Source organism: Pelecanus crispus, chromosome 1 (assembly GCF_030463565.1).
Source record: "Pelecanus crispus isolate bPelCri1 chromosome 1, bPelCri1.pri, whole genome shotgun sequence".
In the NCBI taxonomy this organism is placed as follows: Eukaryota; Metazoa; Chordata; class Aves; order Pelecaniformes; family Pelecanidae; genus Pelecanus; species Pelecanus crispus.
Genome location: NC_134643.1, coordinates 208,960,689 through 209,024,631, shown reverse-complemented (window position 1 = coordinate 209,024,631; position 63,943 = coordinate 208,960,689). Strand labels below are relative to the sequence as shown.

Sequence of the window (63,943 nt, the reverse complement as noted above, 5' to 3'; positions counted from 1 at the left end):
TTCTGCTCACCCAAATGCCGCACGGCTTCACTTGCCTGCAGGCCCTCCTGCGCCACCTTTTCTCTCCAAGTAGACCCTGCTCCTTGTCATCCTCCTTCCCATCAATAAAGTCTTCTTCCAAGTCTGAAACAGAAGCAAAGCAGTATTTGAACCCACGCCTCAGCCCCATGCCTGGCTCCGCTCATCACGGAGAGCAATTCAGGGCAGAGCTTCCTCCAGCACAGGGGGTCCCAAAACAGCTGCATCCATGCAGCAGATTAAAGACAGCTTCCCCTAGGCCAAGGCACTCACCCCAAGAGACCACCACCTAAACAGGCCACCATCACAGCAGCACTGATGACATTACCTTTGGCACATCCCACATTAGGGAGAGTAGAAGACAAAAACATGCCAATGTACGGAACGCTACATGAAGACCAACCCTCTGGTTAAATGTATATTTTTCCTCACGCCACTCTTCAGCTCGCTAGTGTCGTGAGCGCAGGTTTGTGAATCCTGCTGACTACGTTAATTTGTCGTGAATGAGTGACTTTACACAGTTTGATTTAGTAGCAGTTTAGAATTTACTTGTAGCAAATCACAGGACTTAATTGTGATATTTTAATAGCACTCAATCATCAATGATTAACAAAGTGATTAGACAAAATTGATCAAAACAGCGACTTAAAGATGTGAGGATGACGAGGTTCGCTCTGTTACTACATGGAAGTGCACAAAGGAAACTTAAGTTACACTCAAGTTAAAATGATTCACAGAGAGCTCATGGATGCAGGGGATATGGAGGACCTCCCACTGAGTCACGAGGTGCAGAATAGACCCCCTTGCTTTCTACACTCCTTTTCGGAGAGGAGTCTAGGTGCGGCTAGGTCCAATCTTAGTCTCAGAATTGGTCAACAGCTTATGTGAAAAAGGATAATATATATGTATCTATCTAGCAGCACTATAAGACTCACTTTGTAATTAAATTAAATTAAATTTTGCAGATGACACCAAACTGGGTGGGAGTGTCGATCTGCTCGAGGGTAGGATGGCCCTGCAGAGGGACCTGGACAGGCTGGACCGATGGGACGAGGCCAACTGTATGAGGTTTAACAAGGCCAAGTGCTGGGTCCTGCACTTGGGTCACAACAACCCCATGCAATGCTACAGGCTTGGGGAAGAGTGGCTGGAAAGCTGCCTGGCAGAAAAGGACCTGGGGGTGCTGGCTGACAGCCGTCTGAACATGAGCCAGCAGTGTGCCCAGGTGGCCAAGAAGGCCAACAGCATCCTGGCTTGTATCAGGAATAGCGTGGCCAGCAGGAGCAGGGAGGTGATTGTCCCCCTGTACTCGGCACTGGTGAGGCCGCACCTGGAATACTGTGTCTAGTTTTGGGCCCCTCAGTACAAGAAAGACATTGAGGTGCTGGAGCATGTTCAGAGAAGGGCAACAAAGCTGGTGAAGGGTCTAGAGCACAGGCCTTATGAGGAGCAGCTGAGGGAACTGGGATTGTTTAGTCTGGAGAAGAGGAGGCTGAGGGGAGACCTTATCGCTCTCTACAACTACCTGAAAGGAGGTTGTAGTGAGGTGGGTGTTGGTCTCTTCTCCCACTTAGCTAGCGATAGGACGAGAGGAAATGGGCTCAAGCTGTGCCAGGGGAGGTTTAGGTTGGAAATTAGGAAAAATTTCTTCACGGAAAGGGTAGTCAAGCATTGGAACAGGCTGCCCAGAGAGGTGGTGGAGTCACCATCCCTGGAAGTGTTCAAAAAACGGGTAGATGTGGCACCTGGGGACATGGCTCAGTGGACATGGTGGTGTTGGGTTGATGATTGGACTGGTGATCTTAGAGGTCCTTTCCAATCTTAACAATTCCTAGTTTTTACTTTCATTATAAGTGATCCAGCCACCAAGCCAGGAAGTGTGGGGTTGCTACTCTACCCTTAACTGGTTTAGTGTGGACTTGGTAATGTTAGGTTAATGGTTGGACTGGATGATCTTAAAGGTCTTTTCCAACCTAAACAATTCTATGATTCTATAAATCATACATCTACAGACTACTTAAATTGATCTACACATGCATACACACAGACATGAATATATATTTATATACATGTATCTATAAAGGCATACCTGTTAAAAATTCCCCTCAAGTTCAGTAAAATATTCATGTTGAATGTCTCAGCATTTCTCAGTGGGCGAGGGCTGAGCCTCAAGGAGCAAAGGGTTTCAGCCCAGGCTCCCTTGTCAGTCTTCAGCAATGGACCTCTAATTTTAGCAAACTTTGTTTGCTAGCTCTGAGAGGCACCCCACTCCCAGGAAGATGCTAGTCACAGCCCGCTACAGTCCAGGAGAGCTCAAAGGGCCTCACTTAAGACTGTTGTTTCATAGGATTGTGAGATGATTGGCTTTAGGCATCAGTAAATTTCCATCAGAGCCACAATCCGGGTCGGTAATTACTGGAATTCCAGTAACAATGATACCGCTCCACTCGGTTATGTTTCAAGGCTGTCAGGGGATAACTGATTGTTCTCACTCCCCACCTCAGCCATAATATGGAGTTTCTGATAAGGATAGTGCCACTCTCCGCTGCAAACATGTAGGAGTTTCTGGTACAATTAAGGGGTGCCTAACTGACCAACTCACCACACAAAGGCCGTGGTCTGGCAGGAATTCCTGAGGTCATAAAGCGGTCGAAGAGAGAAAAGGGGGGGGCAGAATGCACCACCACAACTAGCAACCTCACTAAGGCTGCTGAGTAAACCTGTGCTATTGAACAACCTGCATCTCACTGAAAGGAAGCATTTCCTCAGCTTGCTGGCTCCCTGCACAAGAAAGTGATCCCTTAAATCAGAGATAGAGTGTATAAGTCATCTCTCCCTGTCATTTTCCTCTACCGTCATAGACTAACCAAGCTTCATACTATGTCCCTAGACCAACACAACCCTTTCCCCCTTCTTTATCCAAAACACTGAAGATCAGCATTACCTACTTTTTCTGTCTTTACCTGACAAATATTCTACTTCTCACTATAGCTTATTACCTAAAAACTATCTTTTCTTTTTTTTCCTCTCTATTTAAATACCAAGCTGATTTTTTTTTCCTCTTCAACCTCCTGTGGGTATTTAACTTTTCTCAAGATCAATTAGGTGTGGGATTCCCAGGTGGGTGGTATGTAAGGTGACTGATGAGACTGTAAACCTGTAGTCAGAACCCAGCTCCTCAGCTCTGTCCCAGATCCACACTCTGGAAGAGTCTACCCATGCTGTTAGGTAGAGCTGTGCTTGTCCAGAAAAAAAAAAAATTTTTCTCTTTCCCTTGGATCGTATACCATGCCCTGCGCCAGGGACACAGCTATCCCATGTGCAGGAGGTACAAGGACACTAAGGATGTGAGGCTGATGGGACACATCCACCAGCCTGTGAAGGCAGTCGGAAAGGTGGTCCTACTTCTGTCCTTCTGCCACAGTCTGTGGCATTACACCACTCTCCATCTTTGACCTATGGAGTGGGTAGCAAGTATTGTGATAGCACAAATTGTGATAGTACAGTTTCTCATATTAACTGCCTACCTAGTAAGAGTATAGCAGGGAACTTGTTAACCTTTGTGAACACTAAGCATTAGCATCATCTGGTCTTTTTTATAAACCAGAATGAATGGTGGGAAGGAACAACGGCAACATCAACAGCTTCTGTCTCTATTAAAATATTCTCTGAGGCCCTCAGCCCTGGAAACCACCAAACCTGAAAGCTACTGAAAGGATGATCCTAATGAAATCGGTTTGTAATTCATTACCAAGTTGTTCTGACAAATGGAAAATACCTGCCCAAAGGTTGTTTCTATTAAGTGCCCATGTTCCACTTCAAAGCCCTAATTATGTGGGCTCTCCATTCTTCTACTTGGCTGTCCATGTGTGGTTTATCCCACTGGAATGCACTCTTGGTAGGTAAGAAGTAGAACATAGGCTTAGTGGAACATTACATCTCAGAGCATAAACCAAGAGGTTCTAGCAGCTGCCTGACCCTGTGTTTGCCAGTCATCATTTGGGTTTATTCTGCTTTATTATTTTGAAAATTACTTCTGGGGGAGAACAGACTCACTGTGTATTTTTTTCTTGAAATCTCTGTGTGATTAGCATTGGTCAAGAATTTGTGATGCATATTGCAATAACATTTCCTTTGTAAATGCATAAAGATTTTACTTCTACAAACAACATTCTCACATAGGAAAATTCAGCAATTAAAATGAAAACAGTTAAAGGCTGGTTATGGGGTTTTTAATATAAGCTTATTTTGGTCAAACCAGAACTGTTATTCCCTTTCTAATATAAGCCCTGAAGTACTGTGCAGTCCCTTCTCATGCCAGATAACATGGGTACAGACTCCTCCTACAGACACCTCGGTGCTTATTGACCACAAATAAAAATAAATCTCCATATGATTAACAACATTGTCACTGACTGATCCACAAAATAGTTCACAGAAGTGGGGAATCAAATACATTTACATTTGATGTTAATATAATCTCTGATTAAAAGTGCTTTGGGAGAAATCTCAATATTTCTAAAAAAAAAAAAAATCAAATTTTTACGATTATGGTATTTTGGTTTTAAAATTCAGCAAATAATCTAGTTTGAAATTAAGTTTTCATAGTTTTCTTAAGCAAAAGAAATGTTTATATCAGAAAATATTGTCCATGGCTCTACTTTTTTTTTTTTTAATTGATAACCAGGAAACATGTCTTCTAAAGCAGAATGTCATGCTCCCGTTTACTCATGGGTGAGAAATAAAATACTGCTGACTTTTCCCAGGAGCAAATTAGAATATTCAGTGTGCTGTTAGCTATTTTATCTTTGCCACATTCCCAGGGAGAGTCAAGGCATTTGTCTACTCCTTCTAATTCCCCATCCACTTCATATGATAGTAATTAAACACTTCTGTTTCCTTCAGCAAACTAGAGGTTACTTACTGATCTGTACATGGAAAGACAATCTTACTCCCATTTATACCAATGCAAGCCAAGCCATGCTTTAGCCTAATGTGATCACACTGGATTTCCATCATTTTCAAACCCAATTAAAAGAAAATCGCAGGAAGATAGTAGGATTTGCTGTATCAAATCTCTTGATTTAAGAAGCTGCAGTTTAAGAATCATGACAAATAGGATATGTTTCAGGATAGCAGTTTGTTACAGAAATAAGAAGAAACCTCTTAGCATAAAATCCAGCTCAAAATCACCCATGACTAGTACTGTAGAGGAGTACATTAGTAAATGGTGAGACACAAGATGAATTGTTTTAGGATAGCATTCATGTAATAGTTAAGGACTTTGACAAATATCTGTTGACCTAAATTCAAAATGTCCTATTGCTGCTGCTTGTGATAGTAAAATTCTCCGTAACAAACCCCTGCAATGCCAAAGGCTTATATTTCTCAGGAAGATAGCAAGGCTGGCTCTGTGCTGCATGTCATTTTGATTCCGCATTTGTGCTGTTCAATGCTAGATTTCGTATTTCTTTCTAAAAAAGAAAAACAGCCAAAAAACAACTTTAAGAATTTTTTAGCAATTGCATAAGACAAAAAAGAGATATGAGAAATCTAAGCCCTGGTAAAATTGATGGGAGTTGTGCCAGTTATTACAATGAAGGCAGGTTTTACCCTTATTTTCAAATACTAGCAAACAAAAATCTTTTATTCTGAAGAGACTTAAAACATCAAGTAATATCAGTATGCTTTCTGATTTCTAAGCTTTAGGCTCCACTATCTTCATACCTCCGAGCTTTCTTCCACAAACATAAGACTTTGGAGTACAATTTTTTTCCTTTCCTTTACTAAAAGGTGAAATTTTCCTGAAATCTCGAGACTCAGGGTACTGGAACTTTAAGAAATACATTAAATAGCATAAATCTCATGATAAAATTGTAAGATTTGGCAACACTGGTTTTGTGGCACAAACGCATGGTTATTGGCAGGTTCACTTCCATCGTACAAGGTACCATCCTCTTGTGTTTTCTTGGCACGACAACACAACTTTTTCTGAGCAGACAGATTTCAGTTCTGTGCTGGGATAGCTACAGATCTTGTCATCCAGAGAAGTGAACCAGTTAGTGAATGTTTAAGACTGGGCAGAGGTTAGCTAAATTGAGCACTTCTGCTATGCCATGAGATTGCATTAACGCAGTATAAGCATGTGTTATCAGAGGCGGGAGGAACGGGTTTAACTTCTGTTGTCAGATACACTGCAAAGGTGTGGCTATATTGTTGGATCACCATTAATATCTCGCTAGAACTGGGAGCACAATTCTGTGGCTTCAACAAACAGAAATTCTTTGATCCCTTCCTGGAGAGTCCTCAGAAAATTCCTGTGAACTTTCAGGCGCAAGACAGAAATTACTGTAGTTACGATGTGCATGCTGCACATCTGAAGACCTTTCGTTATCAATCTGCCAGTCCAGAGCTCCAGCCCTTCCAAGGTTCCTACAACACGTGCACACAGATGTCACCAGGGAATTTCCTCATTTGATTAAGGAAGAATCTAAGAGATGTAAATGACCTAGGCACAATTAATGGGAAGCATAATATCCACAAAGGTCAACTAAAAGCTCCCAATGCAGCTCCTGATATGCTGTCTCCTGCCAGCTTTTTCTGCTCACATAAAACCTCTCAGTGAATGGTCCCCAGCCTTCAAAGTGCCACATGCACCAATACTAATCAAATCATAAATTGCAGGCAATCATTTTGCCCTCAGTCTTAATTTTCTAAATTTTCTCTGGCCGTAAGCAATCTTGGAGACTTAGGGCTTTAAATCTTTCCAAAGCCATGCCTTCTCTGCTTTAAGAATACTACTGACATTTCCGCTCTCTAGAACAGGGGGCCTCCTGCAGTTTGGAGCAATGGGCCACTGTCTGGTTCTCATGAGGCTCTATGCACCTTTATCATCACACTTTTATTTGAAAATACTATAAAACTACAATTCTCCATGATAGGTCCATGGACTGTCTACCGGAGGCTTGGAGATTAATTAATTCTGTACATCACCGCTGGAAACACTTCTCAAAAAAATTCCTGAATCCTCTGTTGGTTCTCTGCTGAACAGGAACTGCTGCTTCCAGTGCCCTGGTGACTCTTTCTCTGCAATTCAAGCAAAGTCTAGGGAAGATCTTCTTGTGCCAGTCTAATACACTTTCCAGGGTGTCAGAAAAGTAATATGAAGTACTGAAAGAACCACACAAAATATTCATTTCCCTCCAAATCACTGAACCCACCAACACATGGTTTAGTTTAGCCTTGAAAGCAATGTTGTTAGAAAGATTCAGACAAAATATTTCTGTTTTCTCTGGCACAAAGGCTGCAAATTATCATCTCTTCTTCAAAGCCTGCAAGTACTTTACATTCTTTTCTTGCTCTTTATGCCTGTTTTCCATGATGAGACAGGAAATATTATTTTTTGGAATTACTGATTGAATTATATTATTCTCTTCTGGCCCTACATTCAAAATCTTACACTAACCTGGCAAAACCCAGTTCTGTCACAAGCAATTATGATTTGGTAGGCATTCAGAAAGCAAGGCGACCCTACACAGGGATCCTCCCTGATATCTACACTAGGCAGGCAGTCTGCTTTCCTGCATATCCGTGGAAACCATCATTTCTCACGGTTATCCTTCAGGACATAAATGTATCATAAAGACAGTCATGGAATATCAGGCAGTGAATTTGTCTACTTCATCAATCAATACATTTTTAAGGATACAGTGCTTGCAGTCCAGACACAATCTGTAAAGTTAATTTTTAAAGTCATAGTATTGTTTACATACAGAGAACTAAATATTACATTTCCATTATAAGTCAGATCCTCAGTGCCTCCAGTGAGACTGGAGAGAATATTGTGGTGTATTCCTTAGACTAGGACTCTGTCCTTTCAGCCTGTTTCAGGGAATGTCTCAGGAGGTCTCATTAGTGTTTGCTCATGCAATAGACTCACCTCCTTTGGAAGAAGAATAGCTGTGCAACTGTAAGTTAAAATTTTCTACACAAAAACATGGTCAGTTTCTTGGGTCACCCCACTTGCTGCTCTTGTAATTCAGTTTTCATTGACTTCTCTGGATCTGTACACATACTCAACACATCTGAAAAATAGAAATTGTAAGTTTTTCAACTGAATGGGTCAAAAAGAAAAGATGCATCCAAACTTACTGGATTTTTTTTTTTACAAACACCACTTCTCTGTGACTCAGTTTGCCAATCTGTGTGACATTTACATAAATATTTAATCAACTCACCAAGGGTTGTGAATCTTTATGAATCATTGTTTGTGTAATACTTTGTAATCCTTGAATGAAATGTAGCATATGAATCCAGAGTATGGATCTGATTAATTAGCAGAGGATAAATTAAAAGAATAGATAAGAAATCATCACATCACTTTTCTTTCCCTTGTTCAAAATTGGTTTCAAAGAAAATCTCTATTACAAATGCAAATCTTTCTTTTTCGCACAGACATAATATGGTTGGTACACATCTTAGTGAAGAAGATTAGGACACAGTCTGATGTTAATCAGCATATTCAAGTTTGTTCATTATTATTAAGATAAAAAAGCAGGTGTTGTTAGCATACACATATTCGTGTCTACATGACTTTATTTTACTCTTTCTATACAGAAATATCAAACAGAATTATTTAAATTAACACATAACATTAAATGCTCTTCATTCATACATAGACAAAGTCCTTTCTGGCAAAATTCTTCGCTTCAAGAGATGGGTAACTAAATGAGCATACTGGCTGCTTCACTTAGCTGTCACCTCTCTAAAGGCTATATGAGTAAGCCTGACACACTTCATCTCTCATGTTATCATCATCTACATGCTTCTGTTACTGTCTCCTGTGTTAAACTTTACGGCATCTTCAGTCAAAAGAATACAAGTGAAACAAAGTGTGGCACTGTAAATGAACAAAATAATTAGGAGAGAAGTTTAAGAAATAATCGTAAAGGTTGTGTGCAGACTGCTTTAACTGCTATAATATCAGTGCACGAGAGCCATGTAATACACCATCTCAGGACAATTCTGTATTTGACGCTTGTCCTGAGCTAAGCACAAAGAATTGCCAGCTGTTCAATATTTCAAAGTAGAGCATTGACACAGATTTGAAGCATCACAATGATTACAAAATCATTGTGATACTTGAAGTAGATATTCAGACATAGCAAGAAAATAGTTTTTAATTTGGAGAACCAGATTTCTTAAGCAAAAAAATAATAGTAGTTAGAGATTGGAAATATATTTTGTCACAGCATCCTTCCCTTCACGGCAGCAAGGTGGTTCTTTATAACACATTTCTATAGTGTTCCATGGCAGAACTGTAGGAATGCATTTTGGGGGGGGGAGGATATCTGCAGGGAAGTCCTCATGCACCTGTCAACTACACAAGACACTGTCCTAGGAAAGGAATCAGCACCTACTTGAATGTACATGGAGACTGAACAGGGGAATCCCTGACTGGATCACATAATTCAGGATCATGCTCACTACCTGAGCGCTGCTTGCAATGGGGAGGAATGAACTACAAACCCCAGATCCCACCCAGTAAATTCTAGCATGGATATACATGTTGTGCTTATACCTATGTTGTGCAGTATCAAACATAAAACAGAGGTGCTAGCTCCTGCTAGCATATGAGTATCCTCAGATGAAAGGCTCCAAAAGTGCGGTAATTCTTACATATAAGCAAATCTGCAGATGTTTAGGACTCTGTTTCTAGATTCTCATGGGTCCCCAATGGGGGCTGTCTCTGTATCTTTTATATCTTTTTTTTTTTAATTTATTAGATGTAAACTATAAAGCTCCAGGCAAATATGTAAAAATTTCTGGCTATGCTGATGTAGGAGTAAGAACTGTATTGGGAGCACCTGTCCAGCTGCATACGTAGTACAGTCTAGCAGCTGGAAATCAATTTACTATAGACACCTTTCACTACAAAGCTTGCAATAGTTGACATACCTGTCACATGATTCCTGCTCCCACTGGCAGCTTCCAAGACTCCAGATTCCTCCCCTGTAATGATCCTCATGGAAAATTTTTTTTCAACAAGTAACTTACACCCCAAATGCATGTGTGCAGAACAGTGACAAGCTGTGCTCAGACAAATGTTGTCCTCCCATCTCCACTTTTACCTGAGTGTCCTGTTCACCTGGACCATATAACGTCTCCCAGAAGATATAGCTGGATGTTTGCTTGATGACATCCTACACCTCAGGTAATCTGAGCTTGATTCTTCTCTGAACATCTTGACAAAAGCTGTAGTTAGCATCAGACTCACTAATTACAGCATTCTTTTGTCATCTGCTTGCTACTGGCTTTGGAAGGGCTCCATTTCACCACATACCAGTGTTTGGTCATTTGTTACAGAGGTCTAACACCAAGATCCTGTACAGTTTCATATAAACATATGGGTTTCCAAATGAAAAGAGGTGTGATGCCTTTTCCTATGGAGAGAGGGCAAATAGCTGTTTAAACTAAAATCAGTCTTCAGGCGTTCCAGTAGGCAAGAGTACTAGGAGAAAGGTATAGCCTTTTTAATGCAAAGGTTTTCCCCACAAGCAAAAAGTTTGATCAGCTCAATCAAAGTAATAAAGAAACACAGCAGCTGGTTTTGCAGTACTTAATCCGCTATTGCTCCTTTGCTATCACAAGTATCATTATACTTAGCAGTATGCTTCCATTACAGCAATTCTCTTTTTAAATGCACAGCACTGTCACCAGTTGTCTAATGTATTATGGTCTCTTAAATCATGCCTGGGTTAGTAGAGCCAGATGATCAAACACTAAGAAATAAAAAATAAAAACCTTTAGCTGATCTGCAGGTCTCAGGAGATGTGCTAGCAGCCTAAAGACAAGGGCGTGGTTTATCACACCCTGATAATGCTCAGCTGACAAAAGGGTCTCCGAATGCCCAGGGTGGGTGAGGAGGATTGAAATCAGCCTGAGAAGGTTTTAATTTATGCTGAGAGTATCCTGTCTCATCCTGAGTAAAGCATAAACAGATTGATAATCTGGACTATAGATTTTGAAAACTGAGGTAAGAAAGTTTGTTATGAAATTGGGGGGGGGGGGGGGGGGGGGGGGAGTGTTGGTTTTATTCCTTATCTTTCCTTACAACAACTTTGAAGACTATTCTGGGAGTACTAGGATTGTTAGGTAAAATATATTCTTTCTCTTGTCTGTTTTAAGTAAAAGAATACAAGTATAGTTAAAGTATTTCTGCTACCATCTGTATTGTCACAAAATGAAAAATGTTATTTGTTAAAAAGAAAACAAAATAATACTATGAAAGCATTGACTAAAACGTAGCTTCTTATGGGGCATTTAATATTGTTTGGGTGGCACGCCTTCTGAGAAAAGTGCTTGATGGTGTCAAAACACATTAGGTTCTTCACAAGGACATAGCATGTGTGCTCTTTATCAATCTTGTCTTTATCAGTAAATTGTGCAACAACAAGAGTTGCCATCCAAAGTAATGAGGGACTTGAGCTTTTGATTTTTCACCAATATCTGAGCTAGGTATGTTGCTATCTGGATTTTTTCTGCTTCTGTCACCTTCTTTCCAATGCTAAATTAATCATGCAGGTGACCTTGCTGGTTTTTATTACGCACAGCAGGCTGTATGAGCTATTGCTGGAAAAGTGTGACATTGCTCAACTAGTGGGGTCCTGTATCTATTTTTTTCTAATATGTTTTTCACTGTCACTTATAAATACAGGCTATATTTCTGCTGTAATGCACAGTTTCTTTCATTTGCCCTAAATAAAAAATAATTATGCTGTTAGAAGGAAAGTACAGCACAGTAAAATGTTCTCTTAACTGCTTATAATTGAAAGAGTTGGGGGCTTTTTAATCTAGGGCCCTGTTACCTTTAAAATCCTGGTTTGCCTCATCTTTCCATGAGAACAATGATGAACGTAGGAGGCATAGTAGTCCAGGTAGCTTCCATCCCAAGACATTGAGTGAACATTGAATAAACTGCAATTTGATAACAAGGGACTTGTAAAAATCCAGTCAAGTCTGAAATGGCGCTGCATGACTACAGTATAGCTATGTACTACTACTCGATTCCAGAGAACAGGCGGGAGGCCATCTGGAAACTCCAAACCCCTTGGTCTGATCCCCTAAGTTTGCCATAATAGTAAGGGACTAGAGCCAATGAGCCTTTCCAGCTTTTTTTTTTTTTTTTAATTCCTCCATATTTGTGGACAAGAATATGGCATCTGGGAAGGTAAGGCTACTTCTGTAGCATGGATCCAGCTTTTTATGCTTATGATGCATCTTGCATAATTATGAATTAATTGTCTCACAAGGCTCTGTTCCCAACGTTATTTTGGGAAGCATGACTGAACTCTGCTCCTGAAGCTCCTGAAAAGTTCCCTAATACTGCGTTTACTCTGTTCAGAGATGTAGTGGCCTGCAGCGGTTCCTCCAACCTAGTGATAGAGCAGCCCCTGACAGGCTCAGGAACTGAGAGCAAGGATCTGTGTGTGTGAGGTGGGGAAGTCATCAGGATATAGAAATTAGAAACACCATCGTAATGCAGGAGATGGGGAAAAAGAACTAGTTTTCTAGTTGCAGTGATGCATGGAATTAAGCTTGAAACCTTACTTCAGTGTGCAAAACGTGAGGCAAATAAGAGATGAGGTAGTAAAGCTGCAGTCTGATACCCGTCGTTTAGTGGGTTCCTCTGAGCGTTGGACCTTGACCATAGCAGAGGTCTCTCTGCTGGGGCCCGTCCCTGCCGTTCAATCGGCGCCGCAGATCGCAGCATCTGCCAGCCAGGTGCGTCGGGCGTGCTGATGTCAAAAAGTGGAAGAGGGACTTCATGGCTCTAGCTAGGAGGAGGATGAAGTAGCAGTCGGCTTTGCCTTGAGTGCAAGACGTGAACAGCATTTCCTAGTCATTAAATGTTTAACTCGGTGACCCTAGTGTTCTCACTGTACTTCTTGAATGTGACAGTTGATTTATGGGATCAAAATGACAGTAAAAGGAGATTCAGAAGAAATTAAACCATGTCCCTTTAACAGGCATGCAGAAAGCTATTTTCAGTTTAGGCATAGAAAACACTTTGAAAAAGAGGTTAATTAGCATTTTCAAAGGACATGTAAAACCCAAGACTATTGGACAACGTGGGGATGCCAGTGTGGCCTGACAGCCTCAAAGGAACATCTGGGCAGATGCCTGCAGCAGTAAGGATGAACAGAAACACGGGCTGTTTGCCCACTGGCAGCAGTTCCAGCTGTGGGTAACTGTAAATGATCCTGTGGATGCTTCAGACAACAGTATATTCGCTTGGAGGGGAGAGCTGTATAGATAAACCGGCATGCCTGTGATCCTGATTAGGAGATTTTAAACTTTGAGGGTCAAAAGCCTTCAGGATACGCTGCTGGGGAAGAAAGGACGCCGATCTCCTTGACGGGTGGGTGGGACGGGGTGGGTGTGGAGGCAGGATGCTGGCTCGCTGGGTGCTCCCCTCGCTGGCCGGGGTGGGTGTGGAGGCAGGATGCTGGCTCGCTGGGTGCTCCCCTCGCTGGCCGGGGTGGGTGTGGAGGCAGGATGCTGGCTCGCTGGGTGCTCCCCTCGCTGGCCGGGGTGGGTGTGGAGGCAGGATGCTGGCTCGCTGGATGCTCCCCTCGCTGGCCGGGACCGTCAGTGTACCCCTGTGGCTGGGCTCCCCTCAGACAGGCATCGCCCGTCCTGGGCAGGCGTAGGGAGGACGGCAGGAAAGGTCTCGGAAATCCAGCTTCATTTTGGGACGGGGGAGGGTCAACAAAGGCAGGAGAGGCGCATCCCCGCTGCTGCCAGCGCTCCCCGGCCCCTTCCCCTCCCCGCGGGGCGGGCTCGGGCCCCGCCGCAGCCTCCCCCCGCGCTCGCCGGTAGGCGGCACCGCCACCCGCCTTCCTCCTCCTCCTCCTCCTCACCTTCGCCGGGCGCCGCGCCGGCTGACCCAGATCGCGGCGGCGGCGCCGCACCCGTCCGGCGAGGAAGGACGGGCCCGGGACGGCGGCGGGGCTGCGCTGCGCTGCGCTGCGCCGCGGGGATGGGGCGGCGCGGAGCGGTGAGTGCGCGGCGGCGGCGGCGGCCCCGGGCCCGCGGCTCGCCTGGCGACGGGGGGCGGCTCCGGGCACCGCCTCGCAGCCCCTGCGCTGCCCGGCGGGGGGAGCGAAGTTTTGCCCCTGTGGATGCGGGACTCTCCCTAGGAAGACCTGGCGTCGTAAGGAAACGGGGTGGGGGGGCGGGGACGGGGACGACGCTGGGTGTTGCGCGCATTTGGGTTTGGTGGTTGTTGTCGATTTTTTTTTTTTTAATTTTATTCTTTAATTTTTTTTTTTTTTAGCGGCCCCATGCTTAGTAGCTCGCCGAGGGGCGGCTGGAGGAGGCGGCGCTGGGCGGCAGGCAGGCGCTGGGCTCTGCGGCTCCGCAGTGGGCTCCGCGCCCTGCGCTGGGGGCCGCCGACCCCGCTTGCCCCGCCGCGCAGCTGCCCTCGGCTCCGGGGACTTCAGTTACACCGACAAGTGGACATGATAATGATGATTTTTTTTCCCTTTTTTTTTTTTTTTTTCTTCATGGCACTCTCTTCTTCCCTGCCTCCCCTTCATCCACCCGCGTGGTCATTGTGTATTGAAGTTACACTCGCTCCTGAGTTAACTCTAGGATTGATGTGTGTCGTCTTTCATGTTTCTCTTTGTCCTCACCGTTTCTGCTTTTCTTACCATTTCCATGAAAATGGCTAAAAGAGAGTAGCTAAACTGTATGTCGAAATGGGCAGGGGGGTGGTGGGTGGAGAACAACACCTTTGTCCCGATTCAGTCAACTCAACAGTCAGATCATAACAAGATGGTTTTTAGGACAACGGCGTTTGAAACAAAGGAGCCATTTTAGAAACTGAAAGAAATTTATTTTGTGCCTTGCATGCTTTAGTAAATCCAGGTTTTTTCATTCTTCTCTCTTCTGCCCCCCCCCCCCCCCCCCCCCCCCCCCCAATCCTAATTTATCCTGAAATGAAGCAGAATAGAAGACATGGCATCTCTTAAATCCTGCATCATCCCTATGCAGTACAGCAAGCCTACTGTTTGCCTTCTGTTTCAAACATTTCATTATGCATTTTTAAAGAATGTTATTTTGTACTGGTAGGTTCTTGAATAGTTGAAGCAGTTGCATGTGCTTGTGATAAGAACATCTTGTCTCCCTAAGATGAGAATAGCAGAAGACTTGTTATGTACAGTAATTTGGTAGGTGTTGCGTACTTATGTCTATTTAGCAAAGGGCAAGTACAGAGGAGACTTACTGATTCTAAGGAGAGCCTGCTTTTCTCTGGCTTTCTTAAAAAATGTGGACCACTGCATTTCCAAACTGAACAGGTGGAGTTACATCTAGAAATATCTTTTGATTTGTTCAATTCTCATAATTTGCATATCATTTTAAGCAGTATTTCAACTAAAACTAATGCAAAACCACATTGCTGTAGCAATTGACTTATCACCAAGCCTAATAGATGCTTGGAGACAGGAAGCCTATGATTTTCAGGAGTGAAATCATGTGACAGCATCAGATGCTGTATGTATCACTCTAGACAGAAAACCGGCAGAAAATACTTCCAGGAAAGCACTAAACAATGTAAAAATCATGTGACACAATAAATTTGTGAACTTTCCTGCTGGTTCACTAATATACAGTAAAATGTGTTCTGCTAGTGTAAAAAAACCTGCTAGGGCTAAGCATGTAACAAAAGTGTCTATGAATCCTTTGCCTGCTCAGCTCTTGAGACAGGGCTTTATTAGCTGTGGGACAGCATCACATTAGCTGCACTGACACTTGTGAACCCAAGAATTTCCTCCGATCTAACATCTTTCTGTCACTCTTGCAGAGGAATTACAGCCCCTTGAGCTAAGCTATACTTAGGCGGGGAGACTTCAGAGCTATGTTGTATTAGGTTGTTATTTTGTTATCTAGCATCTCCCCTGCGCAAACAGAGTCTTACTGCTGCTTGCAGTGATGGAAGCAGAGAAAATGCTGTTGCACAAATGCTAGTGTGTGCAGGCTCCAGACTGCTGCTAGGGTTTAAAGCATCTTGTATTTTAAAGCTGTCCAGAGAACTTGTACTTACGGTTAAGCTGTGATCACCTGTAACCAATGTTAACAAAAATTCTGTTTAGTTGTACAGACAGGAAGGGCATAAGTACCATACAGAGCTAGGCAAGCTTTATTTTTCCCAAGGGGTCACTTGAAATGTTAGCACAAAATTGCAAGAAGAGTGAGCTTGGGCTGCCTAGAGATCAACTCTTGTTGGATTTAATAGCCTCTGGCTCATAAGACCTTTTTTTTTTTTTTTATGAACATCTGCTCAGCCTTCTTGATTGGAAAGCTTGTTTTACTTGACAGTCCTTTGAAATCTTTCGCTTGGTGATGTAGGCCAAAAGACTGCATGAAATGTGTTACCCTCCTTGAATGCAAGCTTTGGGAAGGAGGCAAAAATGGTAAACTACAGGGCAGGGTTTGCTGGAATACTGGGAAGGAAGCCAGGTGTTGAGATTCCAATCAGGAAGGAAGGATAAAGTAAGAAAAAATAAAATGAAAAATGAGTCTGATGTAAAGAGATGCGGAGACCGGTTGTGGTAGTGCAGGACTGAGACTATGGTTTGGGCTCAGCATCCATGTAACATGGTATGAGCTCAGCCACATAACTGGGCTTGAGTGCTGAGCTGTGCTGCACCACAGGATTTGCCAAGCCAGAGCCTGAGGTGGAAACGCTGCTTGTTCTTGCCAGGCGGTGGAAAGAGTAGTCTGACAGCAGAGGCTGCGGGAGCAGCTTCCCAAGTTACTCCTCAGTGGTACATGGGACTGCGTGAGCCCTCCTTTCCAAGGCAAAGCAGGCATTTTAGTGGTAAACTGACCTGTTGACTTTGCCTTGAAACAAATTATGGATACGTTTACACTAGTGACTTGGCTCGCATCCAGCTTGAGTATCTGACACATCCTCTGGAGACCTTCTCCAGTTGCCTTGTGGTGGTTCAGGTCTCAGAGCAGTCTTGCTACAAGAGACCTGAACTCTCCCAATGAAACTAAACCAGGAGTCCTGCTGGGAGCACTCCCAGTTGATTATTGAAGCTTGTGTGAAAGATGCTGGTTTCTTAAAAGTACCTCCGGCTGCAATCGAGTGAGCAGTTCTCATCCACTTTAGTATAAAACCAATGAAGAGCCCCACACCAAGCTTGTTAGCTTCAAACATTTCTGGCAGTTTGTTCTGGAGTGCTGCGTCCCATTCCCCTGCAAAATGTGAGGAAACGCTTCTCAGCTTTCTGTTACAGCTGAAAGGCCCTTCAAGAAGATAGTTTCTAGCACTTATTGTAGGTATAGTACCCGAGTGGAACCAAGCGGTTGGGCATGGTGTTTTTAACATGTCCTAATCTGTCTGCAGATCCTCAGGCTGAGCACTCCATTCTGGTTCAGCCAGCTACAGTCACAGATGTATAAAGGAGCCTGGAGAATAGGAGAAACACAGGAGGTGCAAAGACTGGAATTGAAAGCTATCGGCAGATTGAGGAGGTGAAATTGCAACATGTTAGAGCAGATTTAGGAGGTACAGGACACTGTGGTCCTCATGACTGTGTCTATAGGAAACGGTGCGTATCTGTGAGCTCTCACCTGTCTGGTGGTATTGTACCTAGAATTACTTCACAGGCATTTTTAGTCTTATTATACATGTGTACACCAGTGTTTTAGCTGAGGCAGAGAGTGTGTTTTTGAAGCAAACGTCCCAGTTGTCCCTGCCTTTTTGTTCTTCACCTCACTTTGTGGACTAGCCTTGGAGCATCTGAGAATAAACAGGAGGAACTGTTTTGGGAGCACACCAACTGCAACCTAGCATTCAAGTCCCAGGGACCAGGCTGGAGCTACTCCAGCATCTGTATTGAGTGTTTTGTTTAAAAACAAACAGCCTTTCCCCTATCTGTGTAGTTTCAATTTCAAATGCTTGGCACCATTTTTTTTCCTCGGCAGAGCTGCTTCTGTTGGTCTGTGCTATGCACTGATGTAGCTCCTGCAGTAGGTACATGTTTTGCTTCTCCAGGGAAGGATGCTCAAGTAGAGAGATTAAGGGACAGGACCAAAACCAAGAAAATTAGTTATATGAGGTCCTGTCTCCACAGCTCCCTGTATCACGCTGCTAATCCACTCACAGTTAACTGATGTCTTCTGAAGGTGCATAAGGAAGAAAGGCTGTTTCTGTAAAGAATGCTTATTTAGGACTGTGTACAACTGGCTATCAGTTTCGCAAACATAGGAGTTATTCCTTAGTGTACACACCATCTGCCACACAGGCCCATATTGTGTGCCTGTGCCTGACTCTGCCAAAAGGGAACTGATAAGATTCCTAGGCCCCCAAAAATTGTGATGTGCTACTGGTATCAGTATATTGAGCAAGAGCTCCTCTGGCTAGTTCTATCTTACGCTGATAATGAACAGAAGTTTTGCCACTGATTTTTTTTTTTTTTCTTATTTATGTATTTAAAACAAAAATAAATCCCTACCTTTCATTGTCCTCCAGGATGCTTCGGGTATTGCGACTTGTCCATGGTATAGCAACATCTGTTACTGGACTGATAATACCTGCATGCCCGCCCCATTGTGCAAGCGATAGGAATTGGGCATCTTAGTACAAAGCAGTCGTGTGGTCATGGAAACTGTAGTCCTCTTCCATAGCTCTGGTAGGCAGTTATAAGAGCAAGCCTCTTATTCCCTCTCCCACTCTGCTTTCACAAAGCCACATCCATATCAACATTGGCTTGGATGCGTGCCATCAAACAGGTTGTGCCTCTGAAACACAAAGATCAACGTGGGGTTTGTTAAATTTGGGCTTGTTAGGCCTTCACGCTGTCAGTGTTAAGGCAGCCTGAGGAGAACAGATGGATTGAAGGAGGAAAAGAGGATTTCTTGCTGAACCGAGTGAGGAAGGGAGAGGAGTGAGGAAGCTCCCAGAGGAAGATATGGAAAACAGGACATACCCTGGGCACAAATTAAGAAAAGGCCATGCAGTTGGCCTCAACTATTTGGCGGGGGACCACAACAATATCTGCAAGGATCTGAGATAGTCATGTTCTTATTTGAGCCTTGTTTGTCCTGACCACCTACAGTACAAGCGTTTTGGGTCAGAGCTTGTTGTTTTTATACAACATCATTGGAGTCCTGAGGCATCTATATGTGAATGAGATGCCCTAGAACTGCTCTATGGAGGTTTTTCTTTGGAAGGGAAAAATGTTTCAGCATTTTTTTTTTTTTATACTAGAGGCTGTTTGAGCTGGAGCGGTTTTTCTTCCCAACCTCACTTATTTATCGTGTTGCAGGGATTATTTAAAACTCTGGGGGATATTTTTCTTCCAGAGGGGGAGTTGAGTGGTGCAGCATGAGCAAGGGAGTGCTCTTGATCTTGTGCATCTTGAACATCCAGTTGACATCATATGCAAACCAAGCAATTCAGGACTAGATCTAAAGCAGGCAAGATGAGATTGTGGTCACCATTCAGTCAAAAAAACAACCAACCAACAACAACAAAAAACCCACTGAAAACAACCAACCCACTGAATCTGGAAAAAATTTGGTCTGCACGTTGTGCTATACCATACAGGTTACCATCTCAAGGATGAGATCAGTTCATATTACTGAATTATTATGGGTGTAACTGCTGCAAGTGTTCTGGAAACTTCTTTTATTTTCTTTTAGAAGTTTTTCTAACTGTTGCTTTATGCTTATGAGGTAAAGGGTAGGACTATAAAAAATGTATGCCCCACTATTCTAAGTATAAAGAGATGCTGAAGGAAGAAGACTTCCAGTGTTGCATTGTGTTAAGCATAAACACGTTATGGCAATGCTGTCAATCATCCTGTCCTAGTTTGTATTCTTCCTGGCTCTGCTTTGTTATTCTTCCACCTTGGTAGTGGTGTTGCAGGAACAGTTTCCAACAGTCTTCATGTCTCTTCTTTCTCTTCTCTTCTCACATTGTCTTCCCCCCTCTTTCCAATTTTCTGCTATCAAATCTTTATCAGCATCCTTTTCTATCTGAGACTGGGCACCTAAAAGAAAGCAAATGCCTGATAGGACCGAGCAGGAAGTGGCAGAGGCAAGGAGAGCACCATGGCACCTCACACTTCCCTTGCCACTGACTTTTTCCTACTTGGTTGAGAAAAGGCATCTTGTGCAATTACCACATAAGGATGGTTCCTGGGCCGTGCCTGAAAGTGTGTTTCATAAGTCATGCTTACTAGCTAGTATAACTTTATTGACCTTGAAAACATTCTTTCCATCTTTACCTTTTGCATACCTTCATCACCTTTTCCTTTTGCTTTGTCATATTAGAGGGGTGTTTGTGTTACTGTATCCCTCCTTGCTATGAATGTCCCTGTCACCAAAATCCATCCTAGCTTGCTTTCTCCTCTACTTGTAGGAGTGCTTGATTTTGGTGCTGCTTGGAGTTAGCTTAAGCTACAGAAGAGTGAAGCGAGTCTTAATACACTCACTTTTACAGTTGTTCGCAAGCCTTGTCAATGGAAACTACAATTTGGTAAGATGCTTGTGACTCTTCCAAGCGAAAGAGTCAACTGGTAGCTGCTAGTACATAGGCCTGTCTGAACAACAGATCTGGGAAGATCTCCCTAAAGTGATTTTTTTTTTTTTTTTGACCATATTGCCATTCAAAACTTTTCCCCAAAGAAGGGCTTAAACCTGTTTCAACCAAAGCATGGAGTTTGCAATATTTATTGCAGAAACTTAAGAAAACTTTCTGGTTTCCACGGGCAAATAGATTATTTCTTCCACTTCTCCTTGCCCCAGACATTGGTAAAACCAGAGCAATCTATGCTGCGCATGTTCTTCTGGGCAGCAAGTGCCTAACCAGAGCTTCCAGCAAGGTCATGTACTTGGAGCTGTCCTGGTTTCCTGCCTCCTGGGGTGCAGAACACCTCACTGAGCAGCAAACAGGAGGTGAAATAGTAGGCCATGAAGTCTGCAAAAAAACTGTGGTGGGGTTTTTAGTCCTCTTGTCTGCAGATTAAGTATGTTGCTCATTTATTGTGGTCCCTCTGCAGATTGCAGGACTGCAGGCAGCTAACAGCTGGTGCGTAACACTTGCTATAGGATGCTCACAGTTTCACAAATGTGGTGCTTCATGACATCATCTAACTGGCTTACTGCATGGGAGGTTATTATTCTTGAATCCTGTCTCAGCAAACAGTGCATCTGTAGAATTACAGAAGGACATGCACAAACTCTAATGTACCCTACTCTTGCATGTCTGTCTCGGAGAGCTCTGTGGAAAAGTTGTTGCTTGCATGCCAGAGTAGTCTGGATGTAGTGATGGGAAAACTGGGTACCACATGGATCAATTTTGTTGGATCAGTGTGAATTGTGACTGACCTTGACCAAGTTCCTGGGTAAATAAATTACTTTATGCTCCTCTAGCCTGAAAGCTTTGTCTGGCCTTTGTCCTGACACCTCTGGTGCCCTTACCTTAATTTTTTTTTTTTGTCAGTTAACAAAATAAATATGGAAGTCCTTAGTTTTACATGCTTTCAGGCTGATGCTTGGTGTGAGGTTGTATTGATCTGACAGCTGAACTAACTCTCCCTGGTCCAAGCTAATATAACAGATATCAGAAAGGTAGGGGAAAGGATAGAGCAAGCATCTCTGCTGTAATTCTACTGACGTTGCAGATCTGCATGTGACCCATTGATAGTATGATGTTTCTTCCCCACAAACTACTTTGTATTAGGAATTGGTAGGGCTCTGAAGCAAATCTAGATTTCAGCTAATTTTGGTGGCAAGTGAATACTTCATCTTTGCCTTTTCCCTTGTACCCTCCTCTCATCTAGGCAATGAAGTGGAAACCAAGAAGGGAAGGCAAAAGAACATCAGTCATTCACTTTTGGAAATAGTAGGTTTAGGGGTTTTTTTAATTCTTTCCTGTGGAGTAATTAGTCTGGGAGCTAACCAGGCAGCCTCTTTGGATTTTATGCATCCAGTCTTGTAGGATTTATTCTACACTTGGAGGAATGTTGCTACAAAGTGTGATATTTCATTTAGAACAGACTTCCTCGCAGTACAAGCTGTTGTACAGTGTGTCTGGAAACAGAGCAAATAGGCCAGAAGCATCGCACTGCAAACCATGTAGGCACACACAAGCCACCCAGATGATGCTGCTGTTCTACTGGGTGAACTCATCAGTGGTCAAGTGAAAGTTCATGAGAAGTGGCTAAAAAATGATGCCTTTTTATAATGCATCAAGGGATAAGGGGGAAGATGCTGTGGGTCGAAGGCTGTTTTCAAGCATGAGGCTTAATTTTTAGCTGATGTATCATCTACTTGGGCCTCTTCTGGCTAAAATACACTTTCCTCAATAAGTAAGTAAGCTTGTTAAGGATTAAAACATTGTAGACAGAGACAACACTTGGATACTTTAATTTCTGTTGAAGTTAAGAATCTGATTACATTTCTGGAAGTTTACAGTACTCTGTGATGTGGAGAGCTTCCTCTGCTTTTTAACTTTGTATTTAGTATTAGAAATAGAATGTACCCAGTGAAGTCCTCACTGGTCACCTGAAGTAACTTCATATAATTTTGTCCCCAACATCTTTCAACGTTGTAATAGAGCAGAGCTAATAAAATTGGTAAAAGTAGATTATTGCCACAGCTCTGCAGGTAAAATATGTCTGTATACATGTACATCTCCTTTGTTGAATTTTTGGGATTTAGTTTGCTTTAAAAAGTCAGATACAGAACTATAGCCTTTTTCTTTTAAAGGGCAGAGATCAACAATGAATTGTGGAGATGCTTCTACAATGCTGAGTTTGGGTTCGATGTTGTCTTCAAACTGTGGCTTATCACTGAGCAACGATCTACTGAGGAATAGCAGTGTGTAGGCTGAACTGGATGGTATTAGAGGTTACTTGCCATGTGAGATTTGCTGAGTAAGTTTTCTTGAACCCAAATGCAGTCCTATGTGACTGTCTCTTACAGGTATTGTAAGACCCTCTTGATGCTTCTTTGTTTCATCTGTGATGCTATTTACCACTTTAAAGAGGCAGTAATGGACTGAAGTAAAGCGCTAAGCTAGGACTACAGAATTAGAGACTTTCAAAGCACTGTTCTGTGGCTGCGGGGAAGGGGTGTTTTTTGTGCTTCCCCACCCCCTAACTCTGATGTGATTTTAAGCTTTTATTCAGGGCTCGCTCTTTGTATTGCTTAGTTGTGTTGTATGTGCTCATGCCCACAGGCTCTTTCACAGAGGACTAAAATTCAGTGAATTTTGACTTCATGCCTAACCTTTCCCTCACTCTCCTAGTGAAAAACAGAAACATAAAATGTCAATGTGTGATGGAGATTAGGAGAGGAAAAAAATCTTATTACCTGTGACAGTGTGACTGAAGTCAAGTCTTGCTTATTAGCTTCATCAACCAAGTGTGACATTTTGTTCCAAGACTTTCTTCTAAAGAACGCTTGAAGTTGAATACAGCCTCATCTTGGGCACACGGAAATTAAAATACCCTTCTGTACTGAGATGGGAGACTGAGCTCACACAAAACAGGCATCCACTGTTGATCTTTGAGGTGGGTCCTGCCAGTGGGTGCATCTGTTTGTGTCTGCCAAAGCCAATTCTGAGCCAACACAAAGGGCTTTTGAACTCTAGGGATCTGGGGTTTGAGGCAACCTGTTCCTGAGAACCTTTTCAGCAATAGAGCCATTTCCCAGGATGTGTTCTGAGTTAGAGAGGTCTATGCACTGTTCTTGCTATAACATTCAAAGATCTATAAATGACTATGCTGCAATTGAGATTGTCAAAGATCCTCTGTTTTTACTGGGTTTTTTAATACATTTTTAAGTGACTTTTATTCCACCTTTGGGCATGAATGCAAGTTGGAAGCTGCAAGTAGGTATGTGTCTATTCCATGCGATAGCCTGATAAACAATACTTGCTGAGAATTAGTATGGCTTGACCAAACTGGGGTCCTAGAGTCGTTGGTGTTTTATTTGTATGCAGGGGTTTTGTTTGTTATATTGATACTGGCAGGACTCTTGCAGACTCTTATTCTTGAATTGTATGTCCCTTAAAATGACTTGTTTAAAGTCAGATTGAGTGGTAGAGGCTTTAGGGTGGGAGTGGTGGGGAGAGATGAGGTAGAGGGATTAATCTTGTTCCATCCTCAAGGTGAGCTTGTTTCATGGGAAACACTGCAAATTGTACAGGATTCTAGTGAGAAGTTGGTAGCTCTTAAACTAATAAAATGACAAGGACTTGGGCACCCTGTCTGTTGCACAGAGTACTTGGGTGCTGGATATCTGAGATCTCCCCATAAGAGTGGTTGTTGGGGAAGCAGAGAATCAAAGGCTGGAAGGGACCTCAGAGGGTCTCCAGCCCAACCTCCAGCTCACAGCAGGGTCAGCTCTGAGGTCAGGCTTCTCAGGGCTTCATTCAGTTGGGGCTTGAAACCTCAAAGGATGGAGACCGTATCAACCTCTCTGGGCAACCTGTGTCATTGCCTGACTCTTGGGGAAAAAATTTTTGCTTTATAGCCAGGCTGAAGCTCTCCTGTTTAAGTTTATGCCTGTTGTTTTTCACCTTCCTGCCCTGCACTGCTGTGACGAGTCCATCTAAGACTCCTCAGTGACATCCCTGTAGGTACTGGGGGTGCTGTTAGGTACCCCCAAAGCTGTGTCTGCCCCAGGCTGAACAAGCCCATCTTCCCTAGCCTCTCCCCCATCATCTCAGTGGCCTCTGTTTAACTGTCTCCAGTTTATTGGTGTCTTCTGTGTATTGCTGAGGCCCAAAACTAGACAGTGTGTAGATGTGGTCCAAAGGAATGCTGAGTAGAGGAAGATAATCCTTTCCCTCGGTCTGCTTACTGGCTCTGCTTGTGTTCATGCAGTCCAGGGTGCTGTTGTCTGTCTTAGCAAGCTGGCCATCAGCCAGCAGTATGCAATCCATGAGGACCTGAAGGTACATTTCATAACATATATCAGCTATTATTCCCCTTTCTAATTCTAGTCATTGCACATTGGTGTTACGGATAGAGAAGCACTAACATTCCCATCAGAAAAAAAGAAAAAAATACACAGTAGCAAAACACTTTTGGTGACATAAGGCTCAAGACTGTTGTCCTTCACAAATAAATGCACATAGGCTTTTGAGGTGAATGAGGGATAGGTGGCAACCCAGGATGCTACTGGAAAGAAAAGTTGCAACCTGAAATAAACATCATGATGGTAGTTGGTGGCATTCAGCTCAGAAGAACCTACTTTGAAACTGTAACAACTAAACCTAAAAATAAATGATTTTTTTTTTTCTCTGCACTCAAGATGACTGATGCAATTACTGCCTTCTATTCCAAACACATGTCCTCCTTTTTTTTTTTTTTTTTTTTTTGGTGTGAGGAGGAAAGTTTGGATGAACTGTAATCTAATGATCCACATAAACAAAGTCCTCTGTTCAGCCTGCTCATCTTAATGGTTCTGATGATTTGTCTCTTCAGCACTGCTATTGTTTCATTATAATTAGAATAGAAAACTTCTAAAGATGTTTGCAATACACCAGGTGAGTCATTAGCTTGCAAGACAAACACTGTAAAGAAAGATACCTAGTTTTATATTTTACTCTGGAAATATGGTGATTTATATTAAATAATACAACTTTTTCCCTCAGCTGTATCTGTAGTTTTCTTGAAGACAAACAAAGCAAACCCTCTGCTTCAGATAAAGAAGTGACTTTTAATGCTTACTCTTGACTTCTTGTAGCCTCTGGCAACTGTTAACCTTTCGGATTGATGCGTGTTTTGCTATATTACTTAAAGATCATAAAAAGCTACAAGAATCCAAATAGTTAATGTTTATTTAAGGAAAGCTTCATTTATATTTTGAGACAGATCTTGCAATAGTATTGCTGTTGTATGTTTGTAGTAGTATGGCTTCTCTTCCAAGAAAAGCTGCAGCTAGTTTTAGGAGGGGAAACTTCTGTCTGGTTTAAGATAAACTGGATGAAACAATTGGCAGTGAATGGGTATGTGGGTGTCTTTTGGGAGGGAGGAGGAGGTTGATTTGTGGAAGTGGGATAAGATGCTGCAAGCTGAGGAACTTGAGCATATGGGAGATTCAAACTGCGTCCTTGCTCCATCATCCTCAATCTAGAGCCTTAGAACAGTCTCTTCATGCCAAAGAGCAAACTTTAAACATTGGGCTGAGAGTTTTTCAGTAGTGGATCTGTGTTGTTGGCATAAGCTACTTCTAGGGAATTCATGAAAGATAGCTAACAAAGTCAAACCTACTTGTCTTTAGGCTTACTCCAGCTGCATGACTTAAAATTATAAAAGGCTGAAAGGCTGCCGACAAAAGGAGAAGAGGGGAAGGTCTTGAAAACCTTCTTGGTAGAGTCAGATGTAACTTGATTGCTTTGTGCTCCAGTGGAGGAAACTGCTTTTGAGGCCATAGCCTTTCTATTAACCTGGTTATGGGCTGGGTCTGTGCTGTAGGGGACCAGCTGCTGAAGCCTGCAGGGTGTTCCTTTCCAAGCTGGAGGGCTTTGACTTCTGTGGCATCAGGAGTTCAGCTGTAAAGTTTCTTTCCGGTAACTTTCCCCCCACCCCCTTTTTATTAAAAGGGAGAGAGCAAGGAGAATTATTCTTGTAATTCCAAGGGTGGGCTTTTAAAGAGATCCAAAATGGTCACTTTTAACCACTTGTCATGCTTGTTGTGTCATTTAGTTACGCTTTTACTTTGCAACCAGAGACCTTCCTTTAAATTTAACTTTCTTGGTAGAAGGCAGGGGTTTATAAACAGCAATGCTGACTTCTTAAAATACACCTTTTGAAACAGTCTAATTTTTAATGAGCATTCAAAATGAATTTATAATTGTCTGTAGCTGGTAACTGTTCTTGAAGGGAGGGTATCTTGAAGCTGCTACCATCCCACACTTGGATGAGCCCATTCTGGAGTTCAGGCAAGTGGAACTTCTCTTCCCTTTAAAGCAGTAGCAAAGAAGCAGCATCATTTTCAGCAAGGACCTCGATCAGAATCAAGAAGGAGCTGACCTCAGAGGCTGAGGCCAGCACATACTTTTAGAAGGGGTTGATTTGACAGCTCCTGGCACTTCTGGCGTGTTCCTTACACTGCTGCCCTTATGGGTCAAATATTGTGGTGAAGCTTCCTTTGTTCAAGTTGATGCTAAAAAGCTGAGACTGAGCTGTGAGAATCTTTCACAAACTGTATCTTTTAAACAGCAAATTATTAGACTGGAGAAGGGGAGCAGGTTACATCCCCTCCAGTTTTTGCCTATCTCCTGTGCTCCCTGTGCTTGCTGTCATAAAAGACCTATCAAAAGCTGTAGCAGGAAGAGTTAGGAGCCTGCCTACTGTGTTCACTAACGAACTGGAGTTTGATGTCAGCATCTCTCTGCCCTTGCAAGCAGGTGTCACTGCAGCCAGTGACAATTACAGCTGTATTCAGGGGACAGCAACATGATTCAGCCAGTCAAAAACAATATAAATGAATGAAGCTTTCACAGTTCAGGGATTATATATTTTTAGCAAGCTGTATGTGATGTAATCTGACAAGATAGCTGCGTTTTTCTGAATTTAAATGGCTGTTCTGTTCCTGTCAGCAGGCAACAGCATAATGTAAAACTTGCAAGTTACAAAAGGGAAAGAATATGGGAAGGTAGGGTAAGAAGATTTTTATCCCATCGGTGCTGTTAGGTCAAGCAAAAGAAGATACATTTGAGATTCTCTAGATTTATAACTTTGTGACAAGAGGCCAGACCTCAAAGGTCTTCAGGTACTTTTCAGCATGCTGCATGCAGTGCTAATGAAAAATGGGCTCTTAAACAATTTCTTAACAGCACAGCTTTCATTCAGGCCTTCCTTTGCGTGTGGTTTGTAGTAGTACAGACCTTGAAAGTGTGTTCTTGTTCCCTTTAAGTCTTAGATTAAGCTGTCCAAATAGTGGACATGTGTAACAGTACTGTGTTTTCTGGCAGCAAGTGAAGATGTTTTATTGCCTTTTGCAGGATATGAAGTACAATAATCTGAGAAGTCTGCATCTCTTAGTCAAATATCGCTTGTATGCGAATACTTCATTTTAGAAACCTGAAGTAAAGAGGTGGTGACTAGGGAGAGTCTGCAGTACATGGGCAGGGTTATATTAATGACGTTTCTTCCTGAATTCTTCCTGTTTCTGTTCTCTACTGGAACTAAATGGTAACCATAATGAAAATTAACTGTAGGACACCAGATCTCAGAATGGATGAACAACCTGGTCAACTGTATCTATTTTAAGACATCATATGTATCATTTAATAAAGTTGGTCACCGGGAAAGTTGATTACCTGACATTTCCTATAGTGAATTAAACCAGGACCCAGTAGTAGCTCTTTGCTTACATGCTACTTTTACCCAAGCTCTCAGAGTGCTGTTGCAAATTCTGCCTTTTAACAGCAAAGTGAGCCAAGTGTATCTTGAAACTGCCACTTGGAAGCTGCTGTGAACCAGACAGGTGTTTGAAGAATACAAGAAGTGTTTGAAATTGTCTAGACTTTTCTTCAAGATTTCTCACTTAATTCTGTACTCTTCTTCAAATTTTTGACTTTCTGAAAAGAGACATGGATCATATAGTCTGGTCAAAGTATGTGCTCAGGCTGAAGAGTATGAAGAAATTACCATTTTTTCATTTTGTTTTTATTGACATGAGACTTCTTAACATCTTTCCTATATATTTCCTTACATGTTTGTTTCGAGAGTAATTTAGAAAACTGAAGTACCACTTCTTTTTCTCTGTTAGCAAATACATCTCAATTCTATTTCTACAGCACTGATATCACCTGCAAAGAAGACATCATCAGTGATCAATAGATTACGGCTCCAGCAACGCAAACCAAACCGTCACCATGAAACACTTCCTGAGGTAATTCTTCTGTATTTTTTTCAAAAGTGTTAAATTATTCTAATTACTTATGTGCTGCAGTGAGTTAAGTGTTTTAGCTGTTACCAGTAGCACAGAAGGTGTAAACTAGTTTATACTAGATTGCTTTCTGTTCACCTAGATTTCACTATTTAATTAAAGCTGTTTTAATTTAAAATTTCTTTCCCAGTTCTTTATAGAAGCAAAGAATGTGGGAACTGTCTTATGGGATTGGAGCAGTGATGCATCAAATGAGTAGTGGTGATATGTCAGGGGAAAATAGGAGAAAGAGTAACATAGAACAGTGCTTGAAAAATGTTTGGGTTATTTTTGTTCCTGTTCTTGTCTGCTGTCTGGATTTTTGGAGTGTTAATTGTGAAAGCGGAGAAGGGGGGATGCTTGGTGAAGATGTGCAAATGTTTCTGAAGCCTATTGTGCTCAATTTGGGAAGAAATGTCTATTACTTGCTCCTGTGTGTGATTTGCAGTTGTTTCTCTATAAACCAGGCATAGTATGGGGGACTAGCAGACACCAGCTCTAGGTGCAGAAAGCCCATGTTGTCTTTGTTCTGTAGTCAGTGGAGAGTTGAGCACTCCTAGAAACTAATACAGATCAAGCGCTTAATTTGTGTATAAACCAAAGAAATCATATTCTGTCTGGATGGGGAAAAACCTTTTCAAGAGGGCTGAAACATATGCTTCTGTATAGAGCATCTGTCACTATATTTTTCTCTCTTTTTAGACTGTTTGTAGCAAAGAATCTTATACGCTATGGATATTGGCATCATTACCTCTAGGCTGATCATCTGTAATGATTTTGCTGCCTAGCTAGCCTTGGCTTAAGCATTTCTGTGGGATGTTTGGGTCAGTTTCCTTGGTTATCTTGAGCCAGCTGCAAAAGGACTCTGTAAGCAGGACATACACAGGTTAAAAGGATAAAGCAATTATTTCTGGGTGTTAGCAAACAAAAGACAACTAAGATTTAATGAGCCATTAGGCTAAACATTAGTGTGGTCACCACCTTGATAGGCACCAGTCAGGAGGGAAAGGATTGGTCCCTGTAGCTCTGAGGCACTGATCCTGGATGGTCCCAAGTCTTGCACCAACTCCATTGACACTGGTCCAGTGACCTGATGGTTAATAACTAGCCTGGCTAATGTCCCTGCGGTGGTTTTTCCCTTTACAATTTTATAGCATCCCATGCTGGAGCCTTCCTTCTTGGATCCTGCTAATGATTTCCATCTCAGCACTCCTACCTCTGATTTTTTTTTTTTACCTTTCTTTCTCTGTACAGACTTGCTCAGCAGCCTAGCCCAAGGTCAGAAATTGGTGCCATACGGGATCTGGGCCATGAATCCTGCATAAATGGGACTCTACCATCCTGTGGGTGGGGTGGGAGCCTCCAGCTGGGGTCATAGAGGGTGTTGTGGCTTGCCTCCTTAATGGTCTGGTATCTTTTGAGCGTAGTGTACTTTTGCTTCCTCCTGATGGAGAAGCTGAGCTGCCGACAACTTCTAAGCTGCCAGCTATTCCCTGACTACAGTAAGCACTTTGCTTCTCCATTTAAACTGCCTGTTCTGCCCTCCTTTGGCTCTCCTGGCCCCTTGGTGTTTTTTTCCATGTTGGAGAAAGCATGCTGTTCTGAATATTTGGGTTCCTGAGGCTGTCTTGAAGAAACTACCTCCTCCTTCTTTTCATGGTATTTCTAAAGTCAATGAATCCTAAAAGGTTTGAGAAGTCTTGATGGTGTCAGTTTCTCTTAAGTAGCCAAGGTAGATCTTCTGAAAAGCAATTGCTTATCTAAATAGCACAGTTGAGGACTTTGTTATGGGAAGTGCAGTACTCCAAATGCTGAACAGAAAGTCAGGTGTGGGGGGTGGAATACAGAGCACCTTAAATAGGAAAACACTGTTGAAACACTGTTTACTTATAAGCATCTGGATTTTCTTATTTTATGTTAATCCTTTTACATGAACTGATCTGAATACTATACTCATATTTTGTAAATATAGAAGAAATATGGGGAAATTAAGAAATGAACTGGGGTCATCCTCCAAGAAAAGCGCTTACTGAGGATAGTGAGTTCTGTTGTATGTGTTGTGGTTCGAGGTTTGTGTGATAGGGAATAAGGCAGTAAAGTTTGGAGCTGCAGGGAGATCTGTGTGCAAGACAAGGATATTAAGCCTTCCAGCTTGGAAATCAGCTGGAAAATAAACAAGTTAATGTATATTGTATCCCCTAGTGTTTGTCCATTACCAGTAGCAGCAGCTTCCCAGGAGCTTGCTAAAAGCATCCTTAACTGTTTGTGAAGATCAAATGCAGGGCTGAATGTGGTGTACTGATGGTGAGGATTGCTCAGTGTCAGAGTTTTCCTTGCTGCACAACATGGAGCAGACACTGGACTAGCTGATGCTGATTGCATAGATTATCTCTGTGTTTAAAACCAATGAGGGAAGTCTACACAAACTGCAAGTCATCTTGTTGACTGCAACATAGAAAATGCAATAAAATAGATGGAGAGATGAGTAAGGCTTTCATCTGTAAAGTTAAGATAACCTCAACTGCTCTCTCTAAGTACTGATAGTAGTTTACCTGCAGCAACTGCATGGAGCAGATATTCACCTGGAGACCCAAGGAGCACTTTCAATGGTGGCTTTGAAATCCAGCTTGTTGTAAAAGACTCTCACCTATAGGCAGACACCACTCAGCTCTGAGTTAGGTTTGTGTGCTGGAGGCACACTGTGGTGTCTGCTGCTACTATCAAAGGGCAAGCCTGCATGTGCTGCATTGGGGCTCTCTGATTGCTACTGGAGTTTGTGTTCTAAACAAAATACTGCAGATGTGAGTACAGATAATGAGGAATTAGTGTAACTTGCATGCTGCTTTTGCTGTGCCTGCTATTCATCTGTTGGGCCATTGACACGTCTTTTTATAATCAGCCTGACGTTTCCTGTCTCTCTTTTGACATACTGATATTGAATACAAAACAGACCAAATTGTCTTTTTCCTCAGACCTTTCCATTTAAGATGCCCTTTTTAGTCTTCAACCATTCTGTGATTCTGTGGTTAGTGAGGTTGAAAGAGAGTTCTGGAAATCATCAAGTCCAACCCCTTTGCTCAAAGCAGGGTCAGCTACAGCAGGTTGCTCAGGGCTGTGTCCAGTCACATTTTGAACATCTCCAAGGATGGAGACTCTGCAGCTTCTCTGAACAGCCTGTTTCAATGGTTTGACCCTTACAATTTTTAAAAAAGCAACAAAACAAAAAAACACCCTTATGTTTAAATGTAATTCCTGCATTTCTGTCTGCGCCCATTGCCTCTTGCCCTGTCAGTGGGCACCACTGAGAAGAGTCTGCCTTAGTTGTCCTTACTCCCCCATCGGGTATTACCCCCTCAGTACAGGAAAGGTATGGACCTGTTGGAGTGGGCCCAGAGGAGGGCCACAAAAATGATCCAAGGACTGGAACACCTCTTACAAGGACAAGCTGAGAGAGTTGGGGTTGTTCAGCCTGGAGAAGAGAAGGCTGCGGGGAGACCTTATTGCAGCCTTTCAGTACTTAAAGAGGGTTTATAAGAAAGATGTGGACAATCTTTTCAGCAAGGCCTGTTGTGACAGGACAAGGAATAATGGTTTTAAACTAAAAGAGGGAGATTTAGACTAGATATAAGGAAGAAATTTTTTATAATGAGGGTGCTGAAACAGGTTGCCCAGAGAGGTGGTAGATGCCCCATCCATGGACACATTCAAGGTCAGGCTGGACAGGGCTCTGAGCAACCTGATCTAGTTGAAGATGTCCCTGCTCACTACAGGGGGGTTGGGCTAGGTGATCTCTAAAGGTCCCTTCTGACCCAAACCATTCTAGGATTTATGCACATAGATAAGATCCCCCTGAGCCCCTAGCTCTCAGTCTGTCCTTCTACAACAGATGCTCCAGTCCCTTCATCGCTTTCATGGCCCTTTGTTGGACTCTCTCCAATATGTCCATGTCTCTCTAGTCCTGGGGAGCCCAGCCCTGAATGCAGCGCTCCAGATGTTTCTCACCAGGGCTGAGTACAGAGTATGATCAGTATGATCCACAAATATATGGAGATTTAAGGGCCTCATGTGAAAGGCAATCGAAAAGGTAAAACTTTGAATGTTGACTGTTCTTCCACACTTGAAGCAATTGCTTAGTTTTGTACAAGTAACACTTGTACATCCTCCTGTTTAAAGGAAGCAAAAAGATGTTTGCCTCATGCCATTGACAACACTGGCTAAACTACGTTTTACATGAAGGTGATGAATTTGTTCCTACTGATATTTGGAACAATAGACAAGTATGCAATACCCCTTAAACTTATGGCATAAAGTTTTATTGCTTTTGACATGTGTGTTTACTTGTGGGGTGAGTGATTTGGTTTTTGGGTGTGTGTTTGTTTTTGTGCGTTTTTTCTCTTTAAGACATACTCTGAAAGGTAGTCTTTACCTGTTGCAAAATGGCTTGACTCTGAAGTTACCTATCTTTGCTAACAGTCACCATCTACTTTAACTGGAAAGTGAAATTGTTGTTATAAAAGTAACTTAAAAAAATGTGTCTTAGTACATTTCTAACACAAAGTTCAGCCATTGAAGGAAACGATAATTAAAAAGATAAGAGAAGATACATGTTGTGGTGCCATGTAATAAGACTGCTTTTAATAAACTGAAGTCCTGCAGTGATTGAACAATCACAAAACTTCAAAATAAGTCCTATGTGGAATCGGTTGCTTATGCGGTCTCATTTCTCAATCTGAATTACTTCCTCTATTACTGCCTTTCCCCAGACTGTATTGCACATCTGAATAGCGAAGAAAGGGGCTGTACTTAGACAAATGGTGGCTACTTTGACATCTAAATCTCTTATAAGAATATCACTTTTTAGACTAGGGGATCCTTAATGTAACAGAACTTCATTTCTGGCTTTTCATCTACCTGCTTTCAGCAGCTGCTGCTTTCCAGTGGAAGGAGAAGCTTTTTTTAAACAGACAGTCCAGTACTTGGAATAACTAAATTCCTAAATTTAGGGGAGTGCTGTTGGCCAGTAAACTACAGGACTTTTATGCTCATATCTCTAATCCAAGGCCATGTCTAAATGAAAATAGCTGTTCTAGGTTTCTTTTCTTTCTCAGCTTGCTCTGATATGAATTATTCCTAAAGTCTGAAACATTACTTATGAAATAATAAAACTGTTTCTCAGTGAAATACTTAATCTTTCAGTGCTTTCTTTTTTTGTAAAGCGGTTTCGAGGAGTCTGTCAGTGACACTTTGACTGTAACTTATCTTAAACATCTGAAATAATAACAACTTGGGGAACCAACTGTAGCAGACACTTAAGTTTTTTCAGTAAATCCTAGAAACTTGACACCTTCTCTTGATCTACTGCAAAACAGTCTGTAAGCACTAGCAGATTTTTAAGCATGAGTTCTGTCTTACTGGAGTCACATCAGATAAAATGAAAATCAAGTCAGCAAAAGCATGAGCAGGGAAAGTGTGGAAAGCTGCTGTTAAAAACCACTGTTATGTCTTCCTTAGTTGCCACGGTGACTTGCTTTCATGTCTAAATGGAGAGATAAGGTGGATTTCAGTTGTCAAGCCTGCAAAGGCACAGACTGAAAAAAATGTCTTGTGTTTAAAAGGAGCTAATAGCAGGTTTGCCTGTGGCAGAAACAGTGGTTGGTACATTACTTCTTCATTGACCTTGTATACAAACTGTAAGTTATACAAAGAAACCAAAGATAGTCAAGTTAATTAGCTCCTAACAAGGCAGTATCACTTGCTTACTCACCTATTTGGACAGCTTGTCATCCGTAACTAACTCGCGTGTCCTTGACTTCTGAAGCTCTAATCAGAATTCTCAGGAAGGAAATGTTGATGTGCAACGCTTTCTTCTCTGAGCTGAGTATGTCCTTCAGGAAAAATAGTTGTGTAAGAGTCTTTACTATCCATAGGGCCTAAAACAGGACGCACAGGAAAGAAAATGATGTGTAAGTAGATTCAGTGACTTTTATTTCATTCTTTTAAACTAGTCGGTTTGGGGCAGGGGTGGTTGGATTCTGGTTTTTTTCTTGCTTCCCCTTCCCCCCAATTTAAAGTCCAGTCACTAGCATTGGCTATTTAGTTGAAGTTTTCATTTTACCCAAAATATTTGTTCTGTTTGTTACTAGCTCTGAAAACTCTAAGGTTCTGAAATTAACAGGGCAAGGGACTAAGTGCTCTCTATTTTATTAATTTCAAGAATGTTGCACAGTAATTAACTCTATTTGCTTTCGTGTTGGTGAAATACCATGTATTGTACATACATCTTGCTATTTAGGCAAACTTTCCTCACACAGGAAAGAGCTTCACAGATATATTAGACAACCTTGGAAACCTTTTGTCAATATTGCTCCTGCCTGTTCATCATGAAGAAGGCTGGCTAGAGCCAGATTTCATGAAAATATGATGTCATACTGTCATTGAAGAGAGATGTAAACCATCATGTGTGCCATTCCCATTGCACTGACTCACATCAGTTGGGCTAGTCAAGGGCAAACCTTGAGACCCCTTGTTGAGAACCACTTCTGTCCTTCCCTTTGCAATTGTCAGGGTGTGAAACAGCATGCTTGGTTCTCTCAGCTTCTTGCTGCCGTGTGCTTTCTTACCCCAGGCAGAGCAGCATGTGCTGTGGAGAATAGAAGTGCTGTGACTGCAGCAGTGGTACTCCTACTTTGTGCGCTTTTTGGCTCTACATTTTTCTGTGTCTTGCAAGGATCCTAACAGTTGTAGCACCCCCTTTCTTCATCCCCTCCCTCATGGGAGAGTGCTCTCCAGAATCTCTGCTGAGCCCCGTTATTGCTGATATAGATTGCTTGCTTGCTTGGTTTTGCAGCATTCCTGAGAGTCCTTGCAAGGTACTGACTGCCTAATTCGTGATGTGGGGTTTTTTTGGGTTTTTTGGTTTGGGTTTTTTTTTTTTCGGTTGAAGCTGGTTTTAGCAGAAAATTAAAGCTGAGAAGTAGAATGATATACAGCAGGGAAGATAGGAAAGAGTTAAAATTAGAAGAGCAAGGAAGAACGAGAGGTGAAATAGATGCATATACTAGCCCTTAACTGATGTTTGCTAATTAGACAGAAGAAAACTTTACATTTCTGTGGCACTTCAGACTATTGTGGTGGTAGCTTTAAGCACTGGGTAGTATTCCATAAGTCTTTTACAGACCTGCAAGGAAATAATTACTCATTTCAGAATGTTTTGTTGTTTTGACTTTTTTTTCCCCCCTTGGAACCCAAGTATAAAGTATCTTTTTTCTGTAGTATTGAATTCAAAGTTTAGTGACCCTTTCTGCGAGCCAAGTCGGCAGAACTACGCCGAGTTGCATTGGTATTGCTCAGGAGCTAACAGGCAGCTTCTGATGTCTGAGTGATTGGCATTGACTGGGAATGTGTAACCCTGACTTATCATGGGAGGATGGCTGCATGCGCTTCCGCTCATACAGCATCCTTGGCAAGGGAGCTGCCTGTTGTTTGGGCCTGTGTGCATAGCATCTTATTATGCAGATTTTTCTTTGTTTTACTTGAATAAATGATCATATGAACTCTTGTAATGCACTTTGCATGTATAAACACAAATCTGTAGATCTGTACAGCTGCATCTAATATAGCAGGAGGAGAAGGAGCTTGTATCGGGATGGGGAAAAGTAGAGTGCAAGTCTCTGAGGAACACCTTCATTTCTGTAATACTTCTGTTCTTAAAGTGCACCTCAGGATCTGAAGTATCGCTGTACATGACTACACAAACTGCTAGTGAAGCACACTTTTCTGTGCTGAGAAAACCTTCAAAGGCAAGCAGGGGGGGAAAAAACAAAACAAAAAATGTGGAAGAGATTGAGTGAAGAGGAGGTTTGGAATCAGACTCTAAAACAAACCAGAAGCTAATGCCACTGTGTCGTAGTCAGACATGTGGCTCATGCTATGCTTCCATGTTGGTTCTTGTTCATGATACTCTACATTTTGTTTTATAGCTGCCAGTGTCTCCCCGTGCTTACATGAACTGAAGTGCATAGCAGCTAAAAAAAAAAAAAACTTGTCTTATTTAATCACTAGCATGCTTTTATTACAGGACTTCTGCAAGCAAGAATTCCTTTTTATAAAGAACAACCTCTTGAAACCAAACTTGTGTTACTTTTTATGCTGTTCATGTTACAAACAGAAGATTTCAACAGTTGCAAGCTTGAGATGGCTGAGTAGTAGAAAATTGAAGGTATCCACAAAGGCTAACTTTCTTCTATAAGCTACCTAGTCAAAACCAGTGTTTGTCTGCTTTATTAGTAATAGCTGCTAAGTATATTTTAGTGATTCACAGATACAGTGTTTGCGTGCTGTAGTGTCTTTTTTAGTAGATGCATTTTTATTAGTTAATGTTTGTGCAAACCATAGGCAAAGAAAAACTTCAGCAGGGAAGGTGGTTGCAACCATGGAAGACCACTGCTCGATCACTTTTAGAGTTTTTCCTTTGATTTGCAAATCTGTCATTGAGCCTAAATGTAGCAACATATAATTCAAATGCACCAAACAACTTCCCCCCCACCCTGGAAACTTATCCACATCATACAATACGGTAAGAAACAAGGTTTTGAGTAATGAAATGAGTTGTGATATTTCAGCCCTGGAGGGAATTCAGTGTAGGCATGAACTTTCTTAAGGGAAGTGTGGTTTCTGTGGGAGCTACCTTGCTCATTAGAAGGAAATCTTCTCACACGGGCTGTTAACATGAAGTGAGTCTTTCCTCCCCTCTTTCCATATAAATGAGCTCTCTGGGTAGTGAGTTGCTTTAATAGAGACCTAATCTTTAGAAACAAAGCAGGCCAAAAGAAAGCAAGTTTAACTTCTGCTACAATTACATGGTAAGAGCCCAGAACTTTGTTTTACTACACTCCACCTTCCAGTTTGGTATTAATGTCTTGTATTAATTTCTCTGGACCTTCAGCCTGAGTACAGAGCTGGGATGGCTATAGGCTGTGTTTGGATTCTTCAGGGATGGTGGACTTGTCAAATCTGTGAAGGTTGACATCAAATGCCTACTGGAAAACCAAAATGCTCAGTGTTAGCCTGTGGGTTTTTTCAAGCCACTATTAAAGGTTGCAGTTGAAGGCATTAGTTGACTTTACGTGAGATTGACTCTTAAACTGACTTACACTTCTGATTGTTGGAAACTTAAGGAATGGCTGCTTGCCTCCTGATAACTGGTCTTGTTCTTAATACTGAAGGTGATCACCTGCTGTGAAGCACGTATGAACTCCTCACAGTAGTGTGTTCTGGCACATTTTGGGCAGGGGGGACAACACCCAAATGTTTTGGTGTCAGCAACCGAAATTTTTTGCTTGTCTAGGAGAGATGCCTCATTCTTTAGGTTTCACTTTGTATCAAAAATAGAGGCTTCCTGTTGCATAAAGACAAGGGAGTTGCTGGCATGCAGGCATTTAGGAGTGTTAAGGGAATTAACTAAAAGTGTGAAGATAAAGTGGATACTTTTAAAGCATATTAAATATTTGTGTGGATGCTCTCTATTTAGACATAAAATGGCTTCAGTTCCCTTAGCTTAATCCCCCTTTGAAAGGGGATTAAGCTAAAGTGAACATAAAGTAGATTAAACTCCTGTGTGGACATTAACATGAGTTAACTTATTTTCCCTTCCCTGAATGACCTTCTACACCATGCCCTTCAGGATGTTTTAGGAAGTGATGGAGCTCTTCAAGCTTTATTAAAGCTGTAACTGATTTGAGTGTCTGGAAGTCAGTATTTCAGAATAACCAGCATACTCCATTGAAAAGGATAATACAGAGTTTTCTAACAAATAACTGTCCTTTGAAAGCATCAACAGCGTGTGGAGGAGATAATGGGCTAATGATGAATACACGTATGTACAGGCTTAGAACACAATGGAAGGAATTATTTTTGACCATTTAATGACAAGCTAGCCTATCAAAGTTGTACTGATGTTTTCCCATAATATAATCGTAGAATATAATCACAGAGAGGTTAAGGTTGAAAGGGAGCTCTGGAGGTCATCTAGTCCACCATTCCTGCCAGACAGGAGGTGGCCACCTAGAGCCAGTTGCCCAGCACCATGTGCAGACAGCAATGTTCCTGTTGTCAGGTCTTTGCAATTTGTCTTTTCCGAGATGTGCTTCTGAATCCAAAGACCCTTGGTGGATCCTGCTCCTCCTCAAGTCCTAGTACACCCTGTGGGGGTTGACAGTTGGGTAACGTGGCAGGATCTGTGCCTTCATAGCTGTAGAAACAAGAAAGCTAAATTGTGTCCGAATAAGTTGTAGCCCATTAAATCTGGTTTTGGGGTGTGTTATGTAATTGTGGTAGTGATATGTGGGCTTTGGTAGCAGCTGCAATGCTAACAAACTTTAAAATAGAGCATTTCTCATGTACACAGCCTTTTTCAGGCTCTTGGAGGATCACAGGATAGTTCGGGCTGGGAAGGACCTCAGCAGGTCTCTGGTCCAACCTCCTGCTCACAGCAGGTCATCTCTGAGGTCAGATGAGGCTGCTCAGGGCTTCTTCCAGTCAGGGCTTAAACTCTGGGGAAGGAGACTACACAGCCTCTGTGGGCAACCTGTGCCACTACCTGGCTGTCCTTATTGGGGAAAAAGCTCCTCCTTATATCTAGGCTGAACCTTTTATGTTTCAGCTTATGACTGTTGTCCCTTGTCTTCCTGCCCTGCACCACTGTGAAGAGCCTGGCTCTGTCTCCTCCATGATCTTCCCACAGGCACTGGAGCTGCTGTTAGGTCCCGCTGAATCCATGTCTGCTCCAGGTTGAACAAGCCCAGCTCTCCCAGCCCTTCCTGCAGCATCTGTGCTCCAGCCCTGCCATCTCAGGGGCTTCCGCTGAAATCCATCCAGTTTGTCAAAGCCTGTCTTGCATTGCTGGGGCTCAAAACTGGATGCAGTATCTAAATAAGGGCTTTCTTGGCTTACTGCCATTTCTGTACTTTGAGAAACTGCGCAGCATCAGCGCTGTTAACAGCTGATCTTGGGCTGAACTGGCAGTCCTCAGGACACAGGTTCTTAATCACCTTCTCTCCTGAAGGGGGGAAGCTTTGGTTTCCTTAATTGTCGCTCTTCACTCTTAGGGACCTGACATGAGTAGTGATTCATGTTTGTCAGGATAACCAGCCGTTCTGCTTGGAGCACCTGGGTGCAGAGGCAAATCCAAGCCAGGGTGTAGTGGCTCACTGGATCCTCAGCAGCCATGATAACAGGGTGAGCTATGCTCCCTTCTCATGTAGTCCTGTTTCCCCAAAGCTTTCGTAGGAACTGCTTATTTTAAGGGAACAAAGAGTTTTCTAGAAATACTCTTTTGAGAACTCTTGCAGTTGACTTACTCTGTACTTCCCATTCTAGTGCTTTGTGTGTGGATTTTTGTTGGCTAAGACTAAAAAGCATGATTTAACACTTACCAGGGTAATTGTTTGCAGTGAGAATGCTGCTTTTGCTTTAAAGGTGCCCTTAGGCAATGGGATTTTGGGGTGAGGAAGTACCTTCTGTTTGGGTGGTGACCTTGTTGAAACAAATTCTGCTCAAGACTCTTACTTTCGGGCTTCTTCTTTTGCCAGGATGTTTGTCCAGGTATGCCTGTACTTCTACTGCAAATGTTTGTGGCGCTGCCTGAAATTCGTGGTCCGGAAACTAACAGGTCGATGTGAGTTGCAAAGGATCTGTTACAGTACCAAACCTGGAGCTGCCAGAACTATGAAAATAGGTAACTGCACAATACTTACTTCTGCATGCCTTTGTACCTTTCTGCATGTGCTAAAAATAGTATGACTTCATTTTTGTAAGTAAATAAATAAAGTGAATCCAATATAAACTTAGCTTGTCTGACATGATGCTTTCAAATACTGTTCTCTTACAGAGGCATCACTGAAAGGTTCAAAAAGTAAGGTGAGTGAAAGATCCCGTCATTCACCTTTTCTGTTGTGTCCTGTGCAGTTGTTTCTTCAGTCTGCTGTTTGCTCACCCCAAAAAATCACTTTAAGGTTTGATATGATTTTATATTAAAACCATCTTCTACTGAAAAGGGCCTTGTGTCCACAATAGCAGGTGATCTTGCAAAGTCAGGGAGAGTGTCCTGTGCCCTGGGGACAGGCATGCTGTGGCACTGATGGAATCAAGGGGGCAACAGGCCATGGTGGAGACAACAAGGGTGATGCGTTGTAATTTGGGGTTTCTTGGCTTGATTCCTCATCCTGTCTTAGAATTTCTGTAATCTGCAGTCAGTCACCTACACACTTTACACCTCAGGTTTTTTTGTCTGGAAAGCAGGGATAAAAGAGGCTGAAGGCAGCAGTCCCTAGATAGGCAAGACAACTTTGTTCTCTGCTTTCCTTTTAAATATGTTAATGGAGAAGAGCCTCTGTCACTTCATCCTTTCACTGTAGCACTGGTTGTGCTAACCTAAATTCTTCTCACAAAGCATTTGTGTATATGTTAAATAGCATCATTCAGCCATTCATTTCTCTTTGGGATGAGAATCAGTGGTGTTGAGAAGCTTACCTCAGTATTAGCAAAAACTATGTCACATAGCTCATAATTCGGCATGGTGCTTCCAAATGTACTTCTAGCACAAAAAGAAAGGGAGAATCTTATTTTAAAGCCTGCATTTAAGCAATTGTGTAGTTTTGAGACCAAGCACCAGAAAGTTCAACCTCTTAATTTTTTGGAAGGCATGTTGATTTTTGAATACTGGACTTCCAGGGGCATCTCTACAAAGTGCAATGAAGCAAGAGAAAGGAAAAATGTTTTACTGTGTTACTGCAAGATGTTGGGAGAGGGGGTGCCAAATGAAGGCTAGTAATTCCAGTGTAATTAGGCGGATGGTCTGAAGCTGATTCTTGATCAAAGACCTCTGTGCAGATTGTCTTCACTGGCAGCCACCACAGAAATGTGATAGACTGACTACAAGGGCATGGCAAAGCGACTCAGGTTCTTATAGGGCTAGCGCTCTGAAACCAGTCAGTAGGGTTGAATGGACTGGAAAGTGTGTGTATATATATGTTGAGTTGGGTCTTCTGGGCTCTTAATCTAGAAGCTTTTGGATATCAAATTTAACATTCTTAACTTCTATTGAATAATAGCTCCCATAAGAATTAATATGTATTTAAAATCTCTTTTTAGCGACTGCAAACTTCAGTAAGTGTTCACCCTGATGCTATTGAAAAAACTATAGATGACATCATGGAGCTGAAAAGGATTAATCCAGATATAAACCCACAGTAAGTCCATGGTTTCCTTACAAAACAAATGGGAATTATTGATTTCTTCAGTGCCTAAGTCCATGGAGAACTGATTCTCCATAGCTATTGTGGCACACAATTTGAAGATGAATTTTGTCTCTCAGCATAAAACTCCAACTTAAGCTTTGCTGTCAAAAAGCTGATGGAAAAATGAATGATCTTTTATGGTGACTGTAATAGTCAAGTCCTGAGTCTCTTTATCTCGCTGCTTCCTGAATCATGCTGTCTTAGTATATTGTTGATGCATTGATTTATGGGGGCCGCTTCCCCAGGGATAAAATGCCACCAAGGCAGGTGGTCCTAGCAGTGACAGTGGCTTCTTAGCAAGGCTGTATGCAGTCTTTTGAGTAGGGAAAAAGTCATCCTGTTGTAACTGATATAAATGGTATACTGGTTTACATTTTAAAACTGCCTTTTAATTATCCAAACCCAAGCTTTAATGATACAACATATCTGATATTCTTTTAATGCTACAAGATGTTAGTGGTAAGAAGAGGTTGACAACAAACCATTAAATTTACAAGCGTGTATTTCAAGAGTAAGTGATAACACTTTTGTGGTTGCCTTACCTCTCAGCCCCTACCTTAAGCCACAAGATGATCTAGGTCAGGAATCTGTGGGAGAAATGGTGAAGGATGTATATTATTCAGATGATCAGTCTGAGGTTCACTCCTCTTCCCAAATTTGAAATTGATGTACATAATCCAAAATGGGCATCCATAAGTTGATAGCTGCTTTTCTTTAAGTAGTCAGCAGCATCAACAGGTAAGGTGGTCCCAAGGTCTTGCTGCAACAACAAAACCCAAAAGCTCAGTTCGAAAAGTATAAATTTTTTTTTTTGTCTCATTACAGGAGTGACCCCCTAGCCCTAACCTCCAGTGAAAAGGACAGTAACTGGGTAGTCTTAAAATGAGGCTTCACTGATTATAAAGGAAATAGAGCATGCTGGGTGTCTCTCTAACTTGAGAGACAGCTGTTGTGGACATGACCACTGTCCACCTGGATTGAAAAAATGGTGACCCAACCATTAAAGAATGGAAGAAAATAAGAGAAACAAAACAAAGAAAACACATCATTCTCATACATGAGAAGCCCCTTGAAGTTTTCTGGGAGTGGGCCCAGAGCTTTTCCAGGGGTGTCACTTCACAGGACCTTGCCCACATGACCTTCAAAGGGAGGGTGATGAAAGAGCAGCTGCTTCAAGTGGATGCAAGGCCACGCTGAGAGGCTGCCCATATGAGGAGGGTGTCACAGCCCTGGTATCTTGTATTGCACAGGATACTGATAGCTGAAAATCAGCAATGGCAAAATTAGTGAAGGTGACATGAGGAAAAACTGCAGGATGTAAATGTGCACAGCTCAGAGCCTGGCCTGTGGACATCAGTAACTGCAGCGTTAGCAATCAGGCTGATTCAAGTACTTGCTTCTCAGTGTTGGACCCTTGGGTAACTGGGTGGAATAATTCCAAGAAAAAAGCAAGGAATTCATTAAAATAGTATTTTGTATGACACCAGAGATCACCATCTGATTCTCCTCATGGCATTGCCTTTAGCCTCTGAAGAAATGCTGTCTTCCAGGAGAGAGTGCAGAGGTGCAAATGACTTCTGCTTGCTTGAATCAGGCCCCTGAACCTTAAGTTGCATTTTGAGTGATCTGGTCCTAATACTAAAAAAAGAAAAAGAAAATTTAAGAAACTAAACTATTTTTTGTTTAATCCAGGTGGTGTTCATATGCTTAGCACAGAACAAATGATTAATTGTTTTTGGACTAGAACTCATGCACTCAACATCTTACAGGACTGAGTCTTTCACACCATACCTCCCCAATTTAGTGAAATATCTCTAAAACAGTGAGAAATAAGGGCCTGGGATGTGCAAGATGATGCCACATCTGTAGAAACACACCCTGCCACTAAATTGCTCCTTATATTAAATTAAATGTAGTTCGGCTAAACTTTAAGCGTCTGCACTGAAGTTTTACATGTGAGCCATTTATTTTACACTAAATTTTTTCTAGAGAAACTTCAGCAGAAGCAGGTCAGCTATTTCTTTAGACAGGATTAAGGAAAATCAATTGGCTTGCCTTCTCTTGAACATAAAAAACCTGCATCCAAACTGTCTTGTTCAGAAGCTCTGACCTTCTCTTGCATAGTAGAGACTTGAAATCTCCTGGGGTAAGGACAAGGGGCCATGTGTCGTACTATATATGTTTCTGCAAATCTGTATGTGGTCATTTTTGTTACTGTAGCATCTTTGCAGAGCTGAACTAGCATCCCAGGGGTGTTTGTACTGAGCTGAATGCTATAGGCTGCCATGACCTGAAGAGAGGGAGGCCCTTTATCAGTGCCTCAGAGATAAGAGTGTGTGTGCTTAGTGGTGGGAGCGAGTAGGTTGAATAACCAGGTGGTAACACATGCAGTCTGCACTAACTACAGTAGCAGTCCATGAAACACTCCCCGTTTTGGACTCACCTCCATCTCATGGAGCGCCTGGTGCTGAGTGTTGCAGGTTGCTCCTGTGCACTGCCGGCACAGGGGTGGTAGGGAGGAGGTGTGGGGCATCAGCAGCTCACCCAGGTCCTCTGCTTGGTGCTGCTGGGGCAAGGAGGAGAGCAAAAGCTTAATGAAAGAGAAACTAATTCTCCCACCCCCCCCACCCCCCCGTGAATATAACATTGCACAGAGCATTTGGCTGGCTTTATCTGAAGTGCAAACATGGTTTGCTTTGTATGTTGTGCAACCTGGAACTTAATTTTTTTTTTTTTAAATATAAAATTGCTCTGCTTTGCCTGTGGTGTTCTGCTCTAAACTATTCTGTGGTTATTGAGTAGGTAAAAACATTATGGCTGTGGTTTAGTAATGCACTACAGCAATTCACATGCAGTCTTGTCAGGCTTTTCAGCTTTCTTTGAAATGCAGCCTTTCCTTGAAACTGTAGGGTATAACAAGTGAAGCATGTTTTTAAAACAACAAACAAAAAAACCCCCACTACAACCCACCCCCAAAAAAAAAAAATCCCCCCCAAAGCCCCAAACAAACAAAACAAACAAGCAACCCCCTCCCCCCACGCCCGCCCCCCCCCCCCCCCCCCCCCCCCCCCCCCCCCCCCCAAAAAAAAAACCCAACCAAACAGCAAAGGAGGGAAGACACTTCGTAGGTTATTCCAAAAGGGTTATAGCCACAAATAGCATGAAATTGCAGCAAGAGAAATGGCCTAACTATGACATCTCTGATTCTGTAGATTAATCTTAAAAGATAAGCAGTGAAAATCCTTCTGCTCAGAAAATTTAACAGTGTTATGGAATAAACAAAATGTTTCAGCATATCAAACAAGACAGATGAGGAACCTGTGCAGCTTAATATGAGTGCAGTCTGTGTTCCACAGAGGAATGAGGATACGGATCTAACTGTGCCCTCCAAATTCATGCTAGGCATTCAGATAATTTGAGTCATTATTAAAAATTAAAGGGTTTATTCCCATATATAATTAAATATTCTTATGAGCGTGGCAGTTGTGTACTGCATTACTTGTATTTAATATTAAAAAATCTTAACCTAAAACTAATTAAAAAATCTTAACCTAAAACTAAATAAGTCTTTGTGACTTAAACCCTTGGAAGCCATATGTTTGGTAGGGGTTTTGAGGGTTTGTTTTGGTTTGGTTTTTTGGGGTTGTTTTTTGATTTTTTTTTTTTTTTTTTTTTTTAACCAATGCGTCAGGAAATGTAAAAAGGAAATATAAAATCTGCACTATAATGAAAAGAAAGCCATTATGGTGATTCTTAACATGAGACAAAAAAAAAAAATGCTGCCTAGAGGCAGATCTTTGAACTATATTACTTCAGGATTTTGGCTTCTTTATGCAAGCATTTGTGGCATGGAAGCAAGATGAGTATTTTTAGCTTTTTGCTGAGTTCCCCTCCTCACCCCATTCTAAGTTCACATCTCTGGTCTTGGGGCATTGTATGAGAAGCTGCCATTTGAATGAGGGGAAACATTCAGTGATGCGCTTGTAGCAGGCGTTCAGTGCTGCTGTGTATAGTTACAATGAGATTTCAGTGTGTGAAAATTCACTGTTCAAAGATCTAAAAAAATCCCAAATTTTATTATCTAAGGAAGGCACTAAATAAGACTATGCATTTCACAAGGCCTTGTTTAATGTAATATTGATCTCTTGAAAATTCTCCCATTGTAATTAGTGTTAGACTATCAATTCATTGACGTAACATTACTCATGTGAATTAAATAAGTATGTACACGGTAGTGCTGTTTCATGGCTACATGTGATTGAGTTAGATTATGTTGCTCCCCGCCACCCCCAGGTTGGGAGTATCTCTTCAGGCATGCCTGCTTCAGATTGTGGGGTACAGAAATCTAATTGCAGAGGTTGAAAAGCTGCGCAGAGAGCCGTATGATGCTGAGAATCTGCAACATGAGGAAATGCTTCTGAAGGTAGGTGCTTAAGAGGTACTTAGAGGGCATCCTTCATTCATGTCAGCTCCAAATGGCCTGGTTTACAAATCTCTTTAAAACATAGAAAGGTATGGTCACCTTCCTCCATCGTGTACCTGTTGTAAGATAAGGCTATACAAGGCTGGGTGTAACACCTGCCAAGCAAGCAGCTCATTCCCTGGTTGACGAACGCATGTCACTTGGATGGACTATGTCTAGGCACTGGATACCTAGCTCTTACTGCAGATAACAGCTCTGCTCTATGAGCTCTGGAAAAATAGCCATATGTCCTACTGCAGTACACCTTTGTTCAACATGAGAAGGGTATCTTTCTCTCTTAACCAGAATAAGCATTGTTTTTTCTTCAATTTCTTGTATTTTTGAAGACACTGTCTATGTATCCCAAAGGCAAACCTCTAGCTTTCATTGTGGGACAGAAGGGTGGGAGATGATGACTTACATGTTTATATTTACCAAATATATTTTCAAATGAAAACAAAATGAAACCATTCTTTAAGATAATACACATACAGTGATGAAAATGATACCAGCTGGGTTTTACATATTTCATGCTTTCAGGAAAGCCTTGCACTGGAGCAGATAATAAAAGTATTTTTTCAGGAAGATCTTGAAGCCATAAGCAGAGGGAGAACTAGAGAGCTCTTATTATCTCCTCAGTTCCTTTCTAATATAAAGGGGGTGGCAAATAGTCTCATAGCAAGTCCCAGTATTTCTTCAGATCCTATTTCTGACCATAGCTAGTGCAAGATGTTTCAGAGAAACGGCAAGAAAGATAGAATAGTGATAATCATAGAATGCTTTGGGTTGGAAGGGACCTTTAGAGGTCATCTAGCCCAACCCCCCTGCAGTGAGCAGGGACAGCTTTAACCAGATCAGGTTGCTCAGAGCCCCATCCAACCTGACCTTGAATGTTGCCAGGGATGGGGCCTCCACTACCTCTCTGGGCAACCTGTTCCAGTGCTTCACCACCCTCGGTGTAAAAAATTTCTTCCTTATATCCAGTCTAAATCTATTATTCTTTAGTTTAAATGCATTACCCCTTGTTCTGTCACAACAAGCCTTGCTAAAAAGATTGCCCCCATCTTTCCTATAGGCCCCCTTTAAGTACTGGAAGGTCGCAATAAGGTCTCCCCACAGCCTTCTCTTCTCCAGGCTGAACAGCCCCAACTCTCTCAGCCTGTCCTTGTAGGAGAAGTGCTCCAGCCCTCAGATTATTTTTGTGGCCCTCTTCTGGACCCGCTCCAACAGGTCCATGTGCTTCTTGTGCTGAGGGCTCCAGAGCTGGACGCAGCACTGCAGGTGAGGTCTCACCAGAGCAGAGCAGAGGGGCAGAATCACCTCCCTCGACCTGCTGGCCATGCTTCTTTTGACACAGCCCAGGATACGGTTGGCTTTCTGGGCTGCAAGCGCACCTTGTTGGCTCATGTCCAGCTTTTCATCCACCAGTACCCCCAAGTCCTTCTCCACAGGGCTGCTCTCAATCACTTCATCCCCCAGCCTGTACTGATACCAAGGGTTGCCCCGTCCCAGGTGCAGGACCTTGCACTTGGCCTTGTTGAACCTCATGAGGATAATGAGCTTATCTACAAGCAAAATGCCTTCTTACAGAATTTTCAGATGTTTTATAAAAACATACCACCTGTTTGGGGGGGGCATAATTATTTTAAACAAAAATATTGAAAACTTAAACACTTCCTTTGCTTCTGTCCCCATCCAACTTGGTTTGTTGGGATTTCTACAGCACATGGTAATGAAGCTGTCTTCCATGCTGCAGTTGCAGTGTAGTGCCTTACACAGGTTACAGTGGGAGCTTCTGGAAATGTTACCTTAGTTACTTGGGCTTCCGGGCACTTCCAGAAATCCCAGTAGGCATCTTGCATAAGCACTTAAGGATGCAAATAAATAAAAAAAAATAAAAAAATGCCTCAAATAATCATAGGATTCCTGTAGGTGTCTGGAGGGTTGTTTTTAAGGTTGGTTCCTTGCTGGGAGGTGGGAGTCCGGCTGAGGAGGAGTCAAAATCCAGAGCTGCCCCTGAAGGAGTGCTCTAGTCACCAGGTAGGATGGGACAGATGGACTACTCCTATTCAATTCCTGTCCCTGTGCAGCCAAAAGCGCAAATTTCATGGGGGTAGAGTGGGCTTTAACTAAAAGGACCTACTGATTTAGCCAGTGAGGAAGCCTATGTCTTGGAGGTGGGAGATCCAGGTGCCAGCCTACAGTGTTGGTCCCTGAAAATACAAGATACCTGGATGCAGGTTTAACAGGGGTCTTTGGCCCCAGGAAAGCATTCCTAAATACATTGGGTATCTACGCTGCCCAGAGAGCAAGAAGTTGGGTCTGAGGACGGGATCACAGGTGAGAAGCACCGAGGAGCTGGCTGTGGTCTTCCCAGCCACCCAGCCTGTGAAGGCCAGGTCCTGGTTCTTAGATGCTCCTGAGAATCATATCAGCAATGATGTGTAGTCACATAAGTGCTTTAAAAACATAACTGCAGAAGAATAAAAGCAGAATGGAAACTGAGCATTTGTCTGAGGGGAGATTAAACAGTGCAGCTTATGCTGTAAAATTCGTAGTGTCAAAGAAAGTATCAGTTTCATCATCTGCTTCCAGTGTAACCTGTGTATTAGCACTTGTTTACAGTAGGTGTTTTGCTTTTGCAAATTCTCATGTCAAACAGAAATATATCCAAGGGTTTAATTCGGTTTCCAACCCATGCTGGGGAAGAATAGGCCAGTTGGCTTTCATTCCTTCTAGATATTCTGCTAAGTGATCTCTGCAGTGGGTAATTTGAGTTCCTAATGTCTATCATTTATTCATGTTTACCAGGAGGGTACTTTATGAATGAGAGAAAGATTAATTTAATGTGATTGAACTAATGAATAATACTGTATTTACTGTCAATGGATGAACAAGAAAGATAACAAATATGATTTAAACAATGATGCTTTATGCAGTCATTCAAAGTGAAATCGTTAAAGTTTTAACCTTTCTAAGGCACTTAATTTTAAATGCAATTAGAATTGCTAAAATTAATATGATTTCTGGGTTGCTTATCTGGGAAATGTGCATACAGCTCTTTCCTTTGGGTAGGCTTTGTCTAAGTGTGTTTCTTGAGGCCCTACTCACCAACTTATGGTTTATGGAGAATACCTGATTTCTTAATACACTTTGGAAAGGGTGAGTTTGTGATATGGCACGTGAAGTGTGTGGAAATGTATGTATTTGTCAGACATGTCAATTTAGGCTGCTTTTAGGTGCCCAGCAACATGATATTTAGGCACTAAAGTCACTGGACTGGTACAGTTAAGGGGATTTATTCCAGCTGAGGATCTAGCTTCTTAAATCACTTTGTCCTTTTTTTTTATGTGAGATCAATGAATGATTCACCCCTTAGTTAACTATGAAGGTGGCACATCCTATTCTTGTATGGATTTTTTTTTTTTTTTGTGTTCTCCAATATACTTTTCAGCACTATGGTAGCCAAGTCAGCACTCTTGATTTATAACCCTTCCAGACACTTGCAAAAGATGCCAGAGAAAAGATTGCTGCAGAGCCTCAGGGACCTGAGAGCTGATTGCCTGCTGCTCTGTCAGTGATTTACAACCAAACTCCAGCCCATTCCTGTCCTGTGCTTATGGAGGCAGATGCTAGTTCACAAAGCGTGAACAAAATAAGTCCTCGTGCGAGATGTTACAGCAGCTGTCAATAAGGTCGGAAGGGCCTTGTAGAGCTGAAACATCTGTAATACTTAAAAGTGGTTTGGGATTTCTCCCCAACCCTCCTCACCCCCAGGAAATTTAACTTGATTTTATGTTTGGGTTGCTGGGATAGCAATGCAGTGACATTACATCAGAACTTAATTTGGTTTAAAAAGAAGAAAAAGCCATAGTAATGTGTGGAAGGTTAATTATGTTTTACCTGTAATCTTCCTAGCTGTGGAAATGCTTGAAGCCTGATTCGCCACTGAAAGCTCGGATTTCGAAGCAGTGGTGTGAAATTGGTTTCCAAGGTGACGATCCTAAAACAGACTTTAGAGGGATGGGTCTCCTGGGCTTATATAACTTGGTGTAAGTATCTTCCTCTGTAGATGGGTTTATGTGTGTCTGAAGTCATGAAAAGCAGCATTAGTTGCAGATTTCTAGTACGTCTGGGGGAATTACTTATAAAAGGGTTAGGGACTTCATATAAAAAAATTGAAAGACTTTATTTGCTAGCCCAATTTTTGGAGGGTTTCTCTTCTCATTCTCAAAGGGGTCTCCTTTCTTTCAGTATTCCTAATTCAACTTAGTAATACTGCTTGCTAAGCCCTTTTTTTAGTTTTTCTGTGACACAGTAAGTTAGCACTCTCTTCCCACAAGAAAGAAACTGTAAAGTATATTTTCACCAATATCTAGATCTCCTTAAACAAAATGCCCTGGAAGTGGGTAGGTGGGAGGGTTATGTTACTGCTCAGCTTCCTTGTTTGGGAATTTCATACTGAATTCTTAGGTAAAACACTTGAAATGCAGCCACTGATGGCAGACTTCTGTAGTTGGACGACTACTTCAATTTCTGTCGATACTCAAAATTAAGCAGTGAGTTTACATCACTTTTTTCACTTCCGCCTCCTGCACACCAGGTGTTGGTGCCATATCTGTAGTTGGTAACTCGGGAATCAATCAATGCCTGTTACTTCCTCTAGCCCTTGTATCTACTGCAGGTAGTTACATAACTTAGAAACATTTGATAAACTAACCTCTCCCTATGAGTGGAAAAAGAAATATTTTCTGCTTTTGCAGATTGAAGGACGTAAATCATCCACTGTCTGTATGCCATTCTCTAGCAAAGATCAGTTTTGGATTTGGACTCTTGACTCTGGCTTTGAACTTCCATTGGAGATGAATCCCTACTGTGTATTTCATTCCTTAGTCTCCTGTGATGACTCTTGCTTAATGAATCTGCCAGATCAAGAAGGCTGAACTGCTTTCTCTTGAGCTCAGCAGCCAACATGCTCTAGTAATGAGCAACTGATTCTCTGTAGGGTGGGTAGAAAGGGGACTCTGGTCATGCACATTCACTAAGTGCTTATAGGATTGCACTTGTAATTTGAGGCTGCTTTTATCTTTCATTTTGGGGGTCTGAGTTGGTGGCTTAATGAATTTAACATATTAAATGCTACTCATACTGCATAACATACGTACTGACCTTTAAAAGGGTGTGTATGGACAGATCAGTATGACTTAAGATGCTTTTTTTGTTGTTGTTGTGTTTCTTTAACAACTCACCCTAAACTTCTATATCTGCAGGTATTTTGCCGAATGGGACACTGAGATAGCTCAGCAAGTTCTCTCTGATTCTCTTCAGCCTAAATACAGGTAATTCTCAAGACCAGAAAAATAACTTCAGAGTGCACTGTGCTGGCTGGTGTTTGGGGGAAAGAGCTGTTTTGGTTGGGGTTTTTTTTTTTTTTCCTTTTTGTTGGGCATATGCTTGGGTATTGCCACATGCTATCTATTTTCAAGTACTGATCCTGAAAACTGATCAAGTCCAAGAGGCAAACTTGTATACTGAATCTTAGAAATAGTTAAACTTAGTGTTAAATGTTTTCACTTATACTTCTAAATTCAAGTGATTTTGTATTTTTTATTTACCTTTCTTTTAATTCTTTTGTCTTTTCATAATGAAGGGAAGTCACTAAGAAGGAAATAAGGTATTTTTTTTTTCTTTTCTCTTAGTTTTATTAGACACTACATGTAAATACAGATCAAACCATACTGCAGTTTGGTGTGTTATAAACTGAAAGTCTTTGTTGCAACACCAAGAGATCCATATTCCTTTCTCTAAAGTTAACTCAAACGTAGCTGATGGTGCAAGACTGAGTACATCTGAGCATGCTTATATATAAAGAATGAAATCAACCTTGCTTGATGTAGCTACAGCACTGTATTTTAGACCTATTTAGTACTAGGCTTAATGAACAAATTTTGTGTGACTTTTACCTGTAGGAAAAAAGTCTGAGCAGTGCTGCTATGGTCACAACAACTGTGATTGACTTGATAATCAAAAGTAGTCCAGGCCAAGGACTTGCTAGCACAGCTGAAGAGCCCCTTTATTTATAGTCACGTACTCTGTCTGCCTTGACTAATGATGGGTCTAATATGGCTAGCCCGTTGTCCTGACTGTTGAGAGATCAGGTACCTTCAAGTGGCAAAAATTCTGTGTTGTGAATGATTTGTGAATAGAAGATTTATTCCATAATTGGGGGGTGCAGAGGGAGTTGCCTCTTAGCCAGTTACATAGTAATCAATTGCCTTAAAATATATTTTTCTTCTGCCAGTAATGTTAGATATCCATAAAGCAGGTCCACATCTGAATCCTGTGAAGCTTTTCATCTCCTCAGTATTTTGTGCTTGAGTTCCCAATAAAAATTCTGTGATAGAAAGGACTTGGAACACATTAGTGTTCTTCATTTACATGTTTGATTGCCAACAACCACCTTGGAGTGCTGTGTAAGCATGTGCAATTTCTATCCCTTGAAAGAGCATTCCGTAGAAGATAGATGCTGGTGGTGGTGCCCCTGGTGTTCTTCCTGGTGTGGTTGCTTAGCAGCCGTGCTGGTTTCTGACGTGATCATGATCAATGTAACTTCTATTTCTGTTGAACTATATTGCTTGTCCACATCCTACATGTGCCACCTTTATTATTCAATGTTTGCTTGGGTTTTTTAACTGATGTTATGCCACAGCCTACAAAGATGGTTAAGATTTTTAGAGAATGAGTGAAGACTGATGTATTCCTGTATGCTAAGCCATTTAGGAGGTGAAGTTTTGTCCTCACACATGCCACCTGGTAACACCCAGATCAGGATGGGTATGAAGCATCTTTAATAGTTAATGGCAACGATTTTTAAATAACTATATTTACATGAAGCTCAGACGATTGTTTTTAGTGTAATATATATTTATTGTAGTTCAAGTATAGTCCAAGAACAATGCTTTCACACATAGCTGTCTATAATTTGGGATCTAAAGCTTGCAAACTCTGATCTGCCTTACCAAGGCAAAAGTCCCACAGGCATGTCTAAGTTGTAGCCCACAGGTTAGGGTCAGTTCTGTGCCTGCAGGCAATGATTTCTGCTAAACTTGCTCCATTTGAGTAGATTAAAACCTGGTTAGTGGGATGTCGGCTGATTGGCTGCATCACATAGCTCTCTTAAATGAAAATGTTGTTGACAGCAGAAACTTAGTCTAAAAATCAATCTGTTCCCTAACTAATTTTAAGGGAAGGACCTTCTGTGTCCTTGAAAAGCTCTGCATTGTTGTGCCAAATAATAGGAAATACTGATCCTTATTTTTGACTGTTCAGTAGCTTCTAATTTGGCTGGACGTAAAAACTTTCTATCAGAGAAGTATTTTTCATGTTTGCTGCCTCAGGTGAATCATGCTTCCAGTGATGAGTGTCATGTATATCTTTTTGAAAACCCAAAAGGCTAAAACTATCTTTGATTAGTTAAACAAAATGTAATATTTTCAACGTTTTGTGTAGCTCAGACTTAATTGAAGTGGATCATCTTTGTGGTCAATATAGAAAATAACTGGTGATTACTGAGAGCTTTGATGCAGGCGCATACTTTGTAATGATGAGAGAAGTTTATCAGTAATGCTATAAAGCCAGTTACCCATTTCAAGTCTTTTTATACCAATCCGTTCAGTCAGAAGCAGAGTTAAATGTGATTAGCCATATCAATGGAGGTAAAATACCATATTCAGTCAATATTATAATATCAAAGAAATTGGAAGAAAATATTTGTCAGTAATGCATGGCAATATCTGGGTTTTAATTTTTTTTTTTTTTTTTCCCTTCAAGCCAATTCAGCAAAGCTGAATGGGAGAAGAAAAAGTTTGATAAGGCAATTGGGTAAGTTTAAGAATCTTTTTAAAGTTGCCACAAATACAACAGTTAACAATGATGCTGCATATTTGAGGGGAAAAATGTGTTTCCTGGTTACTTTTTAAAGGAAATTTCAGTGTACGTACTAACCTGTAGTGTCTTAACCACACCTTGACTTTGATCAAAGATTACAGGAAAACCAGTTTGAAGTAAGAATTAGGAAAAATAACCCAAAAATGTTGTAGCAAGGATAAGCTTTCTCTGTGTGCTATGAATAGTGCAGTGATGAGTATCTGTTTAATTCTTCTTAACACATAATGTGATCAAGTCTCATTTCTTACTGTCAGAGCCAGGTTCTGATCTGCTTTCAGGAAAGTATAATAGGGAAGAAGTAGTAGTGAGGTTTTTTCTTCTTAAACAGTGGGTTTGGTATAGCTGCACTATTTAGGAATATGGAACTGGATGTTCCTTCTGAGTGATCTGAAAATCTGTAATACAACATTTCAATGCCCATATTTCATTTTTCTCTGAAACTTGCCATTAGGCCTCACGTTGCAGTTAACTTCTGGACTTTTATTTATTATTTTTCCTCCTGAAATATATCAAAGGTTAAAGAAAAAGAAAGTATTTAATTTTGCTTGATAGAGATAATTGAAAAAATACCCAGGAAGGACAGTCTATAGATGACAGCTGTGTTTGGGGTGGGGGGTGGTGCGGGAAGGAAAAAATCAATGAATAACTAAACAAGTTTGCTTTTATCACTAAATGTCAATGTGGGACATTATATGTTTTCTTGGGAAATAATCACTGCCAGAAATGTCAAGTTCTTTATGCAACAGGCTCGCAAATTAAGAAATAACTTCCAGTTTCTGAGTTCTGTTGTGCCTAAATACACTTTCCTTGTTGATATCTCTTAGCAGGACAGGGGGTTGCTTCATGAATCTGATCTTCTTATTTCTGTTTCCAGCATGCTCTGATTTAGATTTTGGCTGTTTTCTGGCCTATGTATCTAGTTCTCTGTTAGGAAGAAATTGGAGGTGACTCAGCTGGATCTTTTTCACAGGCTTTTTAGCCATATGAATGTCCTTATAGGACTGATTGTTGAAACCTGATGTTCCTAACGGTGGGTAATGAATTCCAGTGGGGCAGATGGGTTAAAATAGCAAACAAGGGGTCACCCTGCAGACATGGCCACCATGTGGAGTGCTTGCCCTGTGTCAGAGATGAATGCAGGAGCACAGGGATGCCTGGGCTTGTTCTCACTCCATAGGAATGAATCTGCGCTGCTCCACTGAAAATGCTGGCACAGTGATGAAACTCCTGTTTTCACTGTGACCATATGTTTCACAAGGGAAACACTGATATTAGCATGTACAAAGCAGGCAGGATAAAGGTTTTTCTTGTTTTCCACCCCCCCATCTTGGAAGCTCACGAAGGAGAGAATTAATACACCTCAGTAGCACACAAAATCTGCAGTGTCAGTGTCATCAGTGTTTCTTACAGTGTGCTGAAAGTGTTCTTTTTCTTACAGCTATTCTTTTGCTATCGTGGGCATTAACATAACAGACCTTGCATACAACCTGCTTGTGAGTGGAGCTCTGAAGACCCATTTCTACAATGTTGCTCCAGAAGCACCAACACTAACTCACTTTCAGCAGACGTTCTGTAAGTGGCAGGGGGAGTGGGAAATAGATAATTTGTACTCCTGCTAACGTTTTTGTACTACCCATGCTTTAAAAAAAAAAAAAAAACACCACAAAAAAACACCCACCAAAAAAAAAAAAAACCCAAACCTGCTGACACAGCACAGAGGCTACCATGCTAGTCTTGCTCTCCTGTCTTTGGGATGCTTGGATTCAGTTCTTAGTTGTGATGGATGCCACTACCAAACCAAGGGATAAAACAAACAAAAAAACCCACCAAGAACCTGAACAAGTCACCTTCCTGTCTTCTTAGACTGGCTTTAGATAATAATAATAAGAAACTAGAGGTACTTTCAAGAGCTTCTGGAGATTGCTTCCCCATAAATCCAACTGTCTTAAGATATTTGCATTTACATTCAAGTGTTAATCTCCACCCTTCAGTAGAGTTGTCCCCCCTCAAAATAATGCTTTCCCAGCCCTTTCCCCTGTAATCAAGCATACCTTCTATAGCACAGATGCACTGTGCATCCTTGCACAGTGGGAGGAATGCTTCTAATATTTTTCAGTGTACAGGCAAGAAGCTGATAACAAGAAGTCAAGATGCACTGTTTTCCACACTTATGACAATTGCAAAGGTTTTGTTCTTTTTTTTTTTTAAGTTTGGCTATTTAGGTAACAGATTTTTTTGTTTTGCAGCTATAATATTTTTTTATTGCTTAACTGGATAAATGGCAAATACTAGTGTCCCGTGCATCTCTTTCATTACATAGTGTAGGCTTTTCAGAACAAGGTTGCTATTTAATAAGACTCATTCACCCAAAATCTTATGTGGGCATATACCATACTGTAGTAGGGCTCTCCCTTTTGTGATGGTTTCTGGGTTGCTGCCCTAGATAGGCTGGCTGGTAGGAACTCTGGGCAGTTTAGCTGCTAGGCTTTTGTCTTTGGTGGTGGTTGGCTTGATAAATAAAAAAAGACAAGTACCTGTCTAAATATCCACTTATGCATCTTCAGGTCATCTTTTCATTGGAAGGGTTCTTCTGTCTTTTCACCACATTCCTGACATGCCCATGGCCTTGTGAACGGATGTGTCTAGTATGATTGGTTTGTCTCCCATATCTCACAATCGCTTGCCCTTGTTCTTGTGAGAGACTTCAACTTACCAGACGTCAGCTGGAAAAACAATACAGCAGAGAGGAAACAGTCTAGGAGGTTCCTGGAGTGTGTGGAAGATAACTTCCTGACACAGCTGGTGAGTGAGCCAACTAAGGAAGGCCTGTTTAGGAGCCTGGTTGACAGGGTCCCTTGGGAGGCAGTCCTGAAGGGCAGAGGAGTACAGAAAGGCTGGACATTCTTCAAGATGGAAATCTTAAAGGCACAGGAGCAGGTCTTCCCTGTGTGCTGAATGATGAGACGGTGGGGAAGAAGACTGGCCTGGCTGAACAAAGAGCTTTGCCTGGAACTCAAGAATTAAAAAAAAAAAAAAAAAGGGGGGGGGGGGTGGGAGAGAGAGAGCTTATGACCTTTGGGAGAAGGGGCAGGCAACTTGGGAGGACTACAAGGATGTCCTGAGGTTATGCAGGGAGAAAATTAGAATGGCCAAAGCCCAACTAGAACTTGGTCCAGCTACTGCCGTAAAAGACAATAAAAAAATGTTTCTATAAACGCATTAGCAATGAAAGGAGGGCTGAGAAGAATCTCCATCCTTTATTGGATGGGGGGGGGAAACATAGTGACAAAGGATAAGGAAAAGGCTGAGGTACTCAATGTCTTCTTTGCCTTAGTCTTTAATAGTAAGGCCAGCTGTTCTCTGGGTACCCAGCCCCCTGAGCTGGAAGACAGGGACAGGGAGCAGAATGAAGCCCCCCTAATCCAAGGGGAAATGGTTAGTGACCTGCTACACCATTCAGACACACACAAGTCTATGGGGCTGGATGGGATCCCCCCAAGGGTACTGAGGGAGCTGGCAGGAGTGCTCACCAAGCCACTCTCCATCATTTATCAGCAGTCCTGGCTAACCAGGGAGGTCCCAGTTGACTGGAGGTTAGCAAATGTGATGGCCAGCTGCAAGAAGGCCCGGAAGGAGGATCTGGGGAACTACAGGCCTGTCAGCCTGACCTTGGTGCCAGGGAAGGTTATGGAGCAGATCATCTTGAGTGCCATCACACGACACATACAGGATAGCCAGCTGATCAGGCCCAGTCAGCACGGGTTTATGAAAGGCAGGTCCTGCTTGACTAACCTGATCTCATTCTATGATGAGGTGACCCGCTTAGTGGATGAGTAAAAGGCTGTGGATGTTGTCTACCTAGACTTTAGTAAAGCATTTGGCATTGTTTCCCACAGCATTCTCCTGGAGAAACTGGCTGCTCATGGCTTGGATGGGCGTATTCTTTGCTGGGTAAAAAACTGGCTGGATGTCCAGGCCCAAAGAGTTGTGGTGAATGGAGTTAAATCCAGCTGGCAACCGGTGACAAGTGGTGTTCCCCAGGGCTCAGTGTTGGGGCCAGTTCTGTTTAATATCTTTATCAATGATCTGGATGAGGGGATTGAGTGTGCTCTCAGTAAGTTTGCAGATGACACGAAACTGGGTGGGAGTGTTGATCTGCTGGAGGGTAGGAAGTCCCTGCAGAGGGATCTGGACAGGCTGGATCAATGGGCTGAGACCAATTTTATGAGGTTGTCATGGTTTAGCCCTAGCCAGCAGCTAAGCACTATACAGCTGCTTGCTCACTCCCCCTACCCCGATGGGATGAGAATTGGATGGGGGAGAGAATTGGAGGAGTAGGAGTGAAAAAACACTCCTGGGTTGAGATAAGAACAGTTTAATAATTGAAATAAGGTAAAATAATTATTATTAATAACAATATACAAAGCAAGTGATGCACAATGCAATTGCTCACCACCTGCTGACCGATACCCAGACAGTTCCCGAGCAGCGATCGCTGCTCCCCGGCCAACCCCCCCCAGTTTATATACTGAGCATGACGTCATATGGTATGGAATAGCCCTTTGGTCAGTTTGGATCAAGTATTCTGGCTGTGCCCCCTCCCAGTTTCTTGTGCACCTGGCAGAGCGTGGGAAGCTGAAAACTCCTTGACTAGCATAAGCTGTACTCAGCAACAACTAAAACATCAGCGTGTTATCAACATTCTTCTCCTACTAAATCCAAAACACAGCACTATGCCTGCTGCTAGGAAGAAAATTAACTCCATCCCAGCCGAAACCAGGACAGAGGTTCAACAAGGCCAAGTGCCGGGTCCTGCACTTGGGTCACAACAACCCCATGCAACGCTACAGGCTTGGGGAAGAGTGGCTGGAAAGCTGCCTGGCTGAAAAGGACCTGGGGGTGTTGGTAGACAGCCGGCTGAACATGAGCCAGCAGTGTGCCCAGGTGGCCAAGAAGGCCAACAGCATCCTGGCCTGTATCAGGAATAGTGTGGCCAGCAGGAGCAGGGAGGTGATTGTTCCCCTGTACTCGGCACTGGTGAGGCTGCACCTGGAATACTGTGTCCAGTTTTGGGCCCCTCACTACAAGAAAGACATTGAGGTGCTGGAGCATGTCCAGAGAAGGGCAACAAAGCTGGTGAAGGGTCTGGAGCACAGGCCTTATGAGGAGCGGCTGAGGGAACTGGGGTTGTTTAGCCTGGAGAAGAGGAGGCTGGGGGGAGACCTTATCGCTCTCTACAACTACCTGAAAGGAGGTTGTAGTGAGGTGGGTGTTGGTCTCTTTTCCCAAGTAACAAGTGATAGGACAGGAGCAAACAGCCTCAAGTTGTGCCAAGGGAGCATTAGATTGGGTATCAGGATAAAATTTCTTCACGGAAAGGGTAGTCAAGCATTGGAACAGGCTGCCCAGGGAAGTGGTTGAGTCCCCATCCCTGGAGGTATTTAAAAGATGTGTAGATGTGGTGCTTAGGGACATGGTTTAGTGGTGGACTTGGCAGCGTTAGGTTAACGGTTGGACTTGATGATCTTAAAGGTCTTTTCCAACATAGATGATTCTATGATTCTGTATCCTATTCTTGATTCTGGTTTCTTGCCACATCTAAAATCCCCCACCACTGAGTCTGGGGGAGGAAGAGACATGTTTTAGTACCTTTACAGTGTCTTGTTGCCACTGCCAAAGTCTGGGCTGTAGGAGGGACTGTTCCCCAGGACCAGTGTGTCTGCTGAGCAGCATGGCCAGTCTATCATGACAATGCTGGAGGGAGAGCTGATTTTGACAGCTCTTCCATCTACAGCCCATGCATGTTTGAGTTATGAAATGGGATAAAACTTTCACGGGTCTCTGGTGTAGTAATGGGCCAGTAAAGGCGGTGGATGTTCCTACGTGCTCTGCCTGCCATCCTAGGAAAAACTTGAGGTTATCCTAGGAAAAACTTAAGGCTATCAGATAGACTTTATTTTGGAGAAAGCATCAACAGACAAACTTTCCTGGAGCAAGGATGATTCATCCAGAGATTATCTGTTTGTGTCTGACAAATCACCGCTGTTGAGCTCTGTTGCCTTCTCTGACTGTACAAGCAATGCATAAAACTGCATTGCTCAATGGCATGCTCAACACAGTCACTGCTGAAGTACAGAAGGTACCTCTTGGAAATCTCTTAGGTTTTGGGGGGTGAAGATCTAACCATGTTTTACATTTTAGATAGTGTTTTTGGGGGGTTTTGGTTGGTTGGTTGGGTTTTTTTTTAAAGGGGTTTTACTGAGCTTTCCTTGAAAGTAACACCTCTTGGAATGAAATAGCCTGTGGCTACTGGAATATATGGAAGAGATTTGCAGATGTACTTAAAGTACCTTTTGAATGAAGTTTCTCAAATTGATGATGAGGAAAAAAATATGACTATGCAAATATACCTTGAAATTTAAGTTAGAATTATATGTGTTGTAATTGTCATACAACAGAAATAAATGGATAAAAGCAATTAAGCCCTTTTTACAACAAATGCTCTCACTTTCTGGAATACAGAAAACTTACTTGCACGTTTTGCTGTGTTGGGATAAAAGATTATACTTCTTCAGTGGTTTGTCTGCTGTGGAAGTTGGGATCAAGAGATTGGGTCTGGTTCATTGAAGTCCTAGTGCTGGATGTAAAGTTTTTCCTGTCAGTGAAACTCTTCGAGTCCAAGGACAGCATAGAACTGAGAGGGTAAAGGCCTAATCAGAGTCTGGATATTAAACCCACTTTGGAATCAAGTTTCTTCCTATGACAGGGATCTCTTACTGAAGCTAGCGGTTTTGCATGTCACTTTATCGTTCATCCCTTCAGGATCGTAGGCATAAGTGTTAAACAATATTTCCAGCAAGGTCATGCACACACAAGGTAAAATTGTGCGTGAGGAGGAAGTGTTAATACAGAAAGACATGATGGTAACTGTTACGTTACTTATGAGTACACTCTTTTTTTAGTGGAAAGTAAGCAATGTGCCTATGAAGAAATATCTGTGAAGCAGAACTTGAATAGAAACAAAAGGCTGGTGGAACAGCGTCAGCAGCATCTTCCCCTGCTTTTATACTCATTAGTTTCATGTTTTAGTTCATGTATCCATATGCAAGAGAACCAGTGACTTCCTGTATATATTGTGAGAATTTTTGCCAATGTATAATGTTCATCCAATTTTGGGGTTGTCCAAAACGTGTTTAGTCTTGTCCCTACATAGTGTTGTGAGGTATCAGACCTCAGTGACCAGGATTCTCTGTGTAAATCATAATTGTTTATTGCAGGTTTCTTTCTGATTTTGTATGTGATCTTTACATACTGTATTTATGTCTTTTATTTCTTCTTTTTTATTATTTTGTAGGCTACTTAATGCATGAATTCCACAAATTCTGGATTGAAGAGGATCCACTGGACATAATGGAGTTCAATCGTGTCAGAGAGAAATTTCACAAGCGAATTCTGAAACAGCTCCAGAACCCAGAGATGGCTCTGTGCCCTCACTTTGCTGCATCAGAAAGTTTAATCAATATGTAGTTACTCACTCAATTTTATTTGGAAACACTGTCTCACTCTTGTGTTAGATCACTGTTTAGACCATCACTAGCATACTGGATGACCATGGCGATTGTATGCATGTTTTTGGTGCAGTATTCATCTATTTTTGTCACACCTACTAGATCCCCTTATGCTTCTCTTGTTGGGGATTTCTCATTTTAAATGAGTGCTCATATTGCGGCATTATGCAGTGTTACATTCTGAATTCATGTCCAGGTATCAGAGTTTTTCTATTTTTTTTTTTTTAGACTTTCCTCATAATTCAGCATTGACAATTGAATTGTATTTCTCTAGCTATGTTTTTGTATATGTGGAATAAGTAGCTGGATCTTGTATTGTGAAAGCTTTTTAACTTCTTGGTATGTTTTAAGATAACTACTGGCATTTCAAGCGAAATATATGTTTGGACCTCGTCTAGAAGATAATGTGTGTAATTTAGTCTGATGCAGACAAACACATTAAAGTCCAATTTTCTCCATGCAGCCATATATGCTTAATGCAGAATTAATGAGGCTTATGAGATACAAGTTTCAGTGAGAAGAGTTTATGCAGAATTACAATCAGACTACACAGCTGCATGAATACCAAATGGTCTGGTGATGCTAATACATTCACAGTGAACTGCAAACACACTCATAACTACTGGATACTGGCAGGGGCCAAAAATTATATCATCAGGCTGTTGTCACCAACACCACCATGCTGAAGCATGGTCTAAATTGCTGCACATTCCTTTGAATACACAGGGGTTAGTATTTTGTGTCGCATGTTGGAAGGCAACATGATTTGGTCACGTTGTGCTTGGTGAATTTAGGGGAGCAAAAATCTATTTTTTTTTTAATTCTTTTTTTTTTAATAACTACAGAAAATATTTCTTTGGTTGTCAATTCAGTTCCTAAGAAATGGGAGAAATAATTGATTAGAAGGTTTAGAGCAAAACCACTTGAGTTTCCCAGTCTACTTATAAAAAAAAAAAAAAATTAAAATGGCAAACTGCCTTTTTTCTAAAAACATAAATGAGTAAAAGTGTCTGACGCTAAGATTGTGTAGTATATTGAACAGCATCTACCATGGCATTTCATACCCATGGTATTTTTTACCTTCTAAGCAATCAATTTTAGTATTATATGTGTAAATCACTTGCATATGGAGATTAAATTGAGTAGTGTCCAACTACTTGTGAATTATATGAATAAATTATATGTCATTCTAAACTTGAATCACTGTGGGTTTTATTTCTGAGATATGCAGTAATACAGATGAAAGCTGTTTTACTTTAATGGATCAGGTAAAAGGGGATGTAACACCTTTGCGCTATTTCCCTAGTCTTGAAGAGTGATCTGAACTTCCTCAGATCAGTTTTTTTTAATACTATGTCTAGTTACAGCTTGGACCATCACTTTATAAGTAAAAAATAAAGAAATGGGAGTGGTTAAAGTTCTTGGGAAACTCCTTCTTGGATTTAAGCCCTCTCATTTACTTGCTAAAATGTAAGATGGAGATCAGGACTTCTCTGCAGGGCTGGAAACTTGCACTCATTGCGGAGTTAATCAGCAAAACTCTTATGGGTGTAGCAATAATTATTCTTCAATGAATTTGGAAATATGGAACTGGAAATATTAACTTGCATATTTTGCATGAAAATACAAGGAATAAAAACTGCATGTTTAACTTATTACCATTGATTTTGGAAAGTGGTTAT

The 63,943-nt window shown here is 41.9% G+C and overlaps 1 protein-coding gene across 1 annotated transcript; it reads left to right on the top strand.

The window, feature by feature from the left end:
• The first annotated feature begins 28,866 nt into the window (after nucleotides 1-28,866).
• ELMOD1 (ELMO domain containing 1) lies at nucleotides 28,867-62,220 on the top strand. The gene is made up of 11 exons (XM_075720923.1): nucleotides 28,867-28,952; nucleotides 40,560-40,723; nucleotides 40,877-40,905; nucleotides 42,139-42,236; nucleotides 46,578-46,707; nucleotides 50,665-50,798; nucleotides 52,017-52,085; nucleotides 52,397-52,420; nucleotides 54,577-54,627; nucleotides 56,132-56,265; nucleotides 62,048-62,220. The coding sequence occupies exons 2-11, from the start codon at nucleotides 40,579-40,581 to the stop codon at nucleotides 62,218-62,220; spliced, it is 987 nt and encodes a 328-aa protein (XP_075577038.1). The 5' UTR covers nucleotides 28,867-28,952; nucleotides 40,560-40,578.
• The last annotated feature ends 1,723 nt before the right edge of the window (nucleotides 62,221-63,943 follow it).

What these genes read in the sequence shown, in the direction of transcription:
- ELMOD1 (XM_075720923.1), top strand. Translation starts at nt 40,579, where the DNA reads ATGTTTGTCCAGGTATGCCTGTACTTCTACTGCAAATGTTTGTGGCGC. An exon ending in AATCCAGATATAAACCCACA is followed by an intron (nt 42,237 to 46,577) that starts GTAAGTCCATGG and finishes CGCCACCCCCAG; the next exon opens with GTTGGGAGTATCTCTTCAGG. An exon ending in CTGGGCTTATATAACTTGGT is followed by an intron (nt 50,799 to 52,016) that starts GTAAGTATCTTC and finishes CTATATCTGCAG; the next exon opens with GTATTTTGCCGAATGGGACA.